Here is a 72,089-nt window from a genome sequence, read left to right on the forward strand (position 1 = left end):
TACCTGAGCATGAACAGGAAAAGATCCTACGCAAGTGTCACTCCGAGGCTTATGGAGGACACCACGCTGGAGATAGAACTGCACATAAGGTATTGCAATCCGGTTTTTATTGGCCTACTCTCTTGAAGGATGCCCGTAAGTTTGTCTTATCTTGTGATGAATGTCAAAGAATTGGTAATATTAGTAGACGTCAAGAAATGCCTATGAATTATTCACTTGTTATTGAACCATTTGATGTTTGGGGCTTTGATTATATGGGACCTTTCCTGCCTCTAATGGTTATACACATATTTTAGTTGCTGTTGATTACGTTACTAAGTGGGTAGAAGCTATTCCAACTAGTAGTGCTGATCATAACACCTCTATTAAGATGCTTAAAGAAGTTATTTTTCCGAGGTTTGGAGTCCCTAGATATTTAATGACTGATGGTGGTTCACATTTTATTCATGGTGCTTTCCGTAAAATGCTTGCCAAGTATGATGTTAATCATAGAATTGCATCTCCTTATCACCCACAGTCTAGTGGTCAAGTAGAATTGAGTAATAGAGAACTCAAATTAATTTTGCAAAAGACTGTTAATAGATCTAGAAAGAATTGGTCCAAGAAACTTGATGATGCATTATGGGCCTATAGAACTGCATATAAAAATCCTATGGGTATGTCTCCGTATAAAATGGTTTATGGAAAAGCATGTCACTTACCTCTCGAACTAGAACATAAGGCATATTGGGCCATTAAAGAGCTCAATTATGATTTCAAACTTGCCGGTGAGAAGAGGTTATTTGACATTAGCTCACTTGATGAATGGAGAACCCAAGCCTATGAGAATGCCAAGTTGTTTAAAGAAAAAGTTAAAAGATGGCATGACAAAAGGATACAAAAGCGTGAGTTTAATGTAGGTGATTATGTATTGCTATACAACTCTCGTTTAAGATTTTTTGCAGGGAAACTTCTCTCTAAATGGGAAGGTCCTTACGTTATCGAGGAGGTCTATCGTTCCGGTGCCATAAAAATCAAAAACTTCGTAGGCACAAATCCGAAGGTGGTGAACGGTCAAAGAATCAAACATTATATCTCAGGTAATCCTATAAATGTTGAAACCAATATTATTGAAACCGTAACCCCGGAGGAATACATAAGGGACACTTTCCGGAATGTTTCAGACTCCGAAAAGGAATAGGTATGTGGTACGGTAAGTAAACCGACTACAAAATAGTTCTAATGGCAATTTTTCTCCGTTTTGGAATATTTAGAAAAATCGAAAAATAAGAAGCAGTCCGGGAAGGACACGAGGCCTCCACGAGGGTGGAGGGCGCGCCCTACCCTCCTGGGCGCGCCCCCCCTACCTCGTGGGCACCTCGTGTGCTCTCCGGACTCCGTTTTCTTGCACGACACGTATTTTGGTCTGTAAAAATTCATTATATAATTTCCCAAAGGTTTTGACTCCTGTATCACGCAATTGTCCTCTATTTTTGTTTTGAGCTGTTTTTCTAACAGATCTAGATCATCATGACGTCTCCAAGCGCCCCCAAGGACAAGTTCTTCGAGAAGGTCATCAACCCTTACCTCGCGGAGGTGCTGCGACACCCTCAAACCATTGAGATGCGTGATGGGTTGCTGCACATCCGCGATGTTGAGGGACCGAAGGGGACCGGAAGCATGGAGACGAGGCTCGAAGCAATGGAGCAACAAGTTTTCAAGTGCCAGGGGATGGTGGAACGTGGACTCAACTCCAACCACATGATGATCGCGGAGTTCACCAACAACCACAAGCTGGATGCCAAGAACATTGGGGAGACCATCTTCAAGCTTCACGAGAAGATCGAGCACCTCCAAGCCCAAATCTATGACGTGCAAAACCAAAACTGTGAGTATGAATATAGATTCAAGAGGATGAGTTTGGCTGCAGATTTGAGGATCCCGGAGACTCGATCATCCTTCTATGATGGTGAGCCTATGCCTTGGAAGATGGACGACAAGCCCACATCATCAACAACTCCACCACCTTCCTCACCAACAAAGGAGATATAATCACATGGGTATGGGCACTCCCCTTGGCAACTGCCAAGCTTGGGGGAGGTGCCCCGGTATCGTATCACCATCACATCTCTATCTTTACCATTTTTCTTAGTTCGATCCTTTTAGTAATATCTTGATCTAGTAGAATAAAGTTTTTAGTATGATTTAGTTTTGAGTTTTGCTTATGATCCCTTTATGTAATCGAGTCCGTGAGCTATATAATAAAGATTAGTGTTGAGTCAAGGGCTTGATTATCTTGCTATGATCTTGAGTGAATAAAAGAAAAGAAAAAGAGTAAAAATAAACAAAGAGATCAAATTGGTCTTATGGAGAGTAATGACTTCACATAGAAAGAGTATGATGATTAAAAATTATTGAGAGTTGACAAACATAGCTTTGGTCATCGTTGCAATTAATAGGAAGTAATAAAGAAAGAGAGGTTCACATATAAATATACTATCATGGACATCTTTTATGATTGGGAGCACTCATTAAAATATGACATGCTAAAGAGTTGATGTTGGACAAGGAAGACAACGTAATGGGTTATGTTTTCTTATATCCGAGATAAAGTATATTGTCATGGATCATCCAACATGTTGAGCTTGCCTTTCCCCCTCATGCTAGCCAAATTCTTTGCACCAAGTAGAGATACTACTTGTGCTTCCAAATACCCTTAAACCCAGTTTTGCCATGAGAGTCCACCATATCTACCTATGGATTGAGTAAGATCCTTCAAGTAAGTTGTCATCGGTGCAAGCAATAAAAATTGCTCTCTAAATATGTATGATTGATTGGTGTGGAGGAAATAAGCTTTATACGATCTTGTGATGTGGAAGAAATAAAAGCGACGGACTGCATAATAAATGTCTATATCACAAGTGGCAATATAAAGTGATGTTCTTTCGCATTAAGATTTTGTGCATCCAACCCTGAAAGCGCATGGCAACCTCTACTTCCCTCTGCGAAGGGCCTATCTTTTATCATTATCTTCTACCTTATGCAAGAGTCAAGGTGATCTTCACCTTTCCTTTTTACATTTTATCCTTTGGCAAGCACAGGGTGTTGGAAAGATCCTGATACATATATCTAATTGGATGTAAGTTAGCATGAACTATTATTGTTGACATTACCCTTGAGGTAAAAGGGTGGGAGGTGAAGCTATAAGCCCCTATCTTTCTCTGTGTCCGATTAAAACTCCATAACCACAAGTATTGGATGAGTGTTAGCAATTGTGAAAGACTAAATGATAGTTGAGTATGTGGGCTTGCTAAAAAGCTCTGACATAGACTCTTTCTGATGTTATGATAAATTGCAATTGCTTCAATGACTGAGATTATAGTTTGTTAGTTCTCAATAAAGTTTCTGATTCATACTTTGCATTGTGAATAGATTATTACTTGATCATAAGAAATCATATGACAATATCCATATATGTTGCTGTTATGAGATTAATCATGATGCCCACATGTCCGTATTTTATTTTGTCGACACCTCTACCTCTAAACATGTGGACATATTTATCGTTATCGGCTTCCGCTTGAGGACAAGCGAGGTCTAAGCTTGGGGGAGTTGATACGTCCATTTTGCATCATGCTTTTATATCGATATTTATTGCATTATGGGCTGTTATTACACATTATGTCACAATACTTATGCTTATTCTCTCTTATCTTACAAGGTTTACATAAGGAGGGAGAATGCCGGCAGCTGGAATTCTGGGCTGGAAAAGGAGCAAATATTAGAGACCTATTCTGCACATCTCCAAAAGTCCTGAAACTCCACGAAAGTTGTTTTTGGAAATAATAAAAAATACTGAGCGGAAGAAATACCAGAGGGGGCCCACACCCTGGCCACGAGGGTGGGGGCGCGCCCTACCCCCTGGGCATGCCCCCCTGCCTCGTGGGCCCCCTGTTGGCCCTCCGGTGCCCATCTTCTGCTATATGAAGTCTTTCGTCCGAAGAAAAATCATAAGCAAGCTTTCGGGACGAGACTCCGCCGCCACGAGGCGGAACCTTGGCAGAACAATCTAGGGCTCCGGCGGAGCTGTTCTGCCGGGGACACTTCCCTCCGGGAGGGGAAATCATCGCCATCGTCATCACCAACGCTCCTCTCATCGGGAGAGGGCCAATCTCCATCAACATCTTCACCAGCACCATCTCCTCTCAAACCCTAGTTCATCTCTTGTATCCAATTCTTGTCTCTAAGTCTGGGATTGGTACCTGTAGGTTGCTAGTAGTGTTGATTACTCCTTGTAGTTGATGCTAGTTGGTTTATTTGGTGGAAGATCATATGTTCAGATCCTTTATGCATATTAATACCCCTCTGATTATGAACATGAATATGCTTTGTGAGTAGTTACGTTTGTTCCTGAGGACATGGGAGAAGTCTTGCTATTAGTAGTCATGTGAATTTGGTATTCGTTCGATATTTTGATGAGATGTATGTTGTCTCTCCTCTAGTGGTGTTATGTGAACGTCGACTACATGACACTTCACCATTATTTGGGCCTAGAGGAAGGCATTGGGAAGTAATAAGTAGATGATGGGTTGCTAGAGTGACAGAAGCTTAAACCCTAGTTTATGCGTTGCTTCGTAAGGGGCTGATTTGGATCCACATGTTTCATGCTATGGTTAGGTTTACCTTAATACTTCTTTTGTAGTTGCGGATGCTTGCAATAGGGGTTAATCATAAGTGGGATGCTTGTTCAAGTAAGAACAGCACCCAAGCACCGGTCCACCCACATATCAAATTATCAAAGTACCGAACGCGAATCATATGAACGTGATGAAAACTAGCTTGACGTTAATTCCCATGTGTCCTCGGGAGCGTTTTCCTTTATATAAGAAATTTTCCAGGCTTGTCCTTTGCTACAAAAAGGATTGGGCCACCTTGCTGCACTATATTTACTTTTGTTACTTGTTGCTCGTTACAAATTAGCTTATCACAAAACTATCTGTTACCTATAATTTCAGTGCTTGCAGAGAATACCTTGCTGAAAACCGCTTATCATTTCCTTCTGCTCCTCGTTGGGTTTGACACTCTTACTTATCGAAAGGACTACGATAGATCCCCTATACTTGTGGGTCATCAAAGTGATCCTCGCAGGGCTTCACCTAAGCACTACGAAAATATGACCGGGGGTGTAAACGGTGGAGGGGGGCGCCGCACCCGGCTAAACAATTGTCTAGGGTGTGCTAGGCGCCCCCTCCTCATATATATAGGTGGGAGGGAGAGGAGAGAGGCCAAGGGGGACCCCAAGTAGGTTCGAATCCTACTTGGGCTCCTACCCTTGGTCGCGCCCCCCTACCATGTTTGTTGGAGGGGGAAGGAAAGAGGGGGGAGAGGGAAGGAAGGGGGAATCGTATTCCTCTCTTTCCTTTCCCTTCCCCTCTTTCCTTCTCCTCCTAGGTCGGCCCATGTGGGGGGCGCACCAGCCCCTTGTGGCTGGTGCGTTTCCCCTCTTGGCCCATAAGACCCATATCTTTTGCCGGCGGTGCCTGGAACCCTTCCAGTGACCCAATAAGTACCCGGTACCCCCCGAAACACTTTCGGTGTCCGAATACCATCGTCCTATATATGAATCTTTACCTCTCAACCATTTCGAGACTCCTCGTCATGTCGGTGATCTCATCTAGGACTCCGAACAACATTTGGTCACCAAATCACATAACTCATATAATATTATATCGTCATCGAACGTTAAGCGTGCAGACCCTACAGGTTCGAGAACTATGTAGACATGACCGAGACACCTCTCTGGTCAAAAACCAATAGCGTAAACTGGATGCCCATATTGGCTCCTACATATTGTACGAAGATCTTTATCGGTTGGACCATTATGACAACATACATAATTCCCTTTGCCTATCGGTATGTTACTTGCCCGAGATTCGATCGTCGGTATCTTCATACCTAGTTCAATCTCGTTGCTGGCAAGCCTCTTTACTCGTTCCGTAATACATCACCTCGTGACTAATTCCTTAGTCATTTGCTTGCAAGCTTATGATGTGTATTACCGACAGGGCCCAGAGATACCTCTCTGATACTCGGAGTGACAAATCCTAATCTTCATCTATGCCAACTCAACAAACACCTTCAGAGATACCTGTAGAGCATCTTTATAATCACCCAGTTACGTTGTGACGTTGGATAGCACACAAGGCATTCCTCCGGTATCCGGGAGTTGCATAATCTCGTAGTCGAAGGAATATGTATTTGACATGAAGAAAGCAATATCAATAAAACTGAACTATCATTATGCTAAGCTAACGGATGGGTCTTGTCCATCACATCATTCTCCTAATGATGTGATCCCGTTATCAAATGACAACACATGTCTATGGTTAGGAAACCTTAACCATCTTTGATCAACGAGCTAGTCTAGTAGAGGCTTACTAGGAACATGGTATTTGTTTATGTATTCACACATGTATTTAAGTTACCAATCAATACAGTTCTAGCATGAATAATAAACCTTTATCATGAATAAGGAGATATAAAATAACAACTTTATTATTGCCTCTAGGGCATATTTCCTTTAGTCTCCCACTTGCACTAGAGTCAATAATCTAGTTCACATCACCATGTGATTTAACACCCATAGTTCACATCGCCATGTGACCAACACCTAAAGAGTTTACTAGAGTCAATAATCTAGTTCACATCGCCATGTGATTTAACACCCAAAGAGTATTAAGGAGTGATCATGTTTTGCTTGTGAGAGAAGTTTAGTCAACAGGTCTATCACATTCATATCCGTATGTATTTTTACAAATTTCTATGTCTACGAAGCTCTATATGGAGCTACTCTAGCTAATTGCTCCCACTTTCAATATGTATCCAGATTGAGACTTAGAGTCATTTGCATCGGTGTAAAAGCTTGCATCGACGTAACCCTTTATAGCGAACTCTTTGTTACCTCCATAATCGAGAAACATTTCCTTAGTCCTCTTTAAGGTATCTAAGGATAATTTTGACCGCTGTCCAGTGATCTACTCCTGGATCACCATTGTAACCCCTTGCCAAACTTATGGCTAGGCACATAGTAGGTCTGGTACACAACATGACATACTTTATAGAACCTATGGCTGAGGCATAGGGAATGACTTTCATTCTCTCTCTATCTTCTGCCGTGGTCGGGCTTTGAGTCTTACTCAACTTCACACCTTGCAACACAGGCAAGAACCCTTCCTTTGATTGATCCATTTTGAACTTCTTCAAAATCTTGTCAAGGTATGTGCTTTGTGAAAGTCCTATTAAGCGTCTCGATCTATCCCTATAGATCTTGATGCCCAATATATAAGTAGTTTCACCAGGTGTTTCATTGAAAAATCCTTATTCAAGTATACTTTTATACTATCCAGAAATTCTATATCATTTCCAATCGATAATATGTCATCCACATATAATATCAGAAATGCTACAGAGCTCCCACTCACTTTCTTGTAAATACAGGCTTCATCATAAGTCTGTATAAAACCATATGCTTTGATCACCTCATCAAAGCGTATATTTGATACGTCTCCAACGTATCTATAATTTTTTATTGTTATATGCTATTATATTATCTGTTTTGGATGTCTTATATGCATTAATATGCTATTTTATATTATTTTTGGGACTAACCTATTAACCTAAAGCCCAGTGCCAGTTCCCGTTTTTTTCCCTTGTATTTGAGTTTCGTAGAAAAGGAATACCAAATGGAGTCCGAACGGAATGAAACCTTCGCGATGATTTTTCTTGGACCAGAAGACAACCAGGAGACTTGGAGATGAGTTCGGAGGAGCCACGAGGCGGCCACAAGACTGGAGGGCGCGCCCCCCACCCTTGTGCCCCCCGCACCTCCTGACATAATTCTTTTGCCTATATATTCCCAAATATCCCCAAAGCACCAGAGGCATCCACGAAAACACTTTTCCACCGCTGCAACCTTCTGTACCTGTGAGATCCCATCTAGGGACCTTTTCCGGCACCCTGCCGGAGGAGGATTCGATCACGGAGGGCTTCTACATCAACCCTATTGCCCTTCCGATGAAGCGTGAGTAGTTTATCACAGACCTACGGGTCCATAGCTAGTAGCTAGATGGCTTCTTCTCTCTCTTTGATTCTCAATACCATGTTCTCCTCGATGTTCTTGGAGATCTATTCGATGTAATACTTTTTGCGGTGTGTTTGCCGAGATCCGATGAATTGTGGATTTATGATCAGCTTATCTATGAATATTATTTGAATCTTCTCTGAATTCTTTTATGCATGATTTGATATCTTCGTAATTGTCTTCGAACTACCGGTTTGGTTTGGCCAACTAGATTGGTTTTTCTTGCAATGGGAGAAGTGCTTAGCTTTGGGTTCAATCTTCCGGTGTCCATTCCTAGTGATAGTAGGGGCAGCAAGGCACGTATTTTATTGTTGCCATCGAGGATAAAAAGATCGGGTTTTCATCATATTGCTTGAGTTAATTCCTCTACATCATGTCATCTTACTTAATGCGTTACTCCATTCTTTATGAACTTAATACTCTAGATGCATGCTGGATAGCGGTCGATGTGTGGAGTAATAGTATTAGATGCAGAATCGTTTCGGTCTACTTGACACAGATGTGATGCCTATATTCATGATCACTGCCTTAGATATGTATTGATGTCTTTATATCAAATCATAGACTATTGCTTTGAATCACTCGGATCTTAATATTCATACCATAAAAGAAAGATTACATGATGAACATGTTAGGTAGCATTCCACATCAAAAATTCTGTTTTTATCATTTACCTACTCGAGGACGAGCATGAATTAAGCTTGGGGATGCTTGATACGTCTCCAAGTATCCATAATTTTTTATTGTTCCATCCTATAATAGTATCAATCTTGGATGTTTTGTATGCTATTTTATATCATTTGTTGGGACTAACCTATTAACCTAGTGCCCTGTGCCAGTTGCTGCTTTTTGCTTGTTTTTGGCTTTTTAGAAAATCATATATCAAACGGAGTCCAAACACAATGAAACATTATGGTGATTTTTTTGGGACAAGGAGGAATCCACGAAGGTTCGGGAGAGGACCATGAGGGAGTGACAAGCTCACCATGCACGTCCCAGGGGGGCGCCCCCCTGAGTTTGTGGGCCTCTCGTGGTACCTCTTGACCTAATTCCGCCTCTATAAATTCCCAAATATTCCCAATATACCAGAGAGCCACCCGAATCACTTTTTGTGCCGCCGCAAGCTTCTGTTCTTCCGCGATCCCATCTGGAGGCCTTTTCCGGTACTCTGCCGGAGGGGAATTGATCGTGGAGGACTTCCACATCATCCTTGCCGCCTTCCGGTGATGCGTGAGTAGTTTACCATAGACCTACGGATCCATAGCTAGTAGCCAGATGGCTTCTTCTCTCTCTTTGATCTTCAATACAATGTTCTCCTCGATGTTCTTGGAGTTCTGTCCGATGTAATCTTCTTTTGCGGTGTGTTTGTTGGGATCCAATGAATCGTGGTTTTATGATCTGAATATTTACGAATATTAATGGAGTCTTTTATGAAATTTATTATGCATGATTGTTATAGCTTTGTATTTCTCTCCGATCTATCTGTTTGGTTTGGCCAACTAGATTGATTTATCTTCAGTGGGAGAGGTGCTTTGTGATGGGCTCAATCTTGTGGTGCTCTATCTCAGTGACAGAAAGGGACAAGACACATATTTGTATTGTTGCCATTACGGGTAAAACGACGGGGTTTATTCATATTGATTGGTTTTACTTTTTCTACAACATGTTATCTTGCTTAAGGCGTTACTCTGTTTTATACTTAATACCCTAGATGCATGATGTATAGCGGTCGATGGGTGGAGTAATAGTAGTGGATGCATGCAGGAGTCCGTATACTTGTCTCGGATGTGATGCCTATATACATGATCATTGCCTTGAATATCGTCATAACTATGAGCTTTTCTATCAATTGCTCAATAGTAATTTGTTCACCTACCGTATCCTATGTGTTTGAGAGAAGCCTCTAGTGAAAACTATGGCCACCAGGTCTAATTTTATCATATATAAAAACACAAAAATACATTGCTGTAATTTTCTAAAAAAAATTATTTTATGTTTGCAGTTTATCTATCTACCACTACGAGATTTAATCCTTGCAAGTAACCTCCAAGGGGATTGACAACCTCTTGTTTGCGTTGGGTGCAAGTATTTGCTTTTGTGTGTGCCGGTGCTATTCACGAGGCTTTGTGTGATTCTCCTACTGGATTGATAGCCTTGGTTCTTAACTGGGGGAAATACTTATCTTTACTATACTGCATCTCATCTCGTCTTCAAGGAAATCCCAACACAGCTCACAAGTAGCAACCTCTGCACCAGGCAAGATGATGTCACCAAGTCCATTCGGAATGCAATCTTTGAGGGCAAGTCATTTAAAGAAATGCTTTCCCTAATGGAATGAACTAGTGGCATTGGTATCACAATTAAAGAAGAAAGAAAATGGGATAAAACTAAAAGAATTAAAATAATGAAGTTTTCTAAGAACGAATAAATATGTGGCTTTGGTATATCCCTTTGAAAGAAAGGAAATGAAATAAAAACAAAAAAGATCAAATTAATGAGTTTTTCTAAGAATGAATGAATTGATGCATTATTATTATATCCTATATGAAAAAAGAAAATAAAAAAGTTAAAAAAATGACAAATCTGCGTACCATATACAAAAAATATAAGTTTTTCTTAAAATATGCTAGAATAAGCATATAATAGTGGATATTTTGCAAAACAAAATTTTCTAGGAAGAAATAAATTAGTGGCATTGATATTTCCCTTAAAGAGGAAATAAAGTAAAATAATAACTAAAAAATCAAAATAATGAAGTTTGTTTTATAAGGAACAATGAATTAGTGACATTGGTATTACCTTTAAGAAGAACATAAATGAAAATACAAAAATAAACTTGCACACAACTTCGCATTGAAAGTGCACGCTTCTGTAGTATGCAAAGAACAATCATATAACAATGCATTTTTCATATATTTTATAGTATTTCTGTTTATACATCTAGACTCATCCAACATCTCAAAATAACCACAAAAGAGAATATAATAAAAATTGACTTATATATTAAAAAATAAAAAATAAAAAAAGATTTGTTTAGAAGCACAAATAAAACAGAAAACAAAAATAGGAAAGTGGGGAGGGATGGGTCGCATAGGTAATGAGTTTTAGTCCGTTAAGAAATTGACCGACCCAAATATGTGTTTAGTCGAAAAAACTGGGAGCTCCTATTCTGGGACAACGAAAGCGCACCCCCCCCCCCCCCCCGTCCACAACGCGCCTATTTTTTGGATGCAGGGCGCGAGGTGCCCCCTGGGTTTTTTTTCAAGATTTCAAAAAAGTTTTGATTATCAGAAAACATCCACGGATTCAAGAAAAAATGTTCACCGAATTCGAAAACAGTTCTAGAATCCAAAATATGTCCATGATCTCAAAAGAATGGACTTTTTATTTTGATGAACATTTTTGTATGATCATTTTTCTAATAATGATGAACAATCTTTTGTATTTTCACGAACACATTTTGAATTTGGTGAACATTTTTTTAACTTGATGAACAAAATTTGTATTCAAGAATATGGTTTTTGAAAAGATGGATGAACGACTTTTGAATGTGATGAACATTTTGTAAATCCGATGAAATATTTTTGAATTTGATGAACATTTTTTGAATTGAGGAACATTTTTTTACGTTGACAATTTTTTTTAATTCGATGAACAAAATAATGTTCACGAATTTGGAAAAAAATCGTACAAAAAGTGAAACAGTAAATAAGAAAAGTGATAAGAAAAAGGAAAAGAGAAAATAAATGAAAAAGGAAAATGAAAAAGGAAAAAAATAAAAAGGAAAAGGAAAAGGAAAAACGAAAGGAAAAATACCGGGAAAATGAGCTGGCCCATAAAGACAACCAGCGCGCAACGAATAGGTTTTCCCGTAAAGATCCAGCTCAAAACAAGGGACCTCCCGCATACACGGGCCGGCCAAAAGCATAGGACGCGCGCACGCAGCCACCCTCCTGCATGCTTTCGGCCGGCCCGTGTGTCGGGTGGGTGCCCCTATTTCTCTTTCGTTCCCGTTATTTTTCTTCTGCCGTCCTGTTTCTTGCTTCATTAAAAAATGTTCACGTTTTCAAACAAAAAATCTAACTAAATAAACTTCACAAAATTAAAAACATTTTTCAAAAGGCTGGGAATTTGAAATGATTTTCCTCCAATCTAATAAATATTCATGAATTCAAGAATGTTTGTGATTTTCAAAATATCTTTGCGAATTTAAAAAGTCTTCTTTTTTAACAATATTTATGAATTTGATTTTTTGGTTATTTCCAAAAATGTTGCTAAGTTTCGGAAAAATGTTTGCAAATTCTAAAACACACGGAAGACAAATTTCATAAAATGTTCGCTAATTTGTAAAAATATGTTCATAAATTCAAAAAATGTTCATTATTTCAGAACATATTCGGGACTTGTCCAAAAAATCACATTTCAAAAATGGTCTCGAATTCAAAAAATGTTCATGATTTGAAAAAAATATTCGTGAGTGCATAAACAATCTTACAATTTCAAAAAAGTTTCAAGAATGTGTAATAACAATGTTCACGATTCCAAAAAATGTTTGTGAATCCAAAAAATATTCATGATTTAGAGAAATCTTTGCTATTTCTGAAAATGTTAGAAATTTAAAAATATGATAAAATAAATATAAAAGAAAGAAAAGGAAGAAAAAAAATTAAAAATAAATGAAAAACTAAAATGGAAAAAAGAAAGAAAAAAAGAAAAGAAAGTGCAAACATTTAACAAAAATAAACAACCGAAAAAAAAAGAACCTTGGTAAAATATGAAGAGGGAGCCTGTGCTACTTGGGCCGGCTCAAATTCAAGTAGATAGGGTACCCGCCAACTCACATACTAAAAAAAACATAATGGACTAGGAAAAAAAATATAACATTAATCTCGAAGCAGAAATCAATACCATGAAAGACAACTAACCCAAAATAAATTCCAGGCCACTTACATACAACTAAAGTGCTGTAAAATATAAGCTGCAAATATTCAAAAGCTTCTAATAACACCATCTCGATCTACCACACGGTAAGCATGGTAAAAGCAATCTCAAACAGACAAATTAAAAAAAAACATCATCTAGATCTCTGAAAGAGTGAGGGTTGGAGTGTGGAGGGCACACATGAACTTGTTTTTTTTTACAAAGGCACACATAAGCTTGTTTGACATACATATAGATTACTCAAATCCATGATTTTAAATAGCGGGCTATGCCAAATAGTGGCGGTCCTTCAAATAAGCTATAGCAAGGCTATATCCAGCTGTTTAAGAGCTTTTTCAGACAATTGTATATGAATCTTATAACCTAGTATCATTTAACTACACCCCTACTCAAATTGCTATAAAGGGGCTATGACCGGCTATTTAAAACTTTGCTCAGATCGACTGGTGTTTGCCGTGTTGAATCTGGATTCCGCCAGCTCCACCCAGACACCTCCAACGTTACACCGCACATACGGACCACTTGCCGTTCTTCTTCACGACGACTTCGTAAGTACGTAGCCCATGTACACGCACGCAGGCTGTCCATCGGCAGCGAGCTAGAACGGCGGCCGTGTTCGGCGGCGGCGGTGACCGCCTGCATGCGGGTGCCTGCCGCGGCAACGACACGGCCTGTCCCGAGGGCCTGCGTTGCCTGACGTGCACCCGGCATGCCGCTGTTAAATATGCTAATCACATGACACCTCAAGTTAATTACTTGGCTGCCTGAAGGTTATCGTTGGTCTCACGGTCTGACCGGACACACCTCTCGTGCTTGCTACGGTTGTTGGAGGGTCAACTCAAACCGGGATCCCATCCAGTGGTGTGTGGATTCGCACCCTCTGCCCTGCGCTTCATGTCAACTCCATGGCTGCAAAACCAGCTGCTCCAGCTCTAACGGCATGCAAGAGCATCAAGTCATCAACTGAGCACTGTTTAGTGCTAGTCAAAAATGGCCATGAGACCACACGTTAGTAAACTAATCACCGTCAGGAAGATGTGATCGCTTTGAGTAGGCTTACCTTGAGTACCTTGCTCAAAAGGTTCTTGTGGCCGTTGTCTCTGACCACATGCATGACCCTAGAAGAAGAGAAGAAAGTACTCTCTCTACCGGTCTACCTCGTGAACGACACTACGTGTCGGGGATTTTCTGCGGGCTACTTTCGAAGCGGGCATATCTTCTGGGAGTTAATTCGCAGTATTTTTTTGAGCAATTGCACTTTATATTTTTTATATCCTTCCCTTAGGGCTGCAAATGAGTCAAGTTCGAGCAAGTTAGACTAGGCTCAGCTTAATTTATACAAAAATTCAAGCGAGCGCTCAATGTCGAGCTATAGGAAGTGGCTCGTGCTCAGCGTGTACGATTTTGAGTCGATCTGGAGGTAGTTTCAAGCTAAACAATATGATTTTCTGCATAATCCAAGGCAATTTTTCAATAAAGATAGAGCACAACACAACATAAGAAGCACTATAAAATTTGACATGTCAACTGAACACTAGTAGTACTTAATAGCAAGAGGTTCTAGATAAAATAGAAAGGGAAGAAAATGAAGGTGCGTCCGCTCTCAAATTTTGGCCAAAAATAACAGAATGTTTACGCACGGCTGACCATGTACCATATTGAGGCTGAAATTCACCCGCGCTTAATTAAACTTCCATGTTTGCAACTAGGTAAAATGAAGAAAAATTATACGCAACATAGAGAGAGTGTTGTTTTGCAACAATATTGCCAAGGTTGAGAAAAAATTGACTTAAGAAAAAAAAGTAAAGCACGAAGAAAAGATAAACAGAGAGAGTGTTGTTTTGTTCATGCAGTGAAAAGGGATGACTCACGGATCACATTGAAACTTAAAATTTATTATGCCCTCATGCGGGATCTAGCTACTTCATAAATGTCCTCCTTCTTTTCTAAATAAAACTACTTCATGAATCACGAGACACTTATACCAAATCGAAACAAAAATTTCAGCTTCGTCCGTTTCTCGGGGACCAGGGAGATATCTGATACGCAGATATGCAAAATCTGCTCTCAACCACATGGATCACCAGGCCGCATTATTGTGTCCTCGGTCACTCGTGCAGACTCCCACAAACGACAGCAACCAAACCAAGCCACGCCTTTTCCCGACTCGGCTAAACAGACGCGGGCAATCATGCACGCCCCCTAGACTTTTCGAAGGTTGCGTGACTCTACAATCTACACGACTTGGCCGGCTCACGGGGCCTACGTTCCTGGCAAATTCATGCAATGCATCCAAAGTACGTAGTACGCTCATAATGTCGTATCTGGACATGTAGCTACCTTGCTATGTTATGTGCCGAGTCCATGCCAAGCCTACTTAGGCAAGTGGTATCTAGAGGCTTCAGTCTTGTCTCGGCCATCCATTAGATCCATCTCCTGATCCACACGCACCCACATGCAGCTGCTTGGCTCCAACCAGCTAGTAGCCTAGTAGCTAGTGTTTACACTTGATCACCGAAAATGCCAAACGGACACCGAGCTCCATGAAGATCTTTATTTGAAAACTTCAGAATTCAAACTTTTAAGTTTCAAAAAATTCTGAAAATAAATACACATATACCTAGATACATAATGTACATGTGTGCAAATTTTTAGGTCGAAATACATTAAAACGTGAGCTACACAAAAAAGACAAATCTGGGGCTTTTTAGCATATGTACTGTTCATCTTTAAAGTCCATGATTTTGTTTTTTTTGTGCAACTCGCAATTCAAGGTATTTCATCCTGAAAATTTTCACACATACACTTTACATCCTTGCATACATGTGTATTTTTTTCAGAATTTTTTGAAACCAAAATTTATAAATTTTGAATTTTTCAAAATAAAGGGCTCCATGGAGCTCGGTCTCCATAATGCCCTACTCCTTGATCACCGCAAGAAACCAAAACCAGTCCGATGCGTGCAAGTGTACGCACCTTGTCCCCTGGACATTACTAGTTTCTTTTTCCTTGTTCAACATGTATCTAAATGTTTCATTGTGTATGTTGTGTATCGGTAAATTCAATCTGAAATATGTGCACTCTTATCTGTTGGTACGCGATGAATATGCACTTTGAAACAAGAGAAAACCACGATGAAACGTTACGAAACTCTCTGAAACAAGACAAATTTTGGCAAGAAAAAAACGCCGGGTAACTTGTTTCCTTTTTTTGCGAAAAGGTCTAGGACCATATATTAAGTATCACATTCCTTACAAACACACCCTTACAGAAAAAAAATATGCTCAAAATCTTGCGGATGTTGGAGAGCATAGCTCGAGGTCGCCTCTGGGCCTCCCCTTGACAGAGCAAACATTTTAAAACTCAAGAGCTTGTAGAAGCAGTGACATGGAAGTCATCAATGCAAACCAAGAGACGACGACATCCGCGATATGTGACCTGAGAAAACAAAACACCGATAAGGAACCGTAGGAGCTCCGAAGATCATGAAAACTGGCCGAATCCAGGCGGATGCACTAGAAACCTAAACGGACCTGATCACGAAAGACCCGCCGGAGACATGGTTCCACAAGCCCTCCTCCGGCGCAAAGCACACCAACATAACGGAAATTGGGGGGTGGGGGGGGGGGGAACATTATTCCAACACCGCCATCTCTCCGCCTCAAAACAAAGACCAAGACCCTTATTGTTGATGTACGACAGATATGGGTCTGATATCGAGCTCACCGCTGTCCAGAGCCATGAACCGACACGCTCTTCTCTGGTGATCTAGTCATGCCGGGGCACCGATGAAGAGCGCCACTGGCTTCAACAACGCCATCTCACGCACTTGACGTAGACCCCGGCTCGAGCGCCCATCTCCTTCGACGTCGCACAACAACCCTCTAGCGCCCATCTCCTTCGACGTCGCACAACCACCCTCCAGCGCCTCCATAGTAGGCGCTCTGGTCAAGAGTTCAGAACCTCCCCGCGGCCGCACCCTGGCGGCGATGAGGGGTACACGATAGGCGGCGGCTAGGGTTTTGCGGTTCGCATTGCCGCTAACCTCGAGAAAAACCAGCTAGGAAGCCTAGCTAGTCTTCATGTCTCCTACACAACCTTCCTAGCTAGTAGAAGTGTTTATACACTTGATCACCGCCAGAACGAAACGAAACGAAATTATAGCTAAAGAAAAACCAATATATTGAATGTGTGCAAGTGTACGTGCCTTGTCCCCTAGCTTGGAATCTTTCCCCGCACACATGCACCATGCTTAGCATAATCTAAGCCCAGTGTAGGGCACGTACCACTACTCTCTTAATTAACAACCATTTGAACGATCTTCTCCTAGCTATATAGCCACCCTTCTACTTCTCTTCCCACACTCAGCATCTTCCACAGAGACAAGATCCCAAGAGGAACCGTCGGGATCTAGCTAGCTCGTCGGCCGCGATGATCACCGGGAAGGACATCTACGACGTGCTTGCGGCGGTGGTGCCGCTGTACGTGGCCATGTTCATGGCGTACGGGTCGGTGCGGTGGTGGGGCATCTTCACGCCGGACCAGTGCTCGGGGATCAACCGCTTCGTGGCCGTCTTCGCGGTGCCGCTCCTCTCCTTCCACTTCATCTCCACCAACGACCCCTACGCCATGGACTACCGCTTCCTGGCCGCCGACTCGCTGCAGAAGCTCGTCATCCTGGCCGCCCTCGCCGTGTGGCACAACGTGCTGTCCCGGTACCGGTGCCGCGGCGGCACGGAGGCCGGCGAGGCGTCGTCGCTGGACTGGACCATCACGCTCTTCTCCCTGGCGACGCTGCCCAACACGCTGGTGATGGGCATCCCGCTGCTGCGCGCCATGTACGGCGACTTCTCGGGGTCGCTCATGGTGCAGATCGTGGTGCTGCAGAGCGTCATCTGGTACACGCTCATGCTTTTCCTCTTCGAGTACCGAGGCGCCAAGGCGCTCATCTCCGAGCAGTTCCCGCCCGACGTCGGCGCCAGCATCGCCTCCTTCCGCGTCGACTCCGACGTGGTCTCGCTCAACGGCCGCGAGGCGCTGCACGCCGACGCCGAGGTCGGCCGCGACGGCCGCGTCCACGTCGTCATCCGGCGGTCCGCGTCGGGGTCCACCACGGGCGGTCACGGCGCCGGGCGCTCCGGGATCTACCGCGGCGCGTCCAACGCCATGACGCCGCGCGCGTCCAACCTCACCGGCGTGGAGATCTACTCGCTGCAGACGTCGCGGGAGCCCACGCCGCGGCAGTCCAGCTTCAACCAGTCCGACTTCTACTCCATGTTCAACGGGAGCAAGCTGGCCAGTCCCAAGGGCCAGCCCCCCGTCGCCGGCGGCGGTGGTGCGCGCGGGCAGGGGCTTGACGAGCAGGTCGCCAACAAGTTCAAGGGCGGCGAGGCGGCGGCGCCGTACCCCGCGCCCAACCCCGGCATGATGATGCCGGCGCCACGGTACGTGTCACTGACACCCAGATGCAACCATGAACATGAATAATTGTCTTTAGTTCTTGTTTGGATCTTGTGTTGGATGATCTTGAGTTGACTTCGGGATTCCTTTGGATAATGTGTAGTAGGAAGAAGGAGCTTGGGGGTTCTAACTCCAACTCGAACAAGGAGCTGCACATGTTCGTGTGGAGCTCTAGCGCGTCGCCCGTGTCGGAGGCCAACCTCCGCAACGCCGTCAACCATGCCGCGTCCACTGACTTCGCCGCCGCGCCGCCGGCGGCAGCCACGCCACGCGACGGCGCCACACCCAGAGGTACGTTAAAAACACGCTGTTCCCCCGTCCAAATCAGAGTTGCAACCATGCATCACACCATGACACACACTGACACTACAGGCGTGAGCGGCACGGTGACGCCGGTGCTCAAGAAGGACGCCAGCAGCGGCGCGGTGGAGGTGGAGATCGAGGACGGCATGATGAAGAGCCCGGCGACGGGGCTGGGCGCCAAGTTCCCGGTGTCGGGGTCCCCCTACGTGGCGCCGCGGAAGAAGGGCGCCGACGTGCCCGGGCTGGAGGAGGCGGCGCACCCGATGCCGCCGGCGAGCGTGATGACCCGGCTCATCCTCATCATGGTGTGGCGCAAGCTCATCCGCAACCCCAACACCTACTCCAGCCTCATCGGCCTCGTCTGGTCACTCGTCTCCTTCAGGTACAATCACAATCCCATCACTCTGTGACAAACTGCATCCGTCCATCAATTCACTTTGGATGCATGCATCAGAACTCACAAGTGCTAGCTTGTGTACAAAAATCAAGTTAGTTTGCTAAACTGGATTCGAAGCTAGATTGACATTGTTGCTCTCCATTAACTATACACTAATGATAGATTAGATTGCTTATAATTGTCCCATGGATGCATGTGAGAGCACATGATAATCACGTCGGTCTTGGATCTGGTCCGCCGGCCGGCACATGCATGGTGCAGCTGCTGATGCAGGTCTTATGCAAGACCTGACCTGGAGCCCTGTAGCAGCAGAGCAAATCTAGAAAATCAGCTGCATGCGGATGCCGTGTTTGTCTGCATCCATAGAGTTCCAGATCGGTTGCACACATGACATGATGACCAATAACAACAATATGTACTCTCATCTACGGCTGATGCACGACGCACCGTGTGCACACTGTACGTGCAGATAATGTCTGCATCCATATCATTGTACTACTATTTATTTTGCATCTGAAGGAAACTTCAAGGAAGCAGAGGGCATTTCTAGGAGAGAGGGGCACATGCATCTACAGCTTTGGGTCTCTAATCACATTGATGGTGCATTGCAAATACTACTTGACTAGTAATATATGTTAAGTAACCAAACTCCTCTTCAAAAATATTTCAGGTGGAACATTCAGATGCCTACAATAATCAAGGGGTCCATATCCATCCTGTCTGATGCAGGTCTAGGGATGGCTATGTTCAGCTTAGGTACAGCGTTGACATTTTTGTTGTCTATTCATAACAGATTATGTGCCCTTCTCTTTCTCATTTGCTCCAAGAAATGCTAACGGTAACCCATGCAATTGATCCAGGTCTCTTCATGGCTCTGCAACCAAAGATTATCTCTTGTGGAAAGTCTGTCGCGACGTTCGCGATGGCGGTGAGGTTCTTGACTGGGCCGGCGGTGATCGCTGCGACCTCAATCGCCGTGGGGCTCCGAGGAGTGCTCCTACATGTTGCCATTGTTCAGGTTTGGACAGAAACTATACCATAAATCTAAATTTAACTCCAAAGTTATACCCAATTAAATTTGCACACAATAGTGGTTCTGATAAATGTGGAATCTATTGAGATGATGATCTTATTTTTCAATATGTGATTGTTCAACAGGCAGCACTTCCACAAGGAATTGTTCCATTTGTGTTCGCCAAGGAGTACAATTGCCATCCTCAAATACTTAGCACAGCGTAAGCTAGCTATTGCATCCTCAATCTTTTCCTAATATATATCTGAATAAAACTAAACCTGTTTTCTTTTACTAAAATTTTCCATATATGTTTCTGAAATTTCAGGGTTATTTTTGGAATGCTGGTGGCGCTCCCGATCACCATACTCTACTACGTTCTCCTTGGGATATAGAGTCATAATCTTGAAGAACTAAGGCTGCACATCTATGGGTAGGAAGAAGTAGAATTCTAGAGACGAATGATCAATGAACATGTGGGCTGTCTTGAATACCTGAAGATGCATGAGATGAAATCAAGCAGAAGGATAGGGAGAACTAAGTAGGACCCTAGACAGGAATTCAAAGGAAAGATAAACATATCCTTGATTCCATTTTTTATTTTTTATATTATTTTTGCTACTGTTTTAGATCCAAAGTAAAGGCTAGGGCTTTGAGTATGAATGGTTCAACCGTTAAATCGACAAGTTGCTACTAAATCAAGATTCGTCCAGTGAGTGACACATGATCTGGCCACAAGTGTGTGTGCCAAGGTAAATGTAACTTGTAATCTCACCCTGGATAAACTAATACGTGCGGTTCCCACATCGCATGGCAAGATCACCCTGATGCTTTGGGGGGAAGAGCTAGATGCTTCAGCATACTTCCTGCCTGGACAGATCTCTGAAACTCTGAAATCTTGCACAGACAAAACTCTGAATCTGCATCTCATGCATGGCAAACCAGCTAGTACTAGTTTACAGCGTTGTTAATTAATTTATTGATGTGTAAAGGCGTTATGTGGCTTGCATTGATGAGTCCAAAGGCAAGTGCTTCATGAATGCAAAGCGCTGGCTTCCAGGGATTTACCAGAGGATCTTGATCTGCATGAAACAAGGGGGAGAGCGAGCGAGAGAGAGAGAATCTTGTGGCTGTTTCTACTACTATATATCTTCTTGTCTGCTGCCTAATGACAGTTTGATTGATTGATGATTAGTTAACTTCCAGGGTCAAATGTTAGCTAGATGCCGTTGGTCTGTGCATGTGGAGGCTCTGTATTTTTCCTGCTAGTGGGTTGTCCTTTGCTGCAGGGAACATGAAACCTGATGGCCTAGAGTCCTGAGACTCTGAATTGTTTAGTAGATGGCGAGTGTTCAGTCTGATCAGCTTAATTAGCCATCATGCCTGCATGAAGGTTCGTCTTTGTATTCTGAATCATCCCTGACGTATGCAACTTCTTTTTTGGTTGTGGTCACTGCTCACCATTATGAACTCTGTCCATATCCTCCTAGCTCCATTTAACCAGCTAAGTTTGATCTGCAAATTTAACTTCTGGTGGAAGCTTGTACACCACTAACTACTATTTTAACTTCAGAAAGCAGAGCAGAACGGCATAAAAAGAATACACAAGTGAACGAGCCAATAGTCAACGGCATCTAGTCAAACGAGGCAAACTATGTATAATTAGTCACATAAACCAGCAGCCAACTCAGGTTGTCTGAGGATTGCAATACTCCAGCCTCAGCCCTCAAGTCAAAGCACTCCACATGAGCTTGGAATCTCAAGAAAGATAGGCCTCACACACCGAAAGATCACCTTAGCTGAGTCAATTCGAGGTGTCTGCATACGCAACGGATATTTCCTCAAACAGTTTTGCAAAACCTCAGTCGACTCAGGCCTCCTTTAGTTTGTAGGAATTTTGTAGGAACTCTATAGGATAGGATTTGAAAAGGAAAAAATTCTTTGAAGCCCTTTCGTTTATAGGAATGGATTCCTATTCCTATGTAGGATAGGAATTAATCCTTCACATTAAAGAGGGAAACAAGAGTGAATTTCGGTTTTTACCCTCTATTTTGACATTTTTTTACACTAATTACCCCATTTAGCGAGATTTCATCCGTTTTACCCCATTTAGCAAAAGTGTTGCCACAATTTACCCTGTTTTAATTTTTGTGTGCGTTCTGACCGGCTGGCATGTCACGTCGACAGTTTTTTCCTGCCTATGTTTCTCCCTACTTAACTTGTTTCCTGTTTGAAGTATTCTGATGGGATGATTATACTTGATCAGCATGGCATATTACCATTTAATAAATTATAGGAGTAATTGTTACTGATATAAGAGTGTTAATACATGTGTACAAGTGATAGCATCTGTTGCTACTTGCTAGCTGTAAAGGAATTTTGGATCTTTGTATCTTACGATGCATGCTGAAACATGTTTGTATACCTTATTAGAGTAGATTATGATTGCAGCCACTAATTCATTTTTATTTTTCCTACACAAAGCGGATGGCAACCAAGATGTGGAGTGTTAGGCATATTTTACATGTCCGCGGATACAAGAATCCAGAGTCAGAGATGATTGAGAGGGGTTTCATTAGTTATTTTGATATAAAGGAGAAGATCAAGGAATTGGGCTCCAACCCTTGGGACAACGTTTATTATGAGCATAGGGTGGCCAATGGGAACTCTATGGTTGAGTTAACAAATGATGCAGGCATGATGGACATGCTAGAGGAATTTGATGCTTATATGGAAATCAGTTTGCATGTTTGATTAGGGGCGAGCAACGCAAATGAGAATCCACGGGAGACGAGCGTGGCGCGCGACCGACTTGGGCGTGATGTGTTGGACGCGACGCGAGCAACCTCCATCGGGCCGAGCCGGTCGAGAGAAGCTGCGCGGCCCAATTCCATAGTGAGAAAAATAGCCAGGAAAAACCACTGACGTGGCATGCCAGCTGAACCTAACAATTATGACTGACCGGTCAGAATGCTCACAAAATTTTAAACAGGGTAAATTGTGGCAACATTTTTGCTAAATGGGGTTAAACGAATGAAATCTCGCTAAATAGGGTAATTATTGTCAAAAATATCAAAATAGGGGGTAAAAACCAGAATTCACTCGAAAAAAACATTAGCCTAGACTCAATGGAAAAATTCTATCCTATGCACCAAATAACATCTCTTTCTCTATAGGAATTGAGATGCATATCATCTCACTTCCTTTGATTTTTCTATTCCTATAAAATTCCTATCCTACGAACCAAAGAAGGCCTGATACTTGGTTAAGTCTTAGTCAATGCTATATCCATGAGATCTTATATTGAGATCCGTGCACTTTTTTCTTTAGTTTTTTTCATGCATGTTATGTCACTTGACTAAGACTTGGTTAAATATCAGTCGACTAAGACCTAGCCACAACCCTCGAATTCATTTGCAGTTTTTTATGGAAATGCCTGATCCACTTAACTTCAGTCAAAGTTTCATGGATGCTTGTTCACAAATAAAGAGACAATAGGTTTCATGGCACTAGATCTTGACAGAGTGAAATGTTCCAGGTTCAAGTTGCAAAGGCTGATGTACCACGCATAGTCACTTGGCGCCTTCGGCGTGTTCGTCCATGTGCTGAGTATATTAGCATTTTTTCGAGTTAAATCCATAGAACCATCACATTCGCATCACGATTAGCGAAAATTCACCACTTTACGATTGGTGACATATCGCACCGCGCCGAATTTTTGACAGTCGCAAAAAACACCGATCAAAATTTTCAGCATGCTTTGACGTGGCAAATCGGCAGCGTGCCGACAACTGTGACGGCGTGATGTTAACGGCCGGTCCAACCTCGCCGGTCGGAAGTTCCCGTAAAGGAAATTGTGCTCCCTCCTCACTCGCACTCTCACTCGCTCACTCTCGCACTCCCCTCACACAAGCTCTCTCTCTCTCTCTCTCCCCCCCCCCCCCCCCCCCCCCAGCGCCGCCGCCGCTCAACCTCGCCGCCGCCTGGCTTCTTAGAGAAATCTGGATGACAGCAGAGGGGAGGAGTTTGACCTACACGAGCATGGACTCGGATTTGTGGGTATGTATTATGTATTCTCCACTGGTATTGGTGAGGGTTAGGGTTTGGATAATAGGATTTGCACTGAAATTTCAGATCCTCCCTTCTCCGCCTCTCCTATGTGGTTAATACTTCTTGTCAATGCAGGAAAATTCTGAGACTACTATTGATGCTTTCTTCTGTGGGTCATGGACTGATCGACAAATGAAATGCAAGCTTCACCAATTTAAGGCCAAGAAGTGCATTGCATTTGATGGCATAGACACAGGTAGACGGTTCTATGGTTGTGCTAAGCAGGTAATGTTTTACGGCCTTCTTGTTTAAGGTACCCGAATTTGCCCTGTAAATGAATCTTCTTTGTAACTAAACCTGCCCTGCAAATCTGTGTGCTATGGTATTTTAATTAGCTAACTCAATCTTGTGCATTTTTCCGAATCTTGTAGGTTGGTGTTAAGGAGTTTACTGAATTCATTTTAACTGAATGTTGGGAGTAGTTTAACTAAACTTACTACTGTTAACTAAATGTTACTAGTAGTTAAATGAATTTAGTACTAGTTAACCGAATTTAGTATTGTTAACTGAATTTAGTACTGTTAACTGAATCATACATTATTTGCAGGAGGTATTGACTATGGAGTGGTTGAATGGATTGATGGTCCAAGGCCTGTCATACTTCAGAGGTGCCTGACAAAACTGTGGGGCATGTTTCATGAGCAAAACCATGGAAGGGTGATGGGTAGACACGTTTATGACAAAAAATAGCCAAGCTGGAGAAGCAGAATGAGTTCCTGTGCAAGCAATACAGTGATCTGGTTGAAGAAGTTGACAAACTTTTTGATTGGCAAGATGGGAAGGTGCAGCATATGGAACATGATAATCCAACAAAGGATGCTGAATATGTGAAGAAAAAGCTTGCAGAGTTAGAGGAGCAGTGTAAGATGAAGCTGAAGATGGAGAAGATGAGTTTAGCCAAGGAGTAGAGGTGCATCCTTACTTCTCATGCAGATATCATCAGGAACACCAGGAAGGCCATGAAGGAGGTCAAGAAGATCAAGTCCATCTGAGATGAGTAAGGTGGAAGCTTGCAGGATGCAGGGTATTAGTCCTCACCAAAGGTCTGAACCTGGGTTAACCCACCGTTTGACCTTCGATCTAAGACTTTTAGCCATGCTAGTAACCCTAACGAGGGTACTGACGGATTTCTGCACTGTCAGTATACATATGCAAATAGCGTTCTGGCCCACATCCCTTTTGAACGTACTATATTTAGACAATGCATCTAAAACAAAAAATTCAGCACAAGATATCTATAACCAAAGAGAAAGAGATCCATGCATGCAGACAGGGCAGATACGAGATCTAGTGACATATAACCATATTCTTCATCTTTTTAAATTCAGCTCCTTTTGCGAATGATTTTATAAAATGCTTTTGCAAAATTATATCATCAATCCAATATAGTCTTTTTTACTTCAAATTGACATAAAGTTTTCTGTTTGAAAAATGGATAGCATATAGTTGGTTCCATTTCTTAAGCTTATCCACTTTCCTAAGTAATCTGAACTGCAACTATATTTTGCTGCTTATTTTTTGGGTTGTAACTTAAGAATGTGTAAGTTTAAGTGTCTGAGTGAATACGTTGATATAATTTTGGCATAGCACTTGCACACTGTTTGTTTTTATTTTGGTTTGATTTGTATTCTTGGATGCTAGACACCTTCGATAAAAAATGGAAGATGCATCTGACTTTGTTGTGGTGCTGGAGGACAAGGACAAGAGTCTGTACATTGTGCTGAAACCTCAAGTGGAAATTTCTGTATCAATATTGGCATAACCATCTAGATGTTAAAATTTGAACTAAAACCATGACACTTATTTTGGACCGGAGGGAGTAAGCTTTGTCAACATTGATATATATTATCATGTTCTAGTTAACCATTATCTAGACATTAGACTCTGGTATTCTGAAACTAAAATCTCTCGCGTGACCACATTGAACTAAAAAAAAGGACTTAATTAAACCCAACAGCTTGAAAAAGCACACTAAAATGAAATATAAATTATCTAGAAGGACCGAGAGAGGCTGGATCAAGCACCTATTAAGGAGGAAATTCTAAGATTCTGAGATCTAAATACAAAACGTCAAATGAACATTTAAGGATTCATGCAAGGTTATTGTCAGTGCAAGCAGGTTATAAATTGATGATGCTCTCCTTGTTTTGTTGCAAGGAAAGTGGTGGTGGTGGCTGAGAACATACCAAACCCCATCGCATGCAGTGATAGCAACTAAGGTCCCTCAGAGATCGTTTCCTACAAAGCATTGTCGTTTATACGATCTCTATTCTTTGAGGTCAATATAACTACCATTAAACCCTTACACTTACAAAGAGAAACGCATTTTCATAACTCAAATGTCTTGCAGTCATATAACTCAACTTGTCTGGAACAGATGTATAAACTACATCAGGTACAGTTCAATACATCGTATAAGCCCGGCATAAGTATTAAAGTCGGATAAAGTTATACCATATCTTCTTGCGACTATAATTGCATCTTGTATATTTCCATTGCAGCGGTCCCAGCACCCAAAGTTACCAACCTCTTGTTCAACAAACAGACCGACCGCCTTCAAATAAAAAACACCACGGGTGTTAGAAAACTATAAGACAAAATTTGCAATCAAACAAAGTATAGTTATTATACCAGGGCATCTTTTTACAGCATGCAAGATCTTGACTCATCGGTTTCCTCAATCAATCCAATAGTAGTTAGTCAACAACATGATATATTTTAATGACATTGAATTTTACAGGGATGAGATGAATACATGTATTATTTCCTTGCATTTCCTATGAGCATGTGCCACAAAATAAAACGTGCATTCGACATATTTTTTTAAATGTTATTAAAAGGAATTTTGTGATGGCACCAGTAATTACCTGCCAAAATCACGCTTCAAGCTATCCAGCAAAGGCAACGCAGCCATGGCATGATTCACAAGGTTGACAACCTTCAGATGTAGGTGCTCGACATAGTAGTACCCTACAACATACCGTAAAACACACTGATCATTACGACATTATTGAGGATAGATAAATAAAGTGTGACACAACAGTATAAGATATCAAACCTTTAGTTTCAATAAACGATTCAAAATTTGTCGTCGAAGTAGAGGTGTCCAAATCAGCCAAGCCCTTCTCTAGAGAATGAACATAAGCAGGTCAACAACTCACCATACACACTATCCCAATATGATTAAACTTGGCAGTTTAGTGTCAGTCTTTAGTCGTTACCAACCTGCAAAAACCTCATGCTGCCAACACAGCTGCATCATCGGCACTCTCAGCAGTAAATATTTGGTGCTATTCATCCAAAATTTGTAACTTACCTTGATTGATACATAACAAATAGTCTACAAGTTTTCGAAAGGAATGATGATGTAACATCCCCAACATCACAGTACAGTAATCTCCCCCTAATGAAGGTCATGTCATCATGATCATCATGCCAAAATGCCACCTGTCCAAAATCTGCTTCAAATTCAAATTCAAATTGCATGTCAAATATTTGCTTCTTCTTTCATGCAATTAAAATAGTTCATCCTATGGCAAATAATCCCTAGATATTTGTCATGTTGAAGCCAACATTTTTGGAATTCCCAAATTGCCCTTGGGAATTTATTACCTGGTCCAGCAGTATTTAAGATGTCCTTTTCCATTTCTAAAATTGCTTGAACAATTCCTTTCGCCCTGAAACTTTTTAGGCAACACCACAACGTTGAACCTGAATTATTTGCTAAGTTTCACATTCAACAAAAAATCATTTGATGCCTTGATTTCATCCAAAACAGTAGCTATCCTTTTTTCAATAGAAATAAAAGAAAAGGAAAAAGACAAAAGCAAATAAAAACGGGAGCCCCCCGGCCTAGCTGGGCCTTGAGCCAGCCAGTCGGCCCACCCCGCACTTCCCCTGGCCTATATGGCCCTATCCCCCGAAACCCTAAACCGCAATCCCCACTCCCCTCGATCCCTCACTCTCCCCACGCCTTCTCTGTTCCTTCCGATCGGGATAAAGGAGATCGGCCCGACCCCGCCGACGAACGCCGCCCCACCCTTGGCGTGTCGCCACCTAGCCCCGCTGCCCACCTCGCCGGCGCCCGCCTTCTCGTCCCGCACGGCGCCCGGCCCCCCTCGACCCGGACAGGATCGGGATCGACCCCGCGCCGCCCCGACGCCCGCCGTCACCGACCGCGCCGACGCCGCCTCACCGCCGGACTGCCTCGTCCCCGCTTCTACCTCGCCGTCCTCCTCTCTCCAACGATGTGAGCGACCCCCCCTCTCCTCTCTGCCCTGCTAAGTGCGCCCGTCACTGTCACCACTCGCACGTCCGCCCGCGCCCTGCCGCGACCTTGGCCGCCCTGCGCGCGCTCGCCCGCACCCACGCCCGCGCTACATCTTTCTTTGCCGCGCGCTGCTTCTGTTGCTCTGCCCCTGCTGCTAATTGCTCTGTCGCCGCTGTCTGCTGCTGTTGCCGCCGCCCCGGCGCGCCCGCGCACCTCCCCTCGCACGCTGCTGCTCGTTGCTTCGGCTAGCGCAGCCGTCCGCCCCCACACGCGCCTGCCGCCGCGCTGCTGCAGCCCAACCACGGCCTCCGCTTGCAGGCCCTACCGCACACCGCTGCCGGCGCCGCCCTGTCCCCTCGCCCCGCCGCGCCGCTGCTCCAGCCGCGGCCACGAGCCACGCGCCGGCCCCCTCCCCCCGCTGGCCGCGTCGGGCGCCGGCGCACACACGCCCGCTCCGGCCCCGTTCCGGCCTCGCCTCGTTACCGGGCAGGGCTGCGGCTTCGCCCGCACTCGCCTGCCCGTATGCCTATGACCAGTGGGCCCGGTCCCATAACGTTAAAAAAAGGAATTAAATAATAATAATAAATAAAATAATTAATTAGTGAATTAATTAAGTTAATTAACTATGTTTAGTGATCTAATTAATTAGTTAGTTTAATTAAACAGTAATTAGATTAGTTAAACCCTAATTAGATTAAACAGGGTATGACAGCTGGGACCCACACGTCAGTTTGACCCAGTCAACGCCCCGTTGACTGATGTCAGCATGCACTATTCTGGATATTGTTGATTTAAAATAATTAAATAAATCCTAAAAATATTTTAAATCTTTAAAAATTAATATAAAATAATCCGTAGCTCGGATGAAAATACGTTATACATGAAAGTTGCTAAGAACGACGAGACGTATCCGAATACGCGGTCCGTTCATCTGTCACATGCCCCTAGCATAGCCAACATGCAACCTTTCCCCTTCGTTTCGTCCGTCCGAATATGCCAAACTTCGGGAAAACATTCCCGGATGTTGTCCCCCTTCGCCGGTATCGCGTAGTACTACGTTAGAACACGCCTAGTGCTGCTTATTGTCATGTCATGCATCTGTGTGCCTTGTATTTACTGTTTCTCCCCCTCTTCTCTTCGGTAGACCCCGTGGCGGCTGCTGATGCCGCTGTGATCGACTACGTCACCGACGACCCCTCCGTCTTGTGTGAGCAACCAGGCAAGCCCCCCCTTTGATCATCTCGATATTGCCCATTCCATTCTCTCATGCTTGCATTAGATTTTGCTACTGTTATTGTTTGCTCCTATTCTGATGCATAGCCTGCTTTTGTAACCTGCTCATTGTTAACTACCTGCTTATCCTAAACTGCTTAGTATAGGTTGGTTAGTGATCCATTAGTGACCCCCACCTTGTCCTTGTTGCCCCTGCTTCATCATTGAAGACCCGATCAATGGGATCGAAGACCAGGCCCTGGCACCGCACATCACTTTCCCCTTAGTTGCTCGACACTACTGGGTTCCTATCGAGTGCTGAGGGTGAGACCTCTACAACACTTCTGATGTTAACCCTATAGTGTAGTTATTCGGTCGTGGTCATCGAGGGTGATTCCGCCTTAACCACTTCCGACACGAATCTGTCGTGCAACCCCTCAAGTGTGAACCTCGGGGGTGGTTCCTCTTACGTTCACCTTGATGATTACATCGAGTGGAATTCACCGGGGGTGATTCCTCAGGTTTTCCCCTTGATGTTTGGACACACAGATACTTGGACTTTACAACTGTTACTTGGAAGGGCGGGCCGACCCTAAGGGGTACCCGCGAGTGATATGGAGACGGGTTGACCTGGAGGGTGCCCGCGAGATAATTACGAGGCGTGGCCGGGCATTCCTAGCCCTTGCCGCAAGTCCTCGAGACGGGGCAACGGGGTCACATCTTTCGTGAGTCTCTGCTTGTTACCGCGTGCTCCTAATCCACTATGATTTGGATATTTGATCCGAGGGGCCTCTGGTCTGATAGCACTAACCATCACGTGGGCATAGTATGGGTGTTCTGCGTCGTATACATCAGTCGAAGCTTAATAGACGTCAGCGACTGAGTGGCGCGCGCCGGGTTGGACTGGAAGCACCTGCCTTTTTTAAGGAGGTAGCTAGGTCTGCTCACCGGCCGCGTTCGCAACGTGCAGGAGTTCCCGGGGTGATGGCCCATGACCCCCTGGGGGCATAGGTTTAGTCCGGCGTGCTGACCTCTCTATTAGTCCTAGGTCGGGTTGCGGTGTATTGTTTGGCCGAGGCCGAGCATGACCCAGGAAAGTGTGTCCGGCCGGAGTCAATTGAGCGTGGTGGGTAAGTTGGTGCACCCTTGCAGGAAAGAAAACATCTATCAATAGCCTGTCCTACGGTAACGGACACTTGGAGTTGTATCCCGATCGATACAACTAGAACTAGATACTTGAGATGAGACATGGATATGAGAAATGGATAGTATGGCTCTGGGATTGCTTTCTCGCAGGGAGTCGAGAAAGGATCTCTAGCCGAGGTTGATAACACTACTACTACTTTACTTTATGCTACTCTACTCCCTCCTGTTGCTGCAAGATGATGGTTTCCAGAATATGCTAGTCTTCGATAGGCTAGGCTTCCCCCTTCTCTTCTAGCATTCTGCAGTCCAGTCCACAGATACAACCCTGTTCATTGATACCGATGCATATGTAGTGTAGATCCTTGCTTGCGAGTACTTTGGATGAGTACTCACGGTTGCTTTGCTCTCCCTTTCCCCCCTTTCTTCTTCTTTCCGGTTGATGCAACCAGATGTCGGAGCCCACGAGCCAGATGCCACCGTCGATACCTACTACTACATGGAGACCGACGACGACCAGGAGTAGTTAGGAGGCTCCCAGGCAGGAGGCCTTGCCTTTTCGATCGTAGATGCTTTTGTGCTGGCCTTCTTAAGGCAAACTTGTCTAACTTATGTCTGTACTCAGATATCGTTGCTTCCGCTAACTCTTGTGTATTTGAGCCCTCGAGGCCCCTGGCTTATAATATAAAGCTTGTATTATTTTATTTTGTGTCTAGAGTTGTGTGATATCTTCCCGTGATTCCTTAATCTTTATCGTACACATTTGCATGTATAATTAGTGTACGATCGAATCGAGGGCGTCACAGATGATTACCGGCCAAAGCTACGGAGTCATAGTCATGAAGCACTTGACCATGTGCAAGATGACGTAAGCTCCAATACCGCCCAAGATGTAGCATTTAAAAGACCGTATTTCCATCAAGCCAACCCCTATGGAAATGGCGAGTGCTCGCCCTAGCCATGCCCCCTCCTCCCCTTCCAGGTCTTGCTGCCCCCATGCCTGCCCGGCCCTGCTCCTCCAGGCCTTCCCCACCCCCGTCCTTGTCACCCCCAGGCCTTCCTGCCCTCTGGCCTCACTGGCGCTTCTGGCGGTGGGCGAATAGGCGGTCGAGGGAGGGACCATGGCACTCGACCAAACATGGCCAGATCCTTCACAAGGGCTGGCACATAGGCCGGAAAAAGAGGGTGACCGCCAAGAGCTCCAAATATTAAATATGGTACGAACTACTATAGTATTACCTATCAAGTCATATTATCTATTATGTTCAAAAGATTACTGCAAACATGTAAATTAAAATTCTAATTCTACAGGAGAAAATCAACGTCACGGCAAACTAAGAACCAATCTGCTAGGCAAAATATCACATCTAATTTTAATTTTACAGGAGAAAATCAACATCACGATTGCAGCCCATCCCCTTCCTGCCGTGCCCTTCTGGCGTCGTCCCCTCCTGAGACCTCGAACCTTCAACCACTTCCGTAGCGCGCCGCCCCCGAAGAGATTAATCTCCTCAACCCTTGGGTGTGGCACCCGATCTGACCTTTGATCAGATTAGTTCAGAAAGTTTATTTCCAGTTCCCGTCTTCTTGATTGATCTCTTTTAGCCAACAAAATAAATCGGACGATCCTCAAAATCCGGTGAAAACTAGCATAGAAATCGCAGCGGCGTCAAGAACTCCATCGACTCTCGCCGGCCGAGGTGTCCGCTTCGCGGGCGTGCACCTCCAGCCGCACGCACGGGTGCATCAACACTGGGAGGGCGAACGACCTTGATGCGATCTACATCCACACGACCGAGGTGTAACACAGCGAGCGGTCAGCTTCAGGATCCATGCAAGGTTAGGTCTCATGCACACGTATGTACAGTAGCTTTTTTTTTTCCCACCACATGCTTGAGCGGATCGGCATCGGACCAGACGATCTACATCGAGCCCTTCCAGCCTTCGTCGACTTGTGAGAGCCGCGCGTCTCTACATCATTGTAGACTTGGCGCGCGGCCCCATCCCGGTTCGGACCCACCGTCCACTCTGCCATACGCGACATCGTCTCCATCGAGCCACGCGATCTACATCAACACCATGGGTCGGTCAGCACTCAGCAGCCAGCTATGCCTACGAGCGCATCGACACCGGGCCGGTCACACGGACTCGATCCGATCTGCATCGACAAACAGCCACCCCGAACCTCATCACACCCACGGCAGCCGGCCAACATCAAGCTTTGGCAGATCCACACATCACGGCGCGACGAGCCAGCGAAAAAGACTACATCACGCAAAGAAAGAGAAAAAAAAAATCTTCGTTGGGGTCATCTACGAGAAGCAAACACATATGCTGTTGAGAAAATAGGCAATTTCTCGATTAAATTAAAGAAAAGTATTAAAACCAACCGACTGATCTCTCACAGACGTAAACCGCGCGTAGCGCTCGACACGTGTCCCCGGGCCCATCCACCGCTTCCCCCTCCTCTAGCGAGCTTATCTCCTCCGCACATTTTCCTTCTCCCAATTCTGTTCGTCCCAGCTCGAGGGAATAGCTCCCATGGCGCGTCGCTGCTGCGAACCAAAAGAGGAGGAACAACGCACACCACCAGCTGCATCACCGCCGTCGCCGTGGGGCCGCAACCCAGCATGGGCGACGCTCGACGCACTGCTGCGACGCAACACACAGGCGGGAGGGCGGCCGCTCGTTTGGTGCTGCAGGCGATGCGGCACGGCGCTCGTCGACGACCGTCGGTGCTGCAATGCAGCAACGCGTCCACGGCCGCGAGCTGCGACCCAACAACTCGTTCACGGCGCCGTGCTGTGATGCAACCTCGTCGGTGCTACGATGCAATCTCGTCGCCGCTACTGCTGGTGATATAAGTCGCTGGCGTCGGAGCTTCAACGGATCGCTCGTCGGCGGTTACCCGTGCTCCAATGCAGCACTCGTGCAACGCTCGTCGGCGGCTCGATGCAGCGACTCTGACGACTCTCGGGGGGAGGTTGGTGTAGCAATGGAGCTGCAGCACAATAGCGTGATGCTACGCGCCAGGGCGGCGGAGTTGCAGTGCAACACTCCGGTGGGGCGGCTGGCGACAGAGCTGCAGTGGAGCGGGGCGCGGTGCTACGCATAGGGCGGCGGAGCTGCAGTGCAACACTCCGGTGGAGGGCGGATCTGTAGTGCAGCGGGGCGTGGTGGTGGCGTGGTGGCGCGCAGGGCGGCAAAGCTGCAGCTGCCGTGGAACACTCCGATGGGGCGGCGGAGCTCTGCAATGTTCCGTCCCGCTGATGCTGGTGCGGCTACCGAGTTTGCAGCATGATGTGCTGACCGGATCCAACGGGCGACGAGCGTTGGATCGACGGCACATGACCCGACTGATTTCTCAGGGAAATCAGCCGGCTGATCTGTAGCAGTGGCCTTAAATTAATCCACGAGTAAATCACTAGCATGGCATTGACCCAAATAAACGCATACTAATATTCAGTCAAGCAAGCACATACTACGCTAATTGCAGAAAAATCTACGTATAACGCTAGCATGGCTAAAACAGAAAACAGTAGGAGCGGGATAAACGAGTTATAACCTCCGGTAGGGCATGCAGAGACCGCGGCGTTGGTGGCGGCGGCGGTGTCCTTGGCGGCCTTCTTGTCGGCTTCAGCTTTCTCGGCGGCGGCACGTTCGGCGTCGGTGGACATGGTGATGATGAGGGCGATGCGGACGTAGAGGAAGTAGACGAACAGTGAGCAGTTGCGTAGTCGCTTCCCAAAAACCTATTCGCCTCTCTCCCGTACAGGACCAGATAGACGGGGTTTCGAAGGCCTGCTCTCCCGTCGACCGTGTACGCGACGGACGGGATGGAGTCACCAGCGGCAGCAGCAGCAAAGGAACGACGGTGGGCGGTTCGCGTGGAGCAGATGTGATCTGATCGTGGCGGCTAGGGTTAGGAGACACCGCACACTTATATATATAGGCGCAGCCGCGTGGAGAGACGTGGGCTCGACCCACGTCCGAGTCCGTGACAGCCCATGATCCGACGTCTCAGATCGTGGCCCAGCCGTGAGAGAACTCTCCGTCAGTGACTGGGAAAATTAAGCGCGTAGGTGTGAGGTCGGCTCAATCCCGCAACCCGCGGCGCGTCGTGACAAGGCGGGCGGCGGAGGAGGAGTGCGCGAGGGCCTCTTCTATTCTCAAGCTCCAATAGCATGTGAAAGAACATCCCTTATAAAAAGGTCCAACTCCTCTTCCACTTTCGGGGTGGGACTAAACTTCCCACCTCCACCTAGTGTCAATAAACCCACATGGGCCCTTAGAGATTTTTCAGAAATTGCTATATGGGCCTAAAGCCCATCCCAAATTTCAGCAATCCCCCACCAGATCTCGAGGGTCCATTGTGTCCTTTGTTCCAATTGCTGTTTCGATATACCAGTGTTTCAGTGAAGACCTGTTAAAGTTGAACTTCACCTAGAGCAAGCAGCTACACTCCTTTACAACTGAACAATGGACTATGACTTGAATTGTCAGTTTGGTGTAAAGAAGTTTCACCACATGTCTTATTAGTACTAGGCTGCCGAAGGCTGACCCCTCGGGTGGAGCATATAAGTCACACTCCTGACCTATTCATGAGCTTACTAGAGATCACCCCAATCTCATAGACTGTGACCAGCAGTCGGGCTCACATAGGTGTGTTCCTCCAAAGATCGCTCTATTGGGTAGCATCTTGCTTACATAAGCTTTGGAACACATTAAGACAATAGTCATCCTACCATACAGTATCGAGAGTATTGCATCTCCAACGGAGTGGGTTAGTATAGTTACTCTCCTCAGTTCACCACTGGCTTGTTTTCCCAGGTCCTACTTCATGGGATCTCCGATCACATAGGTTGGGTTACCACCATGGCAACTCATGTGGGTCTCATACCCATCTCCCTCGATGCACTATCTATCACAACATGTGATAGCCCTTTTGTAAAGGGATCTGCCAGATTCTTAACCGTATGGACATACTCCAACGCTATCACTCCGGAGTTTCTTAATTTTCTGACAGCTTTTAATCTCATTCTTATGTGTTTGTTGGACTTCATGTTGTCCTTTGAACTCTTCACCTTGGTGATGACAGTCTGATTGTCACAGTTCATAAGGATAGCCGGAACCGGCTTATCAACCAATGGCAAGTCCATCAAAAGATCTCAAAGCCATCCTGCTTCGACACCAGATGTGTCTAATGCTGTTAATTCTGCTTCCATTGTCGATCTCGTTAAGATCGTTTTCTTGCAAGACTTCTAGGAAACAGCACCACCTCCAAGAGTAAACATATACCCAGTTGTGGCCTTCATCTCATCATCATCAGAGATCCAATTCACACCACTATACCCTTCAAGTATCGACGGGTATCCCGTATAGTGAAGTTCGTAGTTCATAGTACCCTTCAGATAGCGCATAACTCTCTCAATAGCATGCCAATGCACATCACCCGGGTTGGAAACAAACCGGCTCAGTTTGCTCACAACAAACGCGATGTCAGGCCTCGTTGCGCTCGTTAGGTACATGAGTGAACCAATGATTTGAGAGTATCTCAGTTGATCCTTAGTTGTGCCTTCGAACTTTCGAACCAACACACTAGGATCATATGGTGTTTGAGATGGTTTTCTGTCCGAGTATCCAAAACGGCTCAACACCTTCTCAACATAATGGGATTGCAGAAGTGTAATCCCACCCTCATTTTCTCTCGGTAGCTTGATGTTCAAGATAACATCAGCCACACCTAGGTCTTTCATCTCAAAGTTCTGAGACAGAAACGACTTGACCTCCTCAATGACTTTGAGATTGGTTCCGAATATCAGTATGTCATCAACATACAAGCACAGTATAACTCCTTCGCCCCCACCATGGCGATAGTATACACATTTGTCAGCTTCATTAACAACGAAGCCAACAAATGTCAGAGTTGTATTAAAATTATCATGCCATTGCTTAGGTGCTTGCTTCAGGCCATATAAAGATTTCAGCAACCTGCACACCTTTCTTTCCTGACCATCTATCACAAAGCCATCTGGCTGTTGCATGTAGATTTCCTCATTTAGCTCTCCATTTAGAAAAGCCGTCTTAACATCCATCTGGTGGACGAGAAGACCATGCGAGGCTGCCAACGAGAGTAATACTCGAATGGTGGCCAGTCTAGCCACAGGCGAATAAGTATCGAAGAAATCTTCCTCTTCTTTCTGGTCATAGCCCTTGGCCACAAGCCTAGCCTTGTACTTTTCAATCGTACCATCGGGCCTAAGCTTCTTTTTGAACACCCACTTACATCCGAATGGTTTGCAACCATAGGGACGCTCAGTGATCTCCCATGTCCCGTTAGCCATGATGGAATCCATCTCGCTACGGACCGCATCCTTCCAGTAGTCAGCTTCTGGAGAGGCATACGCTTCTGAAATAGAAGTGGGAGTATCATCCACGAGGTACACGAAGAAATCATCACCAAAGGTCTTTGCAGTCCTTTGTCTCTTGCCCCTACCAAGGGTTTCCTCGTCATCCTCCTCGGGATTTTCATCATGTGTTTGTTCATAATAATCCATAGGAATGGCAGGCTCAGGAGTCTCCTCAGATTCCTGTCTAGAAGTGCTTTGCATATCTCTCATAGGAAAAATATCCTCCAAGAATGTAGCATCCTTAGACTCCATAATTGTACCGACCTTCTAGTCAGGTACCTCAGATTTCACTACTAGAAATCTATAGCCAACGCAGTCCACCGTCTTGGGTCCAAGCTTACGCTTTTTGGGGATCGGCACTTTGACTTTCGCCAAACAGCCCCAAGTACGCAAGTACGAGAGTGTTGTCCTTCTCTTCACCCATTTCTCATAGGGAGTGATCTCATTATCCTTTGCCGGAACTTTATTCAGGACATGACATGCCGTCAATATAGCCTCCCCCCACCATGCCTTGGATAAACCCGATGTATCTAACATGGCGTTAACCAAATCAGTTAGAGTACGGTTTTTCCGCTCGGCAACCCTGTTTTACTGGGGTGAATAGGGAGGCGTCCTCTCATGAATAATGCCGTGTTCCGCACAAAAAAGAATCAAACTCACTCGAGAAGTACTCTCCACCATGATCTGATCGGACTTGTTTAATTTTCTTTTCAAGTTGATTCTCAACTTCTACTTTATAGATTTTAAAGTAGTGTAGAGCCTCATCTTTAGTATTTAACAGATACACATAGCAATATATAGTGGAATCATCTATCAATGTCATGAAGTATTTCTTTCCACCTTTAGTCAACACACCATTCATCTCACAAAGATCAGAATGTATGAGTTCTAATGGTGCCAAGTGTCTCTCCTCCGCGGCCTTGTGAGGCTTGCGAGGTTGCTTAGCTTGCACACATGAAAGACACTTAGAACCTTTGGCTAAAGTGAAACTCGGGATTAAATCCAACTTGGATAGCTGCGTCATAACACCAAAACTAATGTGACAAAGATGCGAATGCCAAACTTCAGATTCATTAACATTCGAATGAATATGGTTCACGACTTTATTACAAAAATCTGCGAGGGAAAGGTGAAACATTCCTCCGCTCTCATAACCTTTTCCAACAAAGAGTCCATATTTCGTAACAACTAATTTATTAGACTCGAAAACCAACTTAAATCCTTCTCTACATAGAAGGGAGCCACTAACGAGGTTCTTCTTGATAGCGGGGACATGCTGCATGTTCTTCAGCTGCACGATCCTTCCCAAAGTAAACTTCAGATCGGCCGTGCCAACACCATGAATAGAAGCACTCGCGCCATTCCCCATCAATACAGACCCGTGGCCTGTGACCTGGTAAGAGGAAAACAATGAAATGTCAGCACACACATGAATACCTGCACCTGTGTCCACCCACCAATCGGTGGGCTGAAACACTGAAAAAATAGTAAATAAATTACTGTACCCAGATGCACCATTCTCATTGTTGCCCACAATCATGTTGACAGACTTGGAGTCCTGTCCTGGCTTCTTGTACTTGTTTGGGCACTTGTTGTCCCAATGGTCAACCGAACCACAAGTAAAGCAGCCCTCATCCTTCTTGTTCTTCTTGAAGGTCTTCTTACCCTTCTTCTTAAAGTCGGTATTGTGTTGGACACCGTTCTTTCCCTTGGGCTTGTGGGAGTTGAAGTTCTTCTGGTTCACCATGTTGGCGACAGAAGTCCCTTCGGCCCTTTTCCGTGTGAGTCTTTTGCCCTCGAATTCTGCTCAACACTCAGATGGCCAATGACATCCTCCACAGAGAATTCATGCCTCTGATGTTTTAGAGTGGTGGCAAAGTTCCTCCAGGAATTAGGGAGCTTAGCGATTATGCAGCCCACGACAAACTTGCCTGGTAACTCGCACTTAAGAATCTCAAGTTCCTTAACAATGCATAGTATCTCATGAGCCTGCTCCAATAAAGGACGGTTTTCAACTATCTTGTAGTCGTGGAACTGCTCTATAATATACATCTCGCTCCCGACATCGGCAGCCCCGAACATAGATTCGAGCGCCTCCCACGGGTCCTTGGCGACATGCACATGTAAATATTCGTCGACCAGTTTATCTCCGATCACGCTAAGAACTGCTCCGAGAAACACAATGGTGGCCTCCTTGAACGCCTTCTCCTGTTCAGGAGCAATCATTCCCGTGGAGACACCAATGACCCAGAACACGTTCATAGCCGTGAGCCATAAAGTGGTCTTTGTCTGCCAACGCTTAAAGTACGTACTAGTAAACTTATCCAGTTTCAGTGCAGCGGCAAATCCACTTGCCGAAAAATTCCTACACATAATAGGTTTTTGCATTGTTGAGAAAATAGGCAATTTCTCGATTAAATTAATCCACGAGTAAATCACTAGCATGGCATTGACACAAATAAACGCATACTGATATTCAGTCAAGCAAGCACATACTACGCTAATTGCAGAAAGATCTACGTATAACGCTTAGCATGGCTAAAACAGAAAACAGTAGGAGCGGGATAAACGAGTTATACCCTCCAGTAGGCCATGCAGAGACCGCGGCATTGGTGGCAGCGGCGGCGTCCTCGGCGGCCTTCTTGTTGGCTTCAGCTTTCTCGGCGGCGGCACGTTCGGCATCGGTGGACATGGTGATGATGAGGGCGACGCGGACATAGAGAAAGTAGATGAACAGTGAGCAGTCGTGTAGTCGCTTCCCGAAAACCTATTCGCCTCTCTCCCGTACAGGAACCGGAGAGACGGGGTTTCGGCCTGCTCTCCCGTCGACCGTGTACGCGGCGGACGGGATGGAGTCACGGGCGGCAGCAGCAGCAAAGGAACGACGGTGGGCGGTTCGCGTGGAGCAGATGTGATCTGATCGTGGTGGCTAGGGTTAGGAGACACCGCAAACTTATATATATATAGGCGCAGCCGCGTGGAGAGACGTGGGCTCGACCCACGTCCGAGTCCGTGACAGCCCACGATCCGACCTCTCAGATCGTGGCCCAGCCATCAGAGAACTCTCCGTTAGTGACTGGGAAAAATAAGCGCGTAGGTGTGAGCTCGGGTCGGCTCAATCCCGCAACCTGCAGCGCATCGTGACGAGGCGGGTGGTGGAGGAGGTGTGCGCGAGGGCCTCTTCTATTCTCAAGCTCCAATAGCATGTGAAAGAACAACCCTTATAAAGAGGCCCAACTCCTCTTCCACTTCCGGGGTGGGACTAAACTTCCCACTGAGTCCTGGACTAAGGGGTCCTCGGGCGTCCAGCCTGTTAGACATGGGCCGGACTAATGGCTGTGAAGACACGAGACCGAAGACTCTCTCCCGTGTCCGGATGGGACTCTCCTTAGCGTGGAAGGCAAGCTTGGCGTCCAAATATGAAGATTCCTTTCTCTGTAACCGACTTTGTACAACCCTAATCCCCTCCGGTGTTTGTATAAACCGGATGGCTTAGTCCGAAGGGAAGATCATAATCATACAGGCTAGGCTTCTAGGGTTTTAGCCATTACGATCTCGTGGTAGATCAACTCTTGTAATACTAATATTCTTCAAGATCAATCAAGAAGGAAGTAGGGTATTACCTCCATAGAGAGGGCCCGAACCTGGGTAAACATTGTGTCCCTTGTCTCCTATTACCATCGACCTTAGACGCACAGTTCAGGACCCCCTACCCGAGATCCGCCGATTTTGACACCAACATTGGTGCTTTCATTGAGAGTTCCACTGTGCCATCGTCAAAAGGTTTGATGGATCCTTCAATCATCTACAACAATGTTGTCCAAGGGGAAGTCTTCCTCCCCGGACAGATCTTCGTATTTGGCGGCTTCGCATTGCGGGCCAACTCGCTTGGCCATCTGGAGCAGATCGACAGCTACGCCCCTGGCCATCAGGTTAGATTTGGAAGCTTGAACTACGTCGCGGATATCCGCAGAGACTTGATCTTCGACGGATTCGAGACCAAGGCAGCCGCTCCCTGTCACCATGATGAACATGACCTAAATCTATCATCGGACCATACTCAGGAGATAGCACCTGTAACTGCTCTGGCCCTAGATTCGGAGCAGATCGCGCCATCCGAGGACGGGAAGCTCAACGCCGCCACGGAAGCCGCAGTCTCCGCGGCGTCGGAGCCGCACACAAACCCAACCTCGGGTGGAATCTGTGTCACCGGAACCTCGGACTCGTTTCCGGCTACAGGTTCTGAACCATGCGTGTCCGCGTATGTCGAGCTTGACCAGGCATCGATCTTCGAATTCAGCTCAGCGGACATTTTCCGGCACTCGCCTCTAGGCGACGTGCTAAACTCATTAAAAGCACTATCCTTAGCGGGGGACTCACAGCCGAATTATATCCGGTTCGAACTGGAGGCTGATGACGGAGAATTTCGCTTCCCACCCACCACCCACTTCATAGCCTCTGTCGAAGACTTAACCGACATGCTCGATTACGGCTCCGAAGACATCGACGGTATGGACAACGATGACGATGAGGAGCAGGGCCAAAACCAGCCGTTTACCGGACGCTGGACAACCACCTCTTCGTACGACGTGTACATGATGGACACACTGGTACGTCCATTTTGCATCATGCTTTTATATCGATATTTATTGCATTATGGGCTGTTATTACACGTTATGTCACAATACTTATGCCTATTCTCTCTTATTTTACAAGGTTTGCATATGGAGGGAGAATGCCGGCAGCTAGAATTCTGGACTAGAAAAGGAGCAAATATTAGAGACCTATTATGCACAACTTCAAAAGTCCTGAAACTCCACGAAAGTCATTTTTGGAAATAATAAAAAATACTGAGCGGAAGAAATACGTCAGGGGGGGCCACCACCTGTCCACGAGGGTGGGGAGCGCGCCCTACCCCCCAGGGCGCGCCCCCTGCCTCGTGGGCCCCCTATTGGCTCTCTGGTGGCCATCTTCTGCTATATGAAGTCTTTCGTCGAGGAAAAAATCATAAGCAACCTTTCGGGACGAGACTCCGCCGCCACGAGGCGGAACCTTGGCGGAACCAATCTAGGGCTCCGCAGAGCTATTCTGTCGGGGACACTTCCCTCCGGGAGGGGGAAATCATCGCCATTGTCATCACCAACGCTCCTCTCATTGGGAGAGGGCATCTCCATCAACATCTTCACCAACACCATCTCCTCTCAAAACCCTAGTTCATCTCTTGTATCCAATTCTTGTCTCCAAGTCCGGGATCGGTACTAGTAGGTTGCTAGTAGTGTTGATTACTCCTTGTAGTTGATGCTAGTTGGTTTATTTGGTGGAAGATCATATGTTCAGATCCTATATGCAAATTAATACCCCTCTGATTATGAACATGAATATGCTTTGTGAGTAGTTACGTTTGTTCCTGAGGACATGGGAGAAGTCTTGCTATTAGTAGTCATGTGAATTTGGTATTCGTTCGATATTTTGATGAGATGTATGTTGTCTATCCTCTAGTGGTGTTATGTGAGCGTCGACTACATAACACTTCACCATTATTTAGGCCTAGAGGAAGGCATTGGGAAGTAATAAGTAGATGATGGGTTGCTAGAGTGACAGAAGCTTAAACCCTAGTTTATGCATTGCTTCGTAAGGGGCTGATTTGGATCCATATGTTTCATGCTATGGTTAGGTTTACCTTAATACTTTTGTTGTAGTTGCGGATGCTTGCAATAGAGGTTAATCATAAGTGGGATGCTTGTTCAAGTAAGAACAGCACCCAAGCACCGGTCCACCCACATATCAATTATCAAAGTACCGAACGCGAATCATATGAACGTGATGAAAACTAGCTTGACGATAATTCCCATGTGTCCTCGGGAGCGCTTTTATCTATATAAGAGTTTGTCCAGGCTTGTCCTTTGCTACAAAAGGATTGGGCCACCTTGCTGCACTTTATTTACTTTTGTTACTTGTTGCTCGTTACAAATTATCCTATCACAAAACTATCTGTTACCACTTATTTCAGTGCTTGCAGAGAATACCTTGCTGAAAACCGCTTATCATTTCCTTCTGCTCCTCGTTGGGTTCGACACTCTTACTTACCGAAAGGACTACGATAGATCCCCTATACTTGTGGGTCATCAAGACTCTTTTCTGGCGCCGTTGCCGGGGAGTGAAGCGCCTTTGGTAGGTGGAATTTGGTAAGGAAAAATTTATATAGTGTGCTGAAATTTACTGTCACTTGTTACTATGGAAAGTAATCCTCTGAGGGGCTTGTTCGGGGTATCTTCACCCCGACCTGTAGAGCAAAGAGTTGCTCCTCAACCTACTGAACCTACTGAAAATGAAAATGTTCCCTTTGAAGTTCCTTCGGGTATGTTAGAAAAACTGCTAGCTAATCCTTTTGCAGGAGATGGAACAAAGCATCCTGATGAGCACCTAATCTATGTGGATGAAGTTTGTGGATTATTTAAGCTTGCAGGTATACCCGGCGATGTTATTAAGAGGAAGGTCTTCCCTTTATCTTTGGAGGGAGATGCATCGACATGGTATAGGCTATGTGATGATACGGGGTCATGGAACTACAAACGATTGAAATTGGAATGTCATCAGAAGTTTTATCCTATGCATCTTGTTCATCGTGATCGCAATTATATATATAATTTTTGGCCTCGCAAAGGAGAAAGCATCGCTCAAGCTTGGGGGAGGCTTAAATCAATGTTATATTCATGCCCCAATCATGAGCTCTCAAGAGAAATAATTATTCAATGTTTTTATGCTCGGCTTTCTGATAACAATCGCACCATGCTCGATACTTCTTGTGTTGGCTCTTTTATGATGAAGACTATTGAATTCAAATGGAATTTATTGGATAGAATTAAACGCAACTCTGAAGATTGGGATCTCGACGAAGGTAAGGAGTCAGGTATGACACCTAAGTTTGATTGTGTTAAATCTTTTATGGATACCGATGTTTTCCGTAAATTTAGCACTAAATATGGACTTGACTCTGAGATAGTAGCTTCTTTCTGTGAATCCTTTGCTACTTATGTTGATCTCCCCAAGGAGAAGTGGTTTAAATATCATCCTCCCATAGAAGTAAAAGTAGCTGCACCTACTAAAGTTGAAGAAAAGACTATCACTTATAATGATCCTGTTGTTCCTACTTCTTATGTTGAGAAACCACCTTCCCCTGTTAGGATAAAGGATCATGCTAAAGCTTCAACTGTTGTTCGTAAAAGCAATATTAGAACTTATACACCTCCTGAGCAAGTTAAAGTTGAACCTAATATTGCTATTGTTAAAGATATCTTGGCTGATAATATTGATGGGCATGTTATTTATTTCTGCGGTGAAATTGTTAGAATTGCTAAACCCTGTGCTAAAGATAAACATAGACCTGTGGTAGGCATGCATGTTATTTCTGTTAAAATAGGAAATCATTGTTATCATGGCTTGTGTGATATGGGTGCTAGTGTTAGTGCAATACCTTATGAATTATACAAAGAAATTATGCATGATATTGCACCTGCTGAGATAGAAGATATTGATGTCACAATTAAACTTGCCAATAGAGATACTATTTCACCAATGGGAATTGTAAGAGATGTTGAAGTCTTTTGTGGGAAAACTAAATACCCTGCTGATTTTCTTGTTCTTGGTTCCCCACAAGATAGCTTTTGTCCCATTATATTTGGTAGACCCTTCTTGAACACAGTTAATGCTAGGATAGATTGCGAAAAGAGTGTTGTTACTATTGGCTTGGGTGATATGTCTCATGAGTTTAATTTCTCTAAATTTAGTAGACAACACCGTGAAGAAGAATTGCCTAGTAAGGATGAAATTATTGGTCTTGCTTCTATTGCCGTACCTCCTAGTGATCCTTTAGAACAATATTTGCTAGACCATGAAAATGATATGTTTATGAATGAAAGAAGGGAAATAGATGAAGTATTCTTTAAACAGGAACCTATCCTGAAACACAATTTTCCTGTTGAAATCCTAGGGGATCCTCCTCCACCCAAGGGTGATCCCGTGTTTGAGCTTAAACCGTTGCCTGATACTCTTAAATATGCTTATCTTGATGAGAAAAAGATATATCCTGTTATTATTAGTGCTAACTTTTCAGAGCATGAAGAAGAGAGATTATTGAAAACTCTGAAGAAGCACCGTGCTGCTATTGGATACACTCTTGATGATCTTAAGGGCATTAGTCCCACTCTATGTCAACATAAAATAAATTTGGAAGAAGATGCCAAACCAGTTCGTGATCATCAACGACGGCTGAATCCTAAGATGTAAGAAGTGGTAAGAAAAGAAATACTAAAGCTCCTGGAGGCAGGTATAATTTATCCCATTGCTGATAGTCAGTGGGTAAGTCCTGTCCATTGCATCCCTAAGAACGGAGGTATTACCGTCATCCCTAATGATAAAGATGAATTGATTCCGCAAAGAATTATTACAGGTTATAGGATGGTAATTGATTTCCGCAAATTAAATAAGGCTACTAAGAAAGATCATTACCCCTTACCTTTTATCGATCAAATGCTAGAAAGATTATCCAAACATACACATTTTTGCTTTCGATATGGTTATTCTGGTTTCTCTGAAATACCTGTGTCAGCCAATGATCAATCAAAGACCACTTTTACTTGCCCTTTTGGTACTTCTTCTTATAGACGTATGCCTTTTGGTTTATGTAATGCACCTGCTACCTTTCCAAGATGCATGATGGCTATATTCTCTGACTTTTGTGAAAAGATTTGTGAGGTTTTCATGGACGACTTTTCCGTCTATGGATCCTCTTTTGATGATTGCTTGAGCAACCTTGATCGAGTTTTGCAGAGATGTGAAGAAACTAATCTTGTCTTGAATTGGGAAAAGTGCCACTTTATGGTTAATGAAGGTATTGTCTTGGGGCATAAAGTTTCTGAAAGAGGTATTGAAGTTGATAAAGCCAAGGTTGATGCTATTGAGAAGATGCCATGTCCCAAGGACATCAAATGTATAAGAAGTTTCCTTGGTCACGCCGGTTTTTATAGGAGGTTCATTAAGGACTTCTCGAAAATTTCTTGGCCTCTGACTAATTTATTACAAAAAGATATACCATTTGTCTTTGATCATGATTGTGTAGAAGCATTTGTAATACTTAAGAAAGCATTGATCTCTGCACCTATTGTTCAGCCACCTGATTGGAATTTACCCTTTGAAATTATGTGTGATGCTAGTGATTATGCTGTAGGTGTTGTTCTAGGGCAAAGAGTTGATAAGAAATTAAATGTTATTCAATATGCTAGTAAGACTCTAGATAATGCCGAGAGAAATTATGCTACTACTAAAAAAGAATTTTTAGCAGTCGTATTTGCTTGTGATAAGTTCAGACCTTATATTGTTGATTCTAAAGTAACTATTCACACGGATCATGCTGCTATTAAATATCTTATGGAAAAGAAAGATGCTAAACCTAGACTTATTAGATGGGTTTTCTTGCTACAAGAATTTGATTTGCATATTGTTGATAGAAAGGGAGCTGAGAACCCCGTTGCGGACAACTTGTCTAGGTTAGAAAATGTTCTTGATGACCCACTACCAATTGATGATAGCTTCCCTGATGAGCAACTAAATGTCATAAATGCTTCTCGTAGTACTCCATGGTATGCTGATTATGCTAATTACATTGTTGCTAAATTTATACCACCTAGTTTCACATACCAGCAAAAGAAAAAGTTTTTCTATGATTTGAGACATTACTTTTGGGATGACCCACATCTTTATAAAGAAGGAGTAGATGGTGTTATTAGACATTATGTACCTGAGCATGAACAGGAAAAGATCCTACGCAAGTGTCACTCCGAGGCATATGGAGGACACCACGCTGGAGACAGAACTGCACATAAGGTATTGCAATCCGGTTTTTATTGGCCTACTCTCGTCAAGGATGCCCGTAAGTTTGCCTTATCTTGTGATGAATGTCAAAGAATTGGTAATATTAGTAAACGTCAAGAAATGCCCATGAACTATTCACTCGTTATTGAACCATTTGATGTTTGGGGCTTTGATTATATGGGATCTTTTCCTGCCTCTAATGGTTATACACATATTTTAGTTGCTGTTGATTACGTTACTAAGTGGGTAGAAGCTATTCCAACTAGTAGTGCTGATCATAACACTTCTATTAAGATGCTTAAGGAAGTTATTTTTCCGAGGTTTGGAGTCCCTAGATATTTAATGACTGATGGTGGTTCACATTTTATTCATGGTGCTTTCCGTAAAATGCTTGCTAAGTATGATGTTAATCATAGAATTGCATCTCCTTATCACCCGCAGTCTAGTGGTCAAGTAGAATTGAGTAATAGAGAGCTCAAATTAATTTTGCAAAAGACTGTCAATAGATCTAGAAAGAATTGGTCCAAGAAACTTGATGATGCATTATGGGCCTATAGAACCGCATATAAAAATCCTATGGGTATGTCTCCGTATAGAATGGTTTATGGAAAAGCATGTCACTTACCTCTCGAACTAGAACATAAGGCATATTGGGCTATTAAAGAGCTCAACTATGATTTCAAACTTGCCGGTGAGAAGAGGTTATTTGATATTAGCTCACTTGATGAATGGAGAACTCAAGCCTATGAAAATGCCAAGTTGTTTAAAGAAAAAGTTAAAAGATGGCATGACAAAAGGATACAAAAGCGTGAGTTTAACGTAGGTGATTATGTATTACTATACAACTCTCGTTTAAGATTTTTTGCAGGAAAACTTCTCTCTAAATGGGAAGGCTCTTACGTTATCGAGGAGGTCTATCGTTCTGGTGCCATAAAAATCAACAACTTCGAAGGCACAAATCCGAAGGTGGTGAACGGTCAAAGAATTAAACATTATATCTCAGGTAATCCTATAAATGTTGAAACCAACGTTATTGAAACCGTAACCCCGGAGAAATACATAAGGGACACTTTCCGGAACGTTTCGGACTCCGAAAAGGAATGGGTATGTGGTACGGTAAGTAAACCGACTCCAAAACAATTTTTTTGGCAATATTTCTCCTTTTTGGAATATTTAGAAAAATAGAAAATAAGAAGCAGTCCGGGAAGGACACGAGGCCTCCACGAGGGTGGAGGGCGCGCCCTACCCTACTGGGCGCGCCCCCCTACCTCGTGGGCACCTCGTGTGCTCTCCGGACTCCGTTTTCTTGCACGTTACGTATTTTGGTCGGTAAAAATTCATTATATAATCTCCCGAAAGTTTTGACTCCTGTATCATGCAATTATCCTCTGTTCTTGTTTCGAGCTGTCCTGCTGCAGGTTAGAGCAACATGTCGTCCCAGGATTCGGAAGGAGAAAGCTATGTGGATGATTACCTTGCAGATCCTAAGGTCTATGGAGATGTGGAGCATTGTGGTTGGACTACGGAGGAAGAAGAGGACTAATGAACCCATGAGGAAGGAAGAAACGAGCTCAGATGAAGATGAAGCCCCATTACCTCAACCTGGGGACATGCATGTGGAGTTCAAAAAGTCAAGCCTCCCTGATAGAGCAAAGAAACCTAAGATCGAGTTTATCCCTTTTCGTCTCTTGCAGGAAAACAAGCAGGAACTATGCAAAAAGATATTAATCCTGGAGCAGGAGATTGACGACTTGAGGAATCAAAATTCTATCCTCAAGCGCAAATCAAGGAAGAAGCCTACGCCATCAACCAAATCATCATCTTCTTCACCACCAAAGAAGGAGACATAATCACATGGGTATGGGCACTCCCCGTGGCAACTGCCAAGCTTGGGGGAGATGCCCCGGTATCGTATCACCATCACACTCCTATCTTTACCGTTTTTCTTAGTTCGATCCTATTAGTAGTATCTTGATCTAGTAGAATAAAGTTTATGGCATGATCTAGTTTTGAGTTTTGCTTTATGATCTCTCTATGTAATCGAGTCCGTGAGCTATATAACAAAGATTAGTGTTGAGTCAAGGGCTTGATTATTTTGCCATGATCTTGAGTGAAGAAAAGAGGAAAAGAATAAAAAAGGGAAACAAAGAGATCATATTGACCTTATTGAGAGTAATGACTTCACATATAAAGGGTATGATGATTAAAAGTTGTTGGGAGTTGGCAAACATAGCTTTGGTCATCCTTGCAATTAATAGGAAGTAATAAAGAAAGAGAGGTTTCACATATAAATATACTATCTTGGACATCTTTTATGATTGGGAGCACTCATTAAAATATGACATGCTAAATAGTTGATGTTGGACAAGGAAGACAACGTAATGGGTTATGTTTTCTTATATCTGAGATAAAGTATATTATTATGGATCATCCAACATGTTGAGCTTGCCTTTCCCCCTCATGCTAGCCAAATTCTTTGCACCAAGTAGAGATACTACTTGTGCTTCCAAATACCCTTAAACCCAGTTTTGCCATGAGAGTCCACCATATCTACCTATGGATTGAGTAAGATCCTTCAAGTAAGTTGTCATCGGTGCAAGCAATAAAAATTGCTCTCTAAATATGTATGATTGATTGGTGTGGAGGAAATAAGCTTTATACGATCTTGTGATGTGGAAGAAATAAAAGCGACGGACTGCATAATAAATGTCTATATCACAAGTGGCAATATAAAGTGATGTTCTTTCGCATTAAGATTTTGTGCATCCAACCCTGAAAGCGCATGGCAACCTTAGATCCATGGCACCCCAGAAAAACCAGCCAACCATACCAACAGAGATTGTTGGGTTTTTAAATAGGCCGGCAAGTTAAATGCCGAGAACAAGGAGAAGGGGTCGCAAAGCGAGGACGATGACGAGGAGCCCCGGCCACCGAACACAGGGGGCAGAAGAAGTTTCCCCATCAGGTCAAAACGGTTAACATGATATACGCTACCCACATCCCCAAGAGGGAGCGCAAGCGCGCGCTCAGGGACGTCTATGCGGTAGAGCCAGTCGCCCCAAAATTTAATCCATGGTCGTCATGCCTGATCACCTTCGATCATCGGGATCATCCAACCAGTATCCATCACGGCGGTTCGGCCGCACTGGTCCTTGACCCAATAATTAATGGATTCCACCTGACGCGAGTCCTCATGGACGGTGGCAGCAGCCTCAACCTGCTCTATCAGGATATAGTGCGCAAAATTGGCATTAATCCATCACGGATCAAGCCCGCAAAGACTACCTTTAAGGGAGTTATACCAGGTGTCGAGGCCCGCTGTACGGGCTCAATCACACTAGAGGTTGTCTTCGGATCCCCGGACAACTTCTGAAATGAAGAGTTAATCTTCGACATCGTCCCCTTTCGCAGTAGCTATCACGCACTGCTTGGACGAACCGCATTTGCTCGATTCAACGCGGTGCCGCACTACGCTTATCTCAAGCTCAAGATGCCCGGACCATGCAGCGTCATAACAGTTAATGGAAACACGGAACGCTCCCTCCGTACTGAGCAGCACACCGATGCCTTAGCAGTAGAAGTATAGAGTGGCCTTTTTAAGCAGAACCTTAATTCGGCAGCCGAGCTCCGGAACACTGTCAAAAGATTCCGGACCATTCTGCAGCAGGACAGCCCAGCTCGTCAAGAGCTCGACTAGCAATTTGGCCTCCGTCCCAGTACCGACCAAGTGGCGGCATTCGTACCGCGCATACATAACTACGCAATCAAAATACCATGGGCATAGACGGAGGCATAGCTAGCTTGTGATCCACAATACGGCTCGACCGCCCCCGGACACACGTACTTTCACTCTTTCCTTTTTCTCCTTTTCAGGTTTCTTTTCCACAGGCCCTCCATGATGGCCTGACCTCCGGTCCTTTTGAAGGATAAATACACCAAGACGGCAAGAAGCTTGGACGTATAGGGGAATTTCTAGGTGGTCTCTTTAACGATCACTCTACCTGTTTTCGGGACCCACACACAGCTATCCCTTGGTTGTGGCATGTTAAATAGCTGGTTGCTTATTGCACTACTTGTACGAATGCGCCTTGACGTATTAATCAAATTATAATGGAAACAGTTCGCGGCCCAAATTCTACGGCACTAGCTTACTACCCTTTCTTCTTTCCTATTTTTTGATAACCTTATCAAATAGCACCCGTACACTATGGTACGTTTTAATATGCCAGGGGCTTCATAGCGCCCCGCAATATGGCAACAAAGTCCGAACACTTTTTACAGCATAGTTCGGCACCCCGAATTTAGCATTATATGCATTGGCTCCGAATCATTTCTTTGGTCAATAGTTGGGTTGCCCGACTCATGTGCTTGCTACTTTACGTTCCGTTATATCGGCTAGGGTAGTAAAGGAAGAACTACTGCGGTTGTGCCCTGGTTTATCCGGATGAGCACCTCAGTAGAGAAAGCCGAAAACTGACTGTCATGATGCGGCGAGAGCCGGTCAGCTCTTCGGAGGTTTCAAATCTTTAGCGATTTTTCCGCATTATGCGAGGGATTGGTTCTTACCCGATCAGGTGTTTACAGCATCCTAGTTCAGATACTAGGGGCTGCGCCTAAATTTTTATTGTCAAACTCCTATTGCTAAGTGAGGGTGCTAAAGCCACATAGTCCGACTGCCTGGTTCGTTGTGCTAAACACCTCCTTCAAGGACCAAACAATTGAATCAAGAGTGTTTAGATTCCATCTCGAACACCCCCGTACTACCTACGTGGGGGCAGAAGCCGACGACTGGCCAACTCTCGTATTTTATAAAAACGGCCGCACAGGAGGTAAAATTTCTAACAAGCATTATATTACATAGCGACTTTGTTCCATCATACAAAGGCAAAGACAACATGAATGTATTCATTCAAAGATAATGTCTTACGCAGATTGCGTCGCCACAATGCGAGACCCCTCCAGGACATCTTCAAAATACCGCTCGGGCGTGCGGTGCTCCTTGCCCTCACGCCGTTCCTCGGTCGCCAGCTTGACAGCGTTCATCTTCGCCCAATGCACCTTGACGCGGGCGAAGGCCATGCACGCGCCCTCGATGCAGACCGACCGCTTGATGACGTCCAGCCGAGGGCAGGCATTCACCAGCCGCTTCACGAGCCTGAAGTAGCTGCTGGGTATAGCTTCGGCAGGCCATAGCCGGATTATCAAGTCCTTCATGGCCAGTTCGGCCACCCTATGCAGTTCGACCAGCTGTTTTAGATGATCGCTAAAGGGCACCGGATGTTCTGGCACAAGGTATTGCGACTAGAACAGCTTCTCCGTTGAGCTCCCTTCTTCGGCTCGAAAGAACTCCGCAGCATCAGAAACACTACGCGGCAGATCCGCAAACGCCCCTGGAGAACTCCAAATCCGGGTTAGTAAGGGATACCTCTTCTTCACATACTTGCTTTGCATACTAAAATCCTTACCCGCCGTGATTTTCTTGGCCTCCTGGATTTTCTGGAGAGCGCCCTCGGCTTCAACCCGGGCCTCTTGTGCGTTTTGGCGAGCCTTGGCGAGTTCGGTCTCTTGAGCCGAAACACCGCGCTCCAAGGACTCGCATTTCTTCACAGCATCCTGGAGCTCTTGCTGGACCTCATCGAGCCTGGCATCGTGCTTTTCACGGGCGGCTTGTTCCTTAGCAGCCTTCTCCTCGGCCGCGGCCAGCGCCTTTTTAAGGGCCTCGACCTTGGTTGCCACTCCTACAAATATCATGGCACTTTGGTTAATACACATCATTCATTCTTTCTGAATATACAGCAGGTCATTACATACCTTGCTTATCCTCTAGCTGCTTCCTCGCTTGGCCGAGCTCCTCCTCGGCCCGCTCCAGTCTCTGCTTCAGTCCGGAGACTTTGGCAGCGTGTGCGGTCGCAGTCAGCAACGACGCCTGCTTATTCACATAAGACACATTTAATTAGTTTCCTGTGAAAATTACTTGATCCTCTGTCTGGCTTTTCTTTTTGAACGCCGGACAGTGTCTCAGGGGCTACTGTCTATACTGTGTCATTCTTTTTATGTAACTATGTTGCTTACCTCAAAGCCTGTTAGAAGGCTTATGCAGGCTTTAGTGAGTCCGCTCTTCGCGGACTGAATCTTCTCAATCACCGTACCCATGAGGGTACGGTGTTCCTCCACAATGGGAGTGCTTCGCAGCGCTTGCAAGAGAGCGTCCGGTGCCTCTGGTTGGATAGAGGTCACCAGCGGAATAGGCACACCTCCTTCTTTCGAAGGAGGCTGCTTGCCGGATTCCGGAGCCGTACAGGTCTCCGAAACCATATTCGGCTGGGGTCTGAACTGGACATGGCCCCCATCGCTAGTCTCCATGGGGGTCTTCTCTCTCGGGTGTCCGGCGGCTGAAGGGTCACCCTCTGGCGCCACCCTGACGGCCTCCTGAACCTCTCCCTGGCCCGGGAAGGTCCTTTGGGATAGCACCTCATCGTCGGCCTTGGCCGTGGGAGAGTGAGCGGCCGGTGGTGACTCGCTGGCCATCGCCTTTGAATCTAGCAAACCTCCTGATGAGGATCGCAGGGAGCTGTCGTGGGCCAAACTGCAAGCGCATGATTCAACATGTTAAAACTATGAACCGAAGAGGCTGAATACACGAATGTGTCAGAGTCTTTTGAGTACTCACGGTTCGGCCAGGGGCTTGTCTCGGGGGCGCGACTCTGGGCTGATTTCGACGTCCCACGCAGAGTTATCTGCGAAGGAGCTCTTCCCCCTCTTGGACGCCTCCTCCTCCAGATTTATGGAGGCCTCCCTCTTCTTCATTCCCCCCTCAGGGGGAGAGTTGCTCTCCTCCTCCTCCTCCTCCTCGTCGTCCTCGGCGGCGAAGGAGTGAGTCTCGTCGTCTTCAGACGTCACGTCCGAAGCACCCTTGCGGCGAGGGCCACTTTTGCCCCCCTTGGCCTTCTTCTCCGGCGCCTTGTAGGGCGCTGGAACCAGCATCTTCGTCAGGAGCGGGATGGCTGGTTCCTCGGGCAGCGGAGCCGAACACCGAATCTGCTCCGCCTTCTTTGTCCAGCCCTGAAAAATAAATGGTGAAGCTTAGGTATCTTCACTGAACAAGCAAGTAAAGGATACATCTTGAAACGTGAAAAACTTACTGCACTGGCGGGATGGGCCAGGGCGTGCCCATGGTCCTGGGTCGTCGCCAGCGGCGTCTCGTTGCCCTTGAAGAGCACCTTCCAGATGTCCTTGTGCATAGTTCCTAAGAACTATTGCAGGGTCTGGTGCTTGGCCGGATCGAACTCCCATAAATGGCAAGTCCTGCTCTGGCATGGAAGGATCCGGCGAACTAGCATCACCTGGATCACATTGACGAGCTTGACGTTCTTGTCCACCATGCTCTGGATGCACGTTTGCAGCGCTATCAGCTCGTCTGACGAAGACCAATTCAGGCCCTTCTCTACCCAGGAGGTGAGCCGCATTGGGGCACCGGACTTGAATTCAGGAGCCGCGGCCCAAGTGGCGTCGCGAGGCTCTTGATATAGAACCACAGTTTCTGCCACTCATGGACAGTCTCCACAAAGGTACCTTTGGGCATGTGACGTTGGGCATCTTGCTCACCATGGTGCCTCCGCACTCTGCGTGTTGACCATCCACCACCTTCGGCTTCACGTTGAATATCTTAAGCCACAGTCCGAAGTGGGGAGGAATGCGGAGGAAGGCCTCGCACATGAAAATAAATGCCGAGATGTTGAGGAAGGAGTTTGGGGCTAGATCATGGAAATCTAGCCTGTAATAGAACACGAGTCCGCGGATGAAAGGGTGGAGAGGAAACCCTAACCCGCGGATGAAGTGGGGGATGAACACCACCCTCTCATTGGGCTTCGGGGTGGGGATGATCTGCCCCTTGGCCGGGAGCCGGTGGGCGATTTCTTTGGCCAGGTACCCGGCCTCCCGAAGCTTGGTGATGTCCTTCTCCCTGACGGAGGAGGCCATCCACTTGCCCTGCGCTCCAGATCCGGACATGGCTCAGTGCTTTGTTGAGGCAGAAAAGATGAGGACTTGGGCACCTGGAGCTCGAGAATGGGAGGGCAGAGAAAGAGAGAAGGCGTGGGTGAAAGAAAGGGATTCTTATCTCCTTATAAAGGCAGTTAATATCAAGCGCCTCCCCACTCGCCTCAAAACTCGCCTATTCCCAAGGGCTGTGCAGACGGCACGATTGGATTAGCCACGCCCGTATTGATGAGAAATCCCGCAATGAGGGGACACGATCTCTGCTTCGACAAGACGTGCCAATGAAAACCGCGTCTCGAAACGTGGAACGGCAGACGAAAATGGTTCGAAATAATGACCGGGCATGCGTGATGTCACGCTACAAAAGTTGTCAGCGAATTGGACTCGTGAAATATTATACTCTCTGCGGTTGTGTGTGGTACTTGTGTTGCAGAGCCGGACACGTTCGTTGCGTTCGAAGACTATTTTGGAGTATTCGGAGGAGGAACCCGCCTTGCAATGCCGAAGACAATCTGTGCACCGGACACCTCGTCATTGAAGCTAGGTTCAGGGGCTACTGAGGGAGTCCTGAACTAAGGGGTCCTCGGGCATCCGGCCTGTTAGACATGGGCCGGACTAATGGGCTGTGAAGATACGAGACCGAAGACTCTCTCCCGTGTCCGGATGGGACTCTCCTTGGCGTGGAAGGCAAGCTTGGCGTCCAAATATGAAGATTCCTTTCTCTGTAACCGACTTTGTACAACCCTAATCCCCTCCGGTGTCTATATAAACCGGAGGGCTTAGTCCGAAGGGAAGATCATAATCATATAGGCTAGGCTTCTAGGGTTTTAGCCATTACGACCTCGTGGTAGATCAACTCATGTAATACTCATATTCTTCAAGATCAATCAAGCAGGAAGTAGGGTATTACCTCCATATAGTTCGGGACCCCCTACCCGAGATCCGCCGGTTTTGACACCGACACCCACCTCTACCTAGTGCCAATAAACCCACATGGGCCCTTAGAGATTTTTCAGAAATTGCTATATGGGCCTAAAGCCCATCCCAAATTTCAGCATATGCATCACCCACACGCCAGGCCAATGTGGATGCTATTCTTCATCGACTTCTATGGCACGACGCGTTATCTACACTTAGCCGCCACAAGGACGCCTTCAAGTGACACATCATCGTCGACACGCCACTGCAACGCCATCGTCAAGGTCAACACAAATGTGTTCTTCATCAACAACCTCGTCGACACACGACCGCTGCCTCTACAACCACGTCCACAAGGATGGAAACGTGTCCTCTGCAGTACTATTGCAAGACGCGCACGAACCGATGACAACATTGACCGGTTTCAACAACTAAGACTGTATTGACACACTGGCATCACTATTGAGAAAGCCACTACAACCGCGCACACGGTCCTAGCAAAACTGTTGTGTGTTCGGTGGGCTTCCTCCAGTCTTGGCAAAACTGGTGGTCTCACCTACAACCGCGTCCTCTGACATCCGCAATACCCCCCTACGTTACCTCTCAAGACGCAAAACGTCATCCCCGATGGTACCTCTCCAGGTGCAAAACGTCGGCTACCCGATTTCCGCTCCGTCATACACATCGCGTATGTAGATAATATGGATTAGGTGGATCAACATGATTCTATCCACAGCCTCTGCTTTAGTTGCCCTTAATGGTATTCCAAGGAAAAATATACATTGCAAATGCGAAGTAAGACAAGGTGACCCACTATCTCCACTCCTATATGTCATTGCTGGTGAGCTGCTCCAAATTTTGGTAAACAGTGCATGGCACAATGGCCTACTCAAACACCTATAGAAACCAGGAACTCTGAGAACTACCCTATTATCCAGTATGCTGATGATACTCCCATTATTCCACCATATGCAGATCAAATCAATCTATTCACTAAAATTCTGGCCATATTCTCCAAATTTACTGGGCACATGGTTAATTACAACAAATCCTTAGTTGTGCAAATCAACATCAGTGAAGTAAATGCCCTGGAACTGGCCAACATGCTAAATTGAAAAAAAAGAGGCAATGTGTTTCACTTACCTTGGCCTACCAATGGGGTCCACCAGACCTAAGGTTGATGACCTTATGCACATGGTATCATGGCCTAATCACAGACTATCTGGTATAACATCAATGATGACATACTCTGGTAGATTGATTCACCTAAAGGCAATCATCTCAGCTCTACCCATATTTGACATGTGTTGCATTAGGGTGTCATTCGCCATTTTGGATCACTTTGAAATTTTGGGGTTTCTATGGTATGGTAAAGGTATCAATAAACATGGGGAAAGGGAAAATGTTTGTTTGCCTAAGAAAGCAGGTGGGCTTGGTGTACTTGACCTTAGAATGCAGAACAAAGTTCTTCGCACAAAATTCCTCTATAAATTCTTTAATAAGCATGACATACCCTGGGTGCATCTCATATGGAACTCATACTATGATAATGAAAATGTGCCCAGATTCCCTACTAAGGTGGAATCATTTTGGTGGAGAGACTACTACTCCATCCTTGAAGACTTGAAAAACATGACCACGTGTATTCCTGGACTTGGTGACACTATAAAACTATGGCATGACACTTAGAATTATGAACCACTGAAACACCTGACGCCTGAGCTATTCTCATATGGGAAGGATAAGGATACAAACCTTGCATTTGCCAGCAACCATGATTATGAGAGCTTCTATGCCATGTTTCACCTACCTATGCCATCCATTGTTATACAACAGAGCAACATCCTTATGGGCATGATTGATGACAGAGTAAACTCTACCGCCAAGGACACCTGGAAATTTTATTGGAATAATACCAAATATTCTAACAAAGGATCTACCTGGAATACATTGGAAATCCACCTGATGCTCTAAAACCCTTCCAATGGGTCTGGAAGTCATGCACATTGCCCAAACATAAAATTTTCTTTTGGCTATCATTGCAATATAGGTTGACTACCAGAGACCTTTTGTTGAGAAAGAACTTCAATATAGAGACTGGCAGATGTGTATTATGTGAGAATGAACCTAGTGAGCATCTAAGGCACCTATTTTTTTAGTTGTGATTTCGGTCAGAGCTTCTGGTTGGCTATTGGATTCCAATGGAACACTATTTATAACCTCACAGAAATGTTAATGGATGGGAAGAGAACAAATAACATCCAATGTTTCAGAGAATGCATAATAGCAAGATGTTGGAGCTTATGGAAACGCATGAACACCATAGTTTTTGAGAACATGACCAAGAACAGGATTACAACATTGCATGCTTCAAGGAACACTTTGACACCATCATAAATAAAGTCAAACCTAGCTTGAAAGAGGGAATGCAATCTTGGCTAGATTACTTGTAGATCTTTATATTTTGATCTTCAACCTATACAACCTTATGTAACTATTCACCATTATTAATGAAAAAATAGAGTTACAGTGGGGGTATTTTCCCCACTGTGTTTGCAAAAAAAATCTGCTTGGCAATACTGAATCTGATAGGTGACAATGAGCTTAGTTAGCCTGCTAGCCTCTCTTCGATAGACAGATAGATAGATAGATAGATAGATACATACATACATACATACATAGATGGATAGATATATAGATAGATAGATAGATAGATAAGTTTAATGTTTACAAAACCTTTTGTTTTAGAAACTGGCATGAGCTCATTATATACACCAGATGTAACCAAATGTCTAGATGAGCATACCAAATAAATAAATTGTATGTAAGCATAGCTGAATCGGTGATATGTTACGTTTGTTAGTGATTATTTTCACTACAATGCATATGTTGAATTTATTATTGTATCTAACTGTAAGCACACTTGCAAATGGTACAATTTATAGGTTTTAGAAATATGCACACCTAACAATACACTAGAAATCACTATTAAAATATTAGTTGGACATTATTCTTTAGAAAACCTCTCACATGATATTTAATTAATAAACTAGACATGAACATATGCACATACATATAAATATATTGGTGTGCACTATGCAACTTTTTCAGTTGTCACAAAAAAATCCAGGGATAACTTATGTAACATCACCTAATTAAAATTTGGCATAAATAAAGAGGCCAGTCATATACATTACAACTCACAACGAAATATGTTAACTATACCAACTAAATTATGTGATTAACTATAGCAACTAACATTAAAATTATTCTCCTAAATATTATAGTAGATAAAAATAAAAATAAATAAGTATAAAAATCTGGTATAAAACTATAAATTTTATTTCACCACATATCTTCTTGCGACTATAACTGCATCTTGTATATTTCCATTGCAGCAGTCCCAACACCGAAAGTTACTCACCTCCTTTTGAACTAAAAAATCGGCCGCCTTCTAATAATAAATACCACGGGTGTTAGAAAACTACGATATAAAGTTTGCAGTCAAAGGAATTATTGGTATTATACATGGCCATTTTTTTGCGGCATGCAAGATCTTGGCTCATCGGTTTCCTCAATCAATCTAATAGTAATTAGTCAGCAACATGATATATTTTCATGACATCGTACATATAAAGTTTACAGGGATGAAAAGAATACCTATATCCTTGCCTTGCAATTTATATGAACATGTGCCTCGAACTAAAATGTGCATTCGATATAAAAAATTCAAATGCTATTAAAAGGAACTTTGTGATGGCACCAGTAATTATCCACCAAAAATCAACCTTCAAGCTATCCAGCAAATTTAATGCTGCCATGGCACGATTCACCATGGTTGACAACCTTCAGATGTATGTGCTCAACATAGTAGTATGCCACAACACACCCTAAAGGACATTGATCATTAGGACATTATTTAGGATAGATAAATAAAGTGTGACACAACAGTATAAGATATAAACCTTTAGTCTCAATAACTGGTCCAAAATTTGTCGTGAGAGTGGAGATGTCCAAATCAGCCAAGCCCTTCCTCTAGAGAATGATCAGAAGTCGTCAGCAACTCATCATACACATTGTCCCAATATGATTAAACTTGGCATTTTAGTGTTAGTCTTCAGTGGTAACCAACCTGCAAAACCTCTATAACATAGGCTGCAACATCAACACTCTCACTAGCAAAATGTGGAGCTATTCATTGAAAATTCAGAAGTTACCTTGATTGACACATAGCAAAAAGCCTAGGATTACCAACCAAAGCGGCAGAGTCATAGTGGATAATTTTTTCGCATGAAAATCTTGACCTTTTGCAAGATGGCGTAAGATCCAATAGAGTCCGAGATGTACCATTTAAAATATCATATTTCCATCAAGCCACCCCACCTAAAGGTACTCAAAGTCGCAATTAGAATTCTAGAATTCTATGATTTCATGATCCTATGGAAGCATGTAAACCCAAGCCCACTATTAATACGGATCAGGTAGAATCCATGTTGAGTTGCCATCCCAATCATAGAATCCTATATAAGATTGTAGAATCCCAACTATGCTATGGACTATGTCAGATTCTACTATTTTCATTTGAGTCGATCGTTTAGTTGTAGCACAATATTACGCCAGCCTCCAAACCCTTTTTCACATGCCTCATGACCCTTTATTTCCCTCCCAAGCCCAACAGATACCGGCACCTTTGATCCTGCTCTCAAAAACCCTAGATTGAACTTGAGGATCATGTTTGTCGACAAATGGAATTAGCATGAGACGGTGGATGAATTTTGCGCATGTTTTACCCATATGTAGATGCAGAAGGTCCTTTATTATTGAAGGGAAGCACATGTTGATGTAGAATAAAATATTCACCATGAAGTTAGACTATGGAAAAAGCATAGATGATGCATGTAAGTATGCTGAATATATAGTTGTGATGTCTATTGTATCAAATGTATGTGCATAAAGTAATGTGTAGGACATTTATATACATGCAGGTGACGATGAATTTGGCTTTGGTGGTGATCAGTAAAATTATGTATGTGAGTACAATGAATGAAGCTCGCAATGGATCCAACGGATAAAGAATATGATGATCTCTCGAATGAAGAAGATGGTAGCAGACATCCTTCCACTTCACATGCGGCCAACAATACTGCAGATGGCCTCTATTAAATTACTACTATTATAGAAAACTTCTATTGTGGTCTAAGTACCTCGATTTGTTGCTCTATATTTAATGTTAAAACTCTGTAGGATTTATAAAATTTGTGGTATGTATACAAAATATACTATTTGAGTAAATCTAGTAGAATTCTTGATTCGATGACTCGATTTTTTCTAAGGAAAATGGATCTGACTCCGAATCCCGACTCTGACTACCTTGCCAGTCCCTATGGTGATGGTGAGTGCTCGCCTTGGTCATGTCCCTCCGCCTCCCCTTCCAAGTCTTCTAGCCCCCGCCCCAATGCGTTCTCGGCCCTACCCCTTCAGGCCTTCCTGCCCCCATCCCTGTCACCCCCAATCCTTCATGCCCCGAGTCTCGCTGGTGCTTCTGGTGGTATATAGGTTCTTGCGGCATCCTGCTGTGTAGGTTCCACTTGGTCTCATCTTCGTCCAGCTCTCCACCATCACCATGTTATGGTGATGTTGTGGAATTCCGCCTCGGCTACAAATTTTAAGGTGAGTCCTCCCAACTTCTCTTCTTCCTCCTATGTTCTTCCCCTTGCTCTAGGCACGACTACTTAGGTTTTGGGGGAAATGATACCTTGATGTCCATACAGAATATCCAAGTCATGTAAATACTCCCTCTGACCCATATAAATTGTCACTGGTTTAATGGATCCGAGGGAGTATTTCTTTTCCTAAGTTGAAATGCATCACTCTCTCTTTTTCTATGTGGGTCATGAAACTGACAAGAGATGTTTAGTCTTGTGATGTAATGCAAAGCAAACTAGCATCTTTATTAACAAAGTTATATAGGTCCGTTGGATACCTATGCCTTTTACTTTCGAAGTTGAGATACACTAGTTCTGTGTGGGTCATGCAACTGGCGAGAGATCTAAATCATTGTGATGTTGTGTATAGCAAATTAGCATTCTTTTGCCCAAAATTTTATTTGTGTCCAGTGGATGTGTATGTTTTAGTTTTCTAAGTTGAAACAATACACTAGTATATATGTTCAAGAGCTATTGTTTCTTGCTGTAAATTGTTGTTGTGTGGTTCACGAAACCGACAAGAGCTGTTAATTGTTCTGTGTGGTTGCTGTTATTTTATTTCCGCAATTCTTCTCTGCCCATGATTCCATGTACATCAAATTAGCTCCTTACAGGAAAAAATACATATGCCCAATGGATATGTATGTTTTAACTTCCTATGTTGCAATGAACTATATATTGTGGGTCATGAAACTGGCCATAGCAGTCATGGATGATTTTGTGTACAATTGGCATATTTATTAATAAAGTTGTACATGTCCAATGGATACCTATGTTTCTGTTTTCTAAATTGACATACACTAGTTCTGTGTGGGTCATAAAACACGACATGTAAACCTTTGTGTTGCCGTGTATATCAAATTAGCATCCTTCTGCACAAATCATAGATAGAATATTATGCTAGTGGATCCATATTCATCTCCATTCCCTAGCATCCACAGTCCATATTACTATTTAGCAATGCCTAAAACTATTTCACATGCTTTTCTTTCTTCAGAACTGGTTCTCCCACTTAGATTATTGCTTTATGCCACTGGAGACTTCCTACATTGTCAAAAAAATGTTATCTACACAGGTGTGGAAGATATCAGCTGGTGGATGGTCGATTTGAGGATGTCGTTCTTTCATGCAATGCCACAATGGACCACATTATCATTTGTGTCGAGTGTGAAGGGCAGAAAGCTTTGGATGTAAGTCCTTATGCTTGTATATATAACAATATTACGTCATGTCGATGCTACATATAGAAAAATAAAATAAAATTCGATCATACCAAATTGCACTGTTGATGTTTCACGGCCTATAAGCTTGCAACTTTGCACTTGTTTGTTTTGAGCGGTGCATGCCATGTATAGTCAAAAGTAGCATAGTAGCATCTGACTGCTAGATGAAAAATTGCTTTGTTGTTCAATGGAGTATGTATATGCTAAATATAACTGTTGTTCTTGCAAATGACATGATGATTTCTTACCTCGAACACAAAAGAACTGCGTGAGGGACCTGAGATATAACATTGTTGCAGAGTAACTCTTTCTGTGTACCATCGTACTCATAGTGTTACAAACTGTTAGTGGGTGTGGCAGAGGTTCTCACTGTCAGAAATGTCAGAAGTAGAGATAATTCTTATGTTAGTGGTATCATGTGAGAACCTTCAAGGATTCATCTTTGTTCTGTATCCTATGAGAACCTTCACTGGAACATTTTCCACTTCATGTTTTTCATTGCGTAGTTCACCTTTTCAAACACTATTGATGACAGAGCTCTGCTAGTTGTGAGCTGCGTTGGGATTTTGCCCGAAGAGGAAGGGTGAAGCAATATAGTAGCTGATAAGTATTTCCATCAGTGACAACCAAGGTTATCGAATCAATAAGAGAACCACGCAAATCCTAGTGAACAACATCTGCACACACAAGAGCAAATACTTGCACCCAACATGGGCAAGAGGGTAGTCAATCCCCTTGAACTCGTTACTTGCAAGAATTAAATCTGGTAGTGGTACATGTATAAATTGAAAAGTAAAATAAAAAGAGTAAAATTGCAGCAAGTTATTTTTGGTATTAGTAATTTGATTAAAGTAGACCAGGGGGCCATACTTCTCACTATAGGCTTCTCTCTCGAAATAATAACATACGGTAGGTAGACAAATTACTGTTGGGCCATAGAAAAGTGCATAGTTATGATGTTATTCATGGCCACATATATAGGCATCACGTATGTGACAAGTAGACTGACTCCTTCCTGCACCCCCTTGAACTACTCACACTGTTGGGGAACGTAGTAATAATTCAAAAAAATTCCTACGTGTCACCAAGATCTATCTAGGAGATGCTAGCAACGAGAGAGAGGGAGTGCATCTTCATACCCTTGAAGATCTCTAAGTGGAAGCGTTACAAGAATGCGGTTGATGGAGTCGTACTCGCGGCGATTCAAATCGCGGAAGATCCGATCTAGCGCCGAACGGACGGCGCCTCCGCGTTCAACACACGTACAGCCCGGGGACATCTCCTCCTTCTTGATCCCGCAAGGGGAGAGGAGAAGTTGAGGGAGAACTCCAGCAGCATGACGGCATGGTGGCGATGGAGCTCGTGGTTCTCCGGCAGAGCTTCGCTAAGCACTACGGAGGAGGAGGAGCAGTTGGAGGTGGAGAGGGCTGCGCCAAGGAAGGGGTGCTACTGCCCTCTCTCTCCCTCACTATATATAGGGGGAAGGGGTGAGGAGGAGGCGCCCTAGGGTTTCCCTAGGGGAGGGGCGGCGGCCACGGGGGAAACCCTAGATGGGTTTGGGCGCCCCCACCCCTAGGAAACTTGCCCCCAAAGCCGGGAGGGGTGGCTGCCCTAGGGGAGGCGCCCCCACCTCTCCACGTTACGTGAGATGGGGCGGGAGGGGCGCACAGCCCCTTAGTGGGCTGATGTGCCCCCTCCCCTTGGCCCATAAGGCCCCCCAACGCTTGTCGGGGCCTCCGAAACCCCTTTCGGACACGCTGGTCGTCACTCGGTACCCCCGGAACAATTCCAGACTCCAATACCCTTCGTCCAATATATCGATCTTCACCTCGGGACCATTCTGGAATTCCTTCTGATGTCCGGGATCTCATCCGGGACTCCGAACAACCTTCGGTAACCGCATACTATTTCCCATAACAACTCTAGCGTCACCGAACCTTAAGTGCGTAGACCCTACGGGGGTTCAGGAACCATGCAGACATGACCAAGACGTTCTCCGGCCAATAACCAACAGCGGGATCTAGATACCCATGTTGGCTCCCACATGTTCCACGATGATCTCATCGGATGAACCACAATGTCGGGGACTCAATCAATCCCGTATTCAGTTCCCTTTGTCTATCGGTATGTTACTTGCCCGAGATTTGATCGTCGGTATCCCCGTACCTCGTTCAATCTCGTTACCGGTAAGTCTCTTTACTCGTTCCGTAACGCATGATCCCGTGGCTAACTCCTTAGTCACATTGAGCTCATTATGATGATGCATTACCGAGTGGGCCCGGAGATAACTCTCCGTCATACGGAGTGACAAATCCCAGTCTCAATTCGTTCCAACCCAACAGGCACTTTCGTAGATACCTGTAGTGCACCTTTATAGCCACCCAGTTACGTTGTGACGTTTGATACACCCAAAGCACTCCTACGGTATCCTGGAGTTTCACAATCTCATGGTCTAAGGAAATGATACTTGACATTAGAAAAGCTTTAGCAAACGAACTACACGATCTTGTGCTATGCTTAGGATTGGGTCTTGTCCATCACATCATTCTCCCAATGATGTGATCCCGTTATCAACGACATCCAATGTCCATGGTCAGGAAACCACGACCATCTATTGATCAACGAGCTAGTCAACTAGAGGCTTACTAGGGACATGTGGTGGTCTATGTATTCACACATGTATTACGGTTTCCGGTTAATACAATTATAGCATGAATAATAGACAATTATCATGAACAAGGAAATATAATAATAACCATTTTATTATTGCCTCTAGGGCATATTTCCAATAGTCTCCCACTTGCACTAGAGTCAATAATCTAGTTCACATCGCCATGTGATCAACACTCATAGTTCACATCGCCATGTGACTAACACCCAAGAGTTTACTAGAGTCAATAATCTAGTTCACATCGCCATGCGATTAACACCCAGGAGTTTACTAGAGTCAATAATCTAGTTCACATCACCATGTGATTAACACTCAATGAGTTCTAGGGTTTGATCATGTTATGCTTACGAGAGAGGTTTTAGTCAACGGGCCTGCAACATTCAGATCCGTGTGTTCTTCGCAAATCTCTATTTCATATTGCAGATGTTGCTACTCTGCTCCAGTCTGAGCTATTCCAAATGGTTGCTCCACTATACGTATCTGGTTTGCTACTTAGAGTCATCCGGATAGGTGTTAAATCTTGCATCGACGTAACCCTTTACGTCAAACTCTTCATCACCTCCATAATCGAGAAAACATTTCCTTATTCCCAAGGACAATTTTGACCGCTGTCTAATGATCCACTCCTGGATCATTCTTATACCCCCTTGCCAGACACGTGGCAAGGCACATCGCGGTACACAACATGGCATATCGTATAGAGCCTATGGCTAAGGCATAGGGGACGACTTTCATCCTTTCTCTTTCTTCTGCCGTGGTCGAGCTTCAAGTCTTAACTTCACACCTTACAACTCAGGCAAGAACTTCGTCTTTGACTGATCCATCTTGAACTCCTTCAAGATCATGTCAAGGTATGTGCTCTATGAAAGTCTTATCAGGCGTCTTGATCTATCTCTATAGATCTTGATACCCAACATATAAGCAGTTTTACACAGGTCTTCCTTTGAAAAACTCCATTCAAACAACCCTTTATGCTTTCCAGAAATTCTACATCATTTTTTATCAACAATATGTCATCCACATATACTTATCAAAAATGTTGTAGTGCTCCCACTCACTTTCTTGCAAATACAAGTTTCTTGCAAACTTTGTATAAACCCAAATGCTTTGATCACCTCATCAAAGCGTATGTTCCAACTCCGAGATGCTTTCTCCAGTCCATAAAAGGATCACTGGAGTTTGCATACCTTTTAGCATCCTTAGGATCAACAAAACCTTCTGGTTGTATCACATACATCCTTTCCTCACGGAAACCGTCAAGGAAACTTTGTTTTGACATCCATCTACCAGATTTCGTAAATGAAAATGCAGCAACTGCTAACATGATTTTAACAGACTTTAGCATCGCTATGATTGAGAAAGTCTCATCATAGTCAACTCCTTGAACTTGTCGGAAACTTCTTTGAGACAAGTCGACCTTCATAAATGGTGACATTACCATCAGTGTCTGTCTTATTCTTAAAGATCCATTTATTCTCAATGGCTTGCCGATCATCGGGCAAGTCCACCAAAGTCCATACTTTGTTCTCATACATGGATCCTATCTCGGATTTCATGGCTTCTAGCCATTTGTTGGAATCCGGGCCCACCATCGCTTCTCCATAGCTCATAGGTTCATCATTGTCCAACAACATGACCTTTAAGATAGGGTTACCACTCAGAAGTTGTACACACCCTTGTCGACCTATGAGGTTCGACAGTAACTTGATCTGAAGCTCCATGATCATCATCATTAGCTTTCTCTTCAACTGAGGTAGGTGCCACATAAACATCTTTCTGTGCTGCGCTACTCTCTGGTTGAAGTAAAGGTTCAACAACCTCATCAAGTTCTATCTTACTCCCACTCAATTCTTTCGAGAGAAACTCTTTCTCGAGAAAGGACCTATTCCTAGCGACAAACACTTTGCCCTCAGATCTGAGATAGAAGGTATACCCAATTGTCTTGTTTGGGTATTCTATGAAGACACAATTTTCTCCTTTGGGTTCGAGCTTTTCTGGCCGAAGCCTATCGTAGCCCCAAACCTTAAGAAACAACAACTTAGGTTTCCTGCCAAACCATAGTTCATACGGTGTCGTCTCCACGGACTTAGATGGTGCCCTATTTAAAGTGAATGTAATTGTCTCTAATGCATAACCCCAAAATGATAGCTGTAGATCGGTAAGAGACATCATAGATCGCACCATATCCAATAGGGTGCGATTACGACGTTCGGACACACCATTACACTATGGTGTTCCAGGTGGCGTCAACTGTGAAACGATTCCACCTTGTCTTTAGTGATTGCCAAACTCATAACTCAGATACTCTCCCCTTGATCAGATCGTAGGAACTTGATCTTCTTGTTATGTTGATTCTCAACTTCACTCTGAAATTGCTTGATCTTTTCAAACGTTTCAGACTTACGCTTCATTAAGTAAATATACCCATATCTACTCAATTCATCGGTGAAGGTGAGAAAATAACGATATCCACCGCACGCGTCAACACTCATCGGATTGCACACATCAGCATGCATGATTTCCAACAAGTCACTTGCCCGTTCCATTGTTCCAGAAAACGGGGTTTTAGTCATCTTGCCAATGAGGCATGACTCGCATGTGTCAAGTGATTCAAAATCAAGTGACTCCAAAAGTCCATCGGCATGGAGGTTCTTCATGCGCTTTACACCAATATGACCTAAGCGGCAGTGCCACAAGAAAGTGGTACTATCATTATCAACTCTACATCTTTTGGCATCAATGTTATGAACATGTGTATCACTATGACCGAGATTCAATAAACCATTCACATTGGGTGCATGACCATAGAAGGTTTTATTCATGTAAACAGAATAACCATTATTCTCTGACTTAAATGAATAACCGTATTGCAATAAACATGATCTAATCATGTTCATGCTCAACGCAGACACCAATGCAAACAACATTTATCTGGGTTCAACACTAATCCTGAAGGTAGAGGGAGCGTGCGATGGTGATCATCTCATCCTTGGAAACACTTCCAAAACATATCGTCACCTCGCCCTTAGCTAGTCTCCGTTTATTCCGTAGCTTTTGTTTCGAGTTACCAATATTAGCAACTGAACCGGTATCTAATACACATGTGCTACTAGGAGTACTAGTAAGCTACACATAAATAATACATATATCATATATATACTTTTGTTGAAGTTGCCAGCCTTCTTATCTACCAAGTATTTGAGGCAGTTCCGCTGCCAGTGACCTTTCCCCTAATAAAAGCACTTCGTCTCGGGTTTGGGGTCTTGGGTTTCTTCACTAGAGTGGCAACTGGCTTGCCATTCATGAAGTTTCCCTTCTTGCCCTTGCCCTTCTTTGAAACTAGTGGTCCTGTTAACCATCAACACTTGATGCTCCTTCTTGACTTCTACCTTTACGGCCTTAAGCACGACGAACAGCTCCGGGATCAACTTCCCTTGCATGTTATAGTTCATCACGAAGCTCTAGTTAGCTTGGTGATAGTGACTGGAGAACTCCGTCAATCACTTCTCTTATCTGAAAGATTAACTCCCACTTGATTCAAGCGATTGAAGTACCCAGACATTCTGAGCACACGCTCACTGGCTGAGCTATTCTCCTCCATCTTGTAGGCAAAGATCTTGTCAGAGGTCTCAAACCTCTCAGCACGGGCATGAGCCTGAAATACCAATTTCAGCTCTTGGAACATCTCATATGTTCCATGGCGTTCAAAACGCTTTTGGAGCCCCGACTCTAAGCCGTAAAGCATGGCGCACTAAACTATCAGGTAGTCATCAGAACATGTCTGCCAGATGTTCACAACATCCACAGACAACGCCAGAGGGGTTGGCACACCGAGCGGTGCATCAAGGACAGAAGCCTTATGTGTAGTAGTGAGGGAAATCCTCAGACTAAGGCCCTAGTCTGCACAATTGCTTACAATATCTTTAAACTTAGTCTTTCTCTAGGAACGTATTAAAACAGGGAGCTAAAGCGCGAGCTATTAATCTACAACATAATTTGCAAAGACAATTTAGACTATGTTCATGATAATGAGTTCAATTAATCAAATTATTCAATGAACTCCCACTCAGGTAGACATCCCTCTAGTCATCTAAGTGATACATGATCCGAATCGACTAGGCCGTGTCCGATTATCACGTGAGATGGACTAGTCATCAACGGTGAACATCTCCATGTTGATCGCATCTACTATACGAGTCATGTTCGACCTTTCGGTCTCTTGTGTTCCGAGGCCATGTCTGTAAATGCTAGGCTCGTCAAGTCAACCTAAGTGTTTCGCATGTGTAAATCTGGCTTACACCCGTTGTATGCGAACGTTAGAATCTATCACACCCGATCATCACGTGGTGCTTCGAAACAACGAACCTTCGCAACGGTGCATAGTTAGGGGGAACACATTTCTTGAAATTTTAGTGAGGGGTCATCTTATTTATGCTACCGTCGTTCTAAGCAAATAATATGAAAACATGACAAACATCACATGCAAATCATAAAGTGACATGATATGGCCAATATGATCTTGCGCCTTTGATCTCCATCTTCGAGGTGCGGCATGATCACCTTCGTCACTGGCATGACACCATGATCTCCATCATCATGTCTTCATGAAGTTGTCTCGCCAACTATCACTTCTACTAGTATGGCTAACGGTTAGCAATAAAGTAAAGTAATTACATGGCGTTTTCATTGACACGCAGGTCATACAATAAATTAAGACAACTCCTATGGCTCCTGCCGGTTGTCATACTCACCGACATGCAAGTCGTGATTCCTATTACAAGAACATGATCAATCTCATACATCACATATATCATTCATCACATCCTTTTGGCCATATCACATCACATAGCATACCCTGCAAAAACAAGTTAGACGTCCTCTAATTGTTGTTGCATGTTTTACGTGGCTGCTATGGGTTTCTAGCAAGAACGTTTCTTACCTACGCAAAAGCCACAACGGTGATATGCCAATTGCTATTTACCCTTCATAAGGACCCTCTTCATCGAATCCGATCCGACTAAAGTGGGAGAGACAGACACCCGCTAGCCACCTTATGCATCAACTGCATGTCAGTCGGTGGAACCTGTCTCACGTAAGTGTACGTGTAAGGTCGGTCCGGGCCGCTTCATCCCACAATGCTGCTGAATCAAGATAAGACTAGTAGCGGTAAGCAAATTGAACAAATCATCGCCCACAACTACTTGTGTTCTACTCATGCATAGAATCTACGCATAGACCTAGCTCATGATGCCACTGTTGGGGAACGTAGTAATAATTCAAAAAATTCCTACGTGTCACCAAGATCTATCTAGGAGATGCTAGCAACGAGAGAGAGGGAGTGCATCTTCATACCCTTGAAGATCGCTAAGCGGAAGCGTTACAAGAACGCGGTTGATGGAGTCGTACTCGCGGCGATTCAAATCGCGGAAGATCCGATCTAGCGCTGAACGGACGGCGCCTCCGCGTTCAACACACGTACAGCCCGGGGACGTCTCCTCCTTCTTGATCCAGCAAGGGGAGAGGAGAAGTTGAGGGAGAACTCCAGAAGCACGTCGGCATGGGAGCAATGGAGCTCGTGGTTCTCTGGCAGAGCTTCGCTAAGCACTACGGAGGAGGAGGAGCAGTTGGAGGACGAGAGGGCTGCGCCAAGGAAGGGGTGCTACTGCCCTCTCTCTCCCTCACTATATATAGGGGGAAGGGGGAGGAGGAGGAGCCCTAGGGTTTCCCTAGGGGAGGGGCGGCAGCCACAGGGGAAACCCTAGATGGGTTTGGGCGCCCCCACCCCTAGGAAACTTGCCCCCCAAGCCGGGAGGGGTGGCTGCCCTAGGGGAGGCACCCCCACCTCTCCACGTTATGTGAGATGGGGTGGGAGGGGCGCACAGCCCCTTAGTGGGCTGATGTGCCCCTCCCCTTGGCCCATAAGGCCCCCAACGCTTGCCGGGGCCTCCGAAACCCCTTTCGGACACGCTGGTCGTCACCCGGTACCCCCGGAACAATTCCGGACTCCAATACCCTTCGTCCAATATATCGATCTTCACCTCGGGACCATTCCGGAATTCTTCGTCATGTCCGGGATCTCATCCGGGACTCCGAACAACCTTCGGTAACCACATACTATTTCCCATAACAACTCTAGCGTCACCGAACCTTAAGTGTGTAGAGCCTACGGGTTCGGGAACCATGCAGACATGACCAAGACGTTCTTCGGCCAATAACCAACAGCGGGATCTGGATACCCATGTTGGCTCCCACATATGATGATCTCATCGGATGAACCACGATGTCGGGGATTCAATCAATCCCGTTTTCAATTCCCTTTGTTTATCG

The 72,089-nt window shown here is 44.6% G+C and overlaps 1 protein-coding gene across 2 annotated transcripts; it reads left to right on the top strand.

Moving 5' to 3' along the window:
• The first annotated feature begins 17,269 nt into the window (after positions 1 to 17,269).
• On the top strand, positions 17,270 to 21,038 carry LOC123168350 (auxin efflux carrier component 2). 2 transcript variants are annotated; one of them, XM_044586221.1, is made up of 7 exons: positions 17,270 to 18,504; positions 18,627 to 18,811; positions 18,893 to 19,205; positions 19,891 to 19,976; positions 20,081 to 20,238; positions 20,379 to 20,455; positions 20,561 to 21,038. In XM_044586221.1, the coding sequence occupies exons 1-7, from the start codon at positions 17,492 to 17,494 to the stop codon at positions 20,625 to 20,627; spliced, it is 1,899 nt and encodes a 632-aa protein (XP_044442156.1). In that variant the 5' UTR covers positions 17,270 to 17,491; the 3' UTR covers positions 20,628 to 21,038. The 2 variants fall into 2 exon arrangements, with proteins under 2 accessions (XP_044442156.1, XP_044442155.1); XM_044586220.1 differs by having other exon boundaries at positions 17,279 to 18,504; positions 18,624 to 18,811.
• The last annotated feature ends 51,051 nt before the right edge of the window (positions 21,039 to 72,089 follow it).

This window comes from Triticum aestivum, chromosome 7D, assembly GCF_018294505.1.
Source record: "Triticum aestivum cultivar Chinese Spring chromosome 7D, IWGSC CS RefSeq v2.1, whole genome shotgun sequence".
Classification (NCBI taxonomy): domain Eukaryota; kingdom Viridiplantae; phylum Streptophyta; class Magnoliopsida; order Poales; family Poaceae; genus Triticum; species Triticum aestivum.

Bases quoted from the DNA above. Each gene is read 5' to 3' on its own strand.
- LOC123168350 (XM_044586220.1), top strand. From the start codon at position 17,492: ATGATCACCGGGAAGGACATCTACGACGTGCTTGCGGCGGTGGTGCCG. The intron at 18,505-18,623 runs GTACGTGTCACT...GATAATGTGTAG, and splicing joins ATGATGATGCCGGCGCCACG to TAGGAAGAAGGAGCTTGGGG. The intron at 19,977-20,080 runs GTACAGCGTTGA...CAATTGATCCAG, and splicing joins GATGGCTATGTTCAGCTTAG to GTCTCTTCATGGCTCTGCAA.